Source organism: Gossypium hirsutum, chromosome A13 (genome assembly GCF_007990345.1).
Source record: "Gossypium hirsutum isolate 1008001.06 chromosome A13, Gossypium_hirsutum_v2.1, whole genome shotgun sequence".
In the NCBI taxonomy this organism is placed as follows: Eukaryota; Viridiplantae; Streptophyta; class Magnoliopsida; order Malvales; family Malvaceae; genus Gossypium; species Gossypium hirsutum.
In genome coordinates, this window is record NC_053436.1 from 46,258,787 (window position 1) to 46,330,875 (window position 72,089).

Below are 72,089 nucleotides of genomic sequence, written 5' to 3' on the forward strand. Positions count from 1 at the left end.
TACCAAGTGCAGGCTACTACGTGCATCAGATGGTTAGGTCATGTGTGTAGTACTAAGTACAGGCTACTACGTATACCAGATAATTAGTCGCATGTGTAGTACTAAGTGCAGGCTACTATGCGTACCAGATAGCTTTGGCTACAAGTGTGAAAATATGTCCAGGCAATTGAGTATCAGTTATTATTCCGAAGAGTTCAACGGGAAAATCAATTAAGTAAAAATACATGTGAACATGATTATGTGATGAATAAGTGCAGGTATATGTTTAAGAAAATTTGAGCAATATGCTCGATATTTGAGTGAACTTCGATAAGACAAAATGGATTAAGTGAAATTATGTAAGAGTAAATTTTAGTAGTAAAACAATGTTGGACAGCAGCAGTTGTGTGACTTTGAAAATTCACCAAAAATTGTGTAAGTTGAATTAAATTTTAAATAAATTATTTAATTAAATCTTAATGAGTCTATTTTTATATAAAAGAAACAGGGGGAGAAAAAAAGTTATATATTATTTGATATTCAAATTTTTGTGAGACAGTGTCAGAATGAATTCTAGATCCCCTATTTTGACTTGAAAAAAATTGTTAAAAATTTTAGAAAAATAATTATGGGTTATAATTTATATTCTTAGAATCCTTAATGAGCCTACTTTCAGGAGAAAGAGACAGGAACATTATCCAAGTCTCGTACTATGAGATAAATAAATTTTAGTGAAGAAAGGTTGAAGCTATCTAACAGCGAAATAGGGGAGATTTGAATAATAAACTGTACTTCTTGGCCGGACCAAAAATTCTAAAACTTTTATGGTATAAATATATATATGAGTATAGTTTCTGGAAAAATTTACGGATCTTAATTTGGAGTTTTGTAACTCCAGATATAAATGATTTAGTGACTATAACTCAAGAAAGTAGCTTAACCAGAACATGTGTAAATGTACAATTGGGTTAGTTTTACTATGGAAAGCATGTTAGTAAATTGCTTATTATTTTCATGTGAGCTTACTAAGCATAAAGCTTACCCCCTCTTTTCCATTTCTTTTAGTGTTATCAGGTTAGCTCAAGGTTGGAGATCGTCAGAGGCAGCATCACATTATCAAGCAAACACCTTGAGAGTATAAACACATATGCTAGAATTATCAAGTGAGTGGCATGTATAGGGACCTAGTTTTATAACATGTGTGTTATAGGCTTCAAAGGCCTATATAAGGGACGATATGCATGTGTTTAAGATGTTTTAATTTTCGACAAAAATTTTGTGGCCCGATTTTGCATGTTGTAAATGTTTAAGTCCGGTAACACCTCGAACCCTGTCCCGGCCTTGGATACGGGTGAGGGGTGTTACAATGGGCATATAATTAGGGATTATAATATTTATTAATTAAGGTTAAATAAGTAAATGTGTAAATAAGCTTAAAATAATTAAAACACAAACCATATTCATCTTTATTTCTTCAGCTTCAACCGAAAATAACAAGGAAGCCATTTTTTTCTGTCCATTTTAGGGTTTGGCCACATGCAAGCTTGATTGTAAGTCCATTTTTGTTTAGTTTTTACTGATTTTTATGTTTTTGAGATCGCTGCAACTAGGTCTAACTAGCCTAGGGACTATTTTGCAAAACTGTTAAAATTTGTGAGAGTTTCCATTGATGAATACATGAGTATTTTGATGTTTGATGATAGATTTTGAATAATTGTTGATAGTTAGACAAGTTTTGTTCAGTGATTTTTAGTGAAAATGCAAAATAGGGATTAAATTGAGAAGTATGAAAAGTTAGTAGTTAAAATGTGAAATAAGTGAAAATATGGGTTGCTAAGGGCATTATGGTAATCCAGCTAGCATGGGTATATTTGGAATTTCATTAATTTGTGATTTTTATGAAATAAGAACTAAATTGTGAAAAATGTGAAATGTGTGGGGCAAAGTAAATGTATTTTAAAGTGTATTTTGGACTAAATTGAATAAATAGATGTTTGAATAAGTCTATTTTAAATATATTTAGATCAAGAAAGGAGAAATACAGACTTAGATCGAGGAAAGAATAAAGTTTCGAATTAGTTGACTCAATTCGCTATTTTAGCATCCGAGGTAAGTTTGTCTGTTATAATTTCATTTAAAATGTATTTTATATGCTTTGATATAGCTTAAATTGTGATTATGTGAATTGGGACAAGTTTGGGAATGATTCGATGATGATTCGATAGTTGGAAGCCCGGTTGAACCTTAGGAATAGTTTAGGATGCTAGTGACATGTCATTAAGGATACTTTGACTTGGCTTCGGGACATAATATAGCACTTCGGGTGCGAGATAAACCGATTTGGCTTCGGGCCATGCATATCGATTGATTTGGCTTCGGGCCATGATATCAGCATTTCAGATAAGTTACCTTGATTTGGCTTCGAGCCATGGTATAGGTACTTATCGTGTGAGACCCATAAGCATCCGACTTCTATTCTGAATGGTTCAACAGGTAAATGAAAGACGAGAACGTATATGAGATTGGTACGAGATGGTACAGGTATGTGTATAAACTATTTCAGCATTGAATCGAAGAAATGATGATGAAAGTATATAGTTTTGTGAATGAGTATTTAAAAGGTTAGATAGTTAAGTATAGCTACATAATGATGTATTCAAATTTTTGAGTTATTTTTATGTGATTGCATAAAGTTTATCTCATACAAGCTTACTAAGCTTTATAGCTTACTTTGTTTATTTTTTCATGTTTTATAGTGAATTCAAAGCTAGCTCAGATTCAGGGGTCGTCGAAGATCGCTTCACACTATCTACCTATCACTTGGTACCTAAGAACTTTGGTATTTTAAGTATATGGCATTTATAGGTATTTTGAGTCATTTTTATTATGGGTTGATAGTGATTTTGGTTATTTGTAATGACTTGTAATGAATATGTTTTGCTTTGTAAATATGGCCATGAGTGATGGCTTAATTTGGTGGATTTGTTTATGTGCATATATGTGCATATGGGGTTGATATGGAAATTGTTAAAGGGTCTAATGTTGATATTGGTAATGTTAGTTTTTAGTGAACCAAAGTAAAGAATGCATGTTTTTGAGTAGCTATATTGATGATTTAAGGTTGTGGGATTTTGGTATAAAAGAATTGGTTTATTTGACTACTTGTGTGTATTGAGAAATGTAGTATAGAATATGCATGATTCATATTTGAATTGGCTGGTTTAAATGCCTATTTATGTTTTGAGATGGTGCAAATTGATGTCTTGTAGGTACAATTAAAATTTGGGTGGCAAATAGGCTTGGTAAATAGCCTATTTTTGTCCACACGGACAGAGACACAAGCATGTGTCTCAGCCGTGTGTGACACATGGTTATGTTACACGGTCATGTGTCCCCTGGTGTGGTTTTAGAAATCAAGTCAATATGCTCCACACGGTCTCACACACGGGTGTGTGACTTGGTCGTGTGGCATAAGCCAGTATACCCTAAAGGTTTGGCACGGCCTAGCACACGGCTTGGCACTATGGGCGTGTGTGGCCATTTTTAGGGTACACGGGCGTGTGTATTGGCCATGTGACCCAAGTCAGAGAGTTTCACGGGGTCGAACATGGGTTGGGACACAGCCATGTGCTTCCATTATGAATGTCTACACTGCCTGTGGCAAGGGCGTTTCTGGTGGCCGTGTGTCTAGCCACACTGGCATATGTCCCCTATTTTTGGGAAAATTTTTTAAGTTTTCTAAAAATTTTATAAGTTATCAGTTTAGTCCTGAACCACTCCCAAAGCATGTTTAGGGCCTTGTAAGCTCGTATTAGTGAAAAATTGATTGAGATTGAATGAAGATTGTATGATTTGATGAAATAAATGTGAAAAGTATGTTTAAATGTGTTGTAAGTCTGGTAATACTCCGTAACCCTATTCCGGCGTTGAATACGGGTGAGGGGTGTTACAGTAAAGCCCCATGTGATAATGTAAGTACTTGTATGATTTGTTGATTGATTCCTATACGTGATAACCCTAATACTTGTATATTTTGTAACATACTGAACTTCGATGTTTGTAATCAAAAGTGGTATGGCAATTACTCATCATGTTGAAATTGTTAATAACATTAATGCCTAAGTTGTATGCTCCGAAATTAATACTTGTATCATACTTTCTCAAGCGCCATCATTTTTATTTGTCATCTTTGTTTATGTTGCTTAAGGACAAGCAATGACTTAAGTGCAGGGGAGTTTGTTATGCCATGATTCGGTGTAGCAGAGTAAACTAGTTTTCACACTTAAGGAACTTGAATACAAGCATTTTTGTAATGTTTTAGTTAAGTTTCTTTAGTTTTATTTACATTCAATAAAATGTGGACATCAAGTGTCTTATTGACCTCAAGGGCCAAATGAGGCCTAAGGGAGAACTAACGTACTTCATGAGTGAGTAGGAGACCATTAGAAGGCATTTTGGGATGATATTGGACACTATGTCACAACATAGGGAACAGTATGAAAAAAATTCAAGTTTGCCTTCGATGTCACGACACAAGCTGAGGATGTCGCAACATACCACTAAAGATGGCTACAAAGGAGCATATTGGTTGCTATGGCGCGACACAAGTCCTGTTATGTTGTGACATCAACTCTGTGACGAGAATTAAACACGAAACAGGGGTATTTTGGTCTGCGTAATCAAATTTAAAGCTCGGGAACGCCAGCTAACCTAGGGTTAAGGACAATTATCTTCTGAAGGCTATAAATAGGCTACTTTAGCACACATTATAGAGACCATTCCATTGGCTTAAATTCTTTCTTTAGGTTTTAGAATTTTTTTTTTTGCTTTCTTAGGTTTTTAGTTTATTTGTTTCTTCAAGATATATGATTGTAAAGGAGATCAATTTATGTGCATTCGCTCTATTCATCAATATCAATCTAGCTTTCTTAAACTCACTATTTCAATTTATTCCCTATGATTAATTCTTTCATTCTTTCCATGTTGTTTATGAAAGCCATGAGGAACTAATCCTTTTATAAGGGATTAGCGAGTAGAGGCATGATCTCTTAACTATTTTGTAAGGTTATTCTATAGATCAATTGTTTGGGAAAGGAAGAACATGAAAGAAACCCTAGGCCTGGCAACCCCGTGAAGTCATCAAAGTGGGAATTAACCTAAAATTGGTATTGCCCATTCGTGAACACCTTTACCCCAAGTCGGTCTAGATTGTGAGGTCAAAAGATAAGTGATTCTTGCTACCTCGTTATGTTAGTGGAAGATCGGAAGATCCTGCCAGGGTAGCGACTAGTTGGTTGACAAGGAACCGGAGACGACAATTAATTAAGATTGCCAAAGCAAGCTGATCACCTATCCTCAAATTTGATTCACTTTATCTATCTCTATCTCTTGCAATTTTAATTCTTTGTTTTTTTTATTTTATCTTACTATTTTACAAACCCTAAACATAATTCTTATTTTACTCTCATACTCGAAAACCACGCCAGTGCTACGAACCTAACTTAATAAAGATTGGATTTTAATAATGAACGTTTTTCTCAAAATAACAAAGGTAACCACTACTTTATTAAAAAGAGAGCGCGTCTAAGGTTTTCAACCATCGATGGGGTAGATTCATAGTTTAGATGTTCCATATGACTTTCACAATTCGACCATAACATCTAAGCCAAGTTTGAGAGGTTATAAGCATCCACCACTATCATTGTGCGCGTGTTGAGACCATTATAGAATGTCTCCAGTTGGATGCAATGCGAAATTCCGTGATGAGGGCATTTTTGTAATAATTTTGTAGGAAGCATTCTGCCAACTCTTGACATGTTCTAGTTGAATTAGGTGGTAACGAGTTTAACTAGGCTTGAGCTGTATCCCTTACTGAATATAGGAACAACTTCAGCCTCAGTGCATCTTCGGGTACTCCAACCAACTTGAAGGAGTCACTCATCTCCATAAACAATCTGAGGTGAAGGTGATGATCTTTCGTAGGTATTCCAATGAACTAGCCCACTGTCTGAAGCATCTAAAACATATCAGGCTTCAACTTGAATTGTTGTGTCTCAATCTCGAGCCTTCTAATTTTCGAATTAAGCTCATGAAAAAGTGGCATGGCATATTGTCTCAAGGCTCGATCCCTTTCATCAACAACAAGGATAGGATTTTTAGTATCATTAACTCTATTTCCTTGATTTGGTTCTCAAGATTCATCTCTTCAGTTTGTCTCTGAGCTACTTGTCTTCTCCTTCATCTAAAAGTTCTTTCAATTTTGGGGTCTACTGGGAGTAAGTCAATAATTTGATCAATACTCATAAACTCCTGAAAAGAAAAAAAATAATTTAAAATTTAACAGAAAAATAGACCAAAATTTAAAATTAATAATTTAATAAATAATTTCCTTTTAACAGTCCCCGACAACGATGCCAAAAACTTAGAATGATAGAAATGTGTAAGTGTACACAATCGTAACAAGTAATAAAGTAATAAGTATCAAGTATCGTCTCCACAAGGACTGTTTAGGTAAAAATTTATGAAATAAAGACTTTAGCAAATTGGTGGTGGAAAATAATATTTTTATGAATAAGATAATATTAACTAAATTAATCAAACTAGTAAATACCTAAGTATGCAATTAAAATTATCACAAAAAATTTATGCAAGTCTTAAAAGTTTATCATAATGGCATGCTTGTGTCAAAACGATCCTCCTTCCTAGCTTAGAATTCTTCAAACTCTTAAAAGATGTTACAGAAATTTCGTGGTTAAATTGATCATGTATTAACCCTTAACTAAATTTATTAAAATATTTAAGTTAATTAATTACTAAACCTATTTCACATATTTCTATGCTTAACGAACTCAAAATTTCATAAGCAAAACATATTATAGGGTTATGTCAGTTAATAATAGTTTTGGTATTATTACAGATTTAATCCCTACATGATTAAACATTACACCATACAAGTAGTTTGTCAATTAATTAAAACACTATTTAGATTAATTAATTAATTCATACATTTCTTCACCCTTATAATGCAACAAAAACTTAATCATGATTTTACTTATATGAATAAATAGATCAAAAAGCACAAAACACCTTTTAACAGAAATGATTAAAACGAACTAAGGAAATCAGATCATTCTAACACCAACGAATTTAAGAAATCATAATATTATTAAAAAGCAAACACTTAATTGAACTCATGTTTATGAATTGAACAAAACAAAAGATTAAAAAGGGAAGAAGAAACTCTAGCCGATTCTAGATGTTCCCAAGGCATAAATTGATCGCTCATTCCTTTGCTCTTCTTGTCTTGTCGTCACAAATAAGCAAATTTACCCTCAATAAAGCTGACTAAGGCTATTCTCAAGGTTTTGCAAGAACTCTTTTTCAAGATAAAAAATTAGGAAATGGAGAAGAAAGAAAAGAGAAAGCTAGTAGAGAGAAAATGAAGAAATGATGAAGAGTGAATGAGATGCTTTGAAAGGAAAATGAGGGTCCTATTTATACTAGTTGCTGCTAGCTAAAATTAGCATTTAGAAGCCTTGAATTTCTCCTTCAAGTGGCCAGCCATGAATTGAGGAGAGAGGGGTTGATTGGTTTACCAAAATTAGCTTGGCGCTTAAAAATGGAAGGCTTGAAAAGTGGAGGGTTGGAATGGTAATAAAGAGAAATTTAAGGGTTGTTTTTAAATTGTTGAAATCAGTTTAAATTAGCTTATGTGGGAAGTAATTTGGGATGGTTTGAGCTACTCTCCTCTTTGTAGATTAGTCTTCTCTCAGTTGGATATTCTGGGCCCATTTCTCTACTTCAAGTTGTCCAAATTAATTGCCCCAATTAAGAACTAGGTTAATTAAAATGTAGAGGTACAAAATTAATTTTCTTGGGCATCCATGGTTGTTGAATATTTTGTATTCCTTGTGAAAACATTTGCTTCTAAAAAATCATTCAGTAATTTGACCTTCTTAAGGTGCCTTCAAGATTGATTTTGTCCTTATTTCGCAAAGTTGCTCAAAATTGGCAGAATTACGTTAATTTATTATCAAAATAACTAAAATTCAATATTTATTTTAAATCATGTCCAATTTAATTATTTTATAATATGAGCATAAAATTCGATAGAAAACACTTAAAATTTGCACGAATTAATGTTCAGGAGGAATTGAAAAGGTTTATATATTTTAGTGTTTCCAAGTATCATATCATAAGGGAGATAGTTGCAATGGAATTGTGAATGTAGTCAAGCTTGCATTTGAGGACAACCTTGCGGACTCGTTTACTAAGAATCTACTAGCTACAAGTTTTAAGAAACACGTGGAGAGCATGGGAATGCAGAATATTACACATCTACTTCACTGGGCAAGTGAGAGACTATTAGATATGGTACCCTGAGCATAGTATATTCATTTGTAAACTTGTAATTATTTCAAACAAGTTGGTTAATAAAAAAAATTCATGAATTTCATTAATATACTTTGTATAATTTTCCTCATATGGTTCTTTCACACAAAGCAAAATAAAAGAAAGTATTAGCTCATTAGTTGTCTAATGTTTAAACTAATACTAAGAGGTATTATGTGGTCGAATCGTAATACAAAAAGACAACTTGTATTAGTAGAAAAACTTAAACATAATCTTAGTCTAATTGAAAAAGAGAAAACCGATTAAAAGACTAATATGTCATCTATAAAGTCCAATTGGGGAGATGACTTGTCTTAGGCATCAAAGTGGACGAATCCCACCAGATAGAGACATACATGTGACTGATAGTACATCAAACTAGACCCAAGAAGAATAGATCCTGAATCCGTTTATGGATTTATTCACTTGTGACATTCATAATGTGGCATACTTAAATCCTGATTGGATGACGGGCTATGTATGCATGACTCGTATACTTTGATGTAAGTAAAAGCTTGAGTTTAAATAGATAAGGAACTGAAAGCTGGTGCGTTGGGTATACAACTTTTGTAGTATGTAGCGTCATTCACAACAACAGAATTCATAGCCCGAGACATGAGTAAATGATATCCACTCATTGTCATTACATGTTTGATGAAAAGTAAACATAGCCACAGGTTATTGTCTTTGTGATGAATAACTTAATTACTATTGGATACTAATTGACTATTCATAAAGGAAGATGTAATGCTTACCATGAGATAAAATAGGATCATAATGGGAGAATGGATATTATCCCAAAGAGATTAAGGATATTATATAAGAGTAACACATTTATGACAAGGTCATTGAACAAGCACTGATCGAGTTATTTTTGTAATGGTATGTCGTTGTTGAGAGCTCAGTCATGATACTATAGTGGAATGACTTCATGACTAAATGAGTTTATAATTAATAGGCAAAAAGCTATAAATTAATTATAAATCATTTGAGCCTCAATTGCATATGTCCAATCGGTCCCTCCGTTAGCTCATTAAAACTAGAAATGAATTGCATGTTGAATCAAATGAACAGAAATGAATAGAAATGGTAAGAATGGAGAAATGGGTAATATTTGGAAATGATTAGGGTTTTCTTCAAAATGAAAATGAAAATGGAGAAATGGAATCATTTGAAAATGAATGTGGTTTTATCCAAAATGAAAATAAAAAATGAAAATGACTTGGAAATGAATTTATGTTTTTCAAATTAAATGAAATTCGAAAATGGAACTAAATCATTTAGTCAAAGTGAACCAGTTGAATGTAGAAATATTAAATATATTTTTCATAGTTTCTTTTACGGTAAAGCCGTCATGATTTTAACAAAATTAGAATTGGGTTGAAAAGATTATTTAATTGAAATATATTGAGATGTTTATTTTGGGAAATAGAAAAACAAATATCAGGTTGAATCAAATTATAAAGTACTGGGTTAAAAGTTCAAGAATTACTTGTAATTGTGTCTGCTATAGGAGAGGCTCAAAACCCCTCATGTTAATAAGGGGGATGACAAACCCTAGTATTATTAACTAAGTTGCTACCCCCTATACTCTTAGATGGACTAGGAGTTCATTTTTCTAATTGAAATAAACTTTTACAATTCAACAATGGTTCTACCTCATCTCCCTATAAATAGATGGCACCGATAGGGCTATTTACACAACTGGAATATATTATTACTATGCCCGAAAATAGAGAGAATTTATTCTCAACTATTAAATCTATTTTTTGAAATAACAATTTACGTCGGTTTCTATTTGAGAAGATTTTTTTCATTCACACTTAAACAAAGAAAATTATATAGTTTTGTGTTTTGATTCGAATTGTTCGAACCCACACTCGAAGTAATTCAAGGTATGAGAATAGCGAAGTACTGGATCATCGATACGCCCTATGGTGCAATGGAAAAATTATTCTGGCAATCATCAATCATGGATCCATGTACAAGGAATGAATCAAGTTGAAACAAGGGTTGAAAATATACCTTTCAAAACTGAAAATTGACGAACAACGTTGTTAATAGGATCCCTTTCGGAGATTTCAATCCCAGGCTGCAACAATAATGTCTCGAGCTCTATATAACTCACCCAGCCAAAGAATGAACAAAAATATCTTTTGAATTGTTCAAAGAGAAAAATAAAAAACAACTGCTAGACCTCTTGATTTTCTTTTCCTTAGTAACCCTAATACATTAAGGGATTATATTCCTTTTATTTTCTTTGATATCACATTTCAGAAAAAAAACAGGATTATTCCCTTATTATTAGAGAAACAAATGGAAAGTCAAAAAAGAAATTATATTCTTTCCTAAAGAATATCAAATTTCATGTCTTTTATATTTTGACCGAAATTAATTATTATAACTATTTATATTAATAATTTCAGTAAACTATATGTAATTAATATTTTGTATGAATCAAATTTATATATTAATTTTATCTATGTTCTCTATTTGTCTACAACAAGTTTGTACATATAATGTGTTCAATATTTAACTATCAAATTAAATTAATTCAATAATTAATTTAATTCATGTGACAGCTAAATAAAATACCGAATGTATTTGGTTTCTGTTCACTTCAGCTATAGCATGTGACCCTATAGGCTCTTGTAACATTAGTAGTAATACTAGAACATTTTTAATATTACAAGCAATGAGTGGCATCTAGCAATGCGTCATTGCTACTCAAGTTACAAAAAGTCGTGATTCGACATTACCTTTCTGTGATAATTTTTTTCATGTATTATATCAATTTATCCTTAATATCAGGATTGGACACAATTCATGGAATAGTCACACTTTTATAGTCCAATCCCATATTTCTTGATATCCTAAATAAACTATGTTAAACAAATAAGTGTGATATTTCATATCAACTTATTTGAGCATGACCATGCATTTCTAGTCTTACTTCATTAAGTGGCCCAAGATATTGCTCCCATTATGTAGGAGAGATAAATCCTATCTTGATAAACTATATCCCACTACATTGTGGTATATCCAACATCAGTCTTTATAGTACAACCTGTTACGATAAATGATTGACTATATCAAAATATACGACTCGCTATGTTGGGACAATTACGATCTAAAGTCCGAGGATAATCTACATAGTTATCATTCTGAGTAATATTTGTGACTATTATATAATAATCCAAGAAACATATGATCTTTCAAAATTCAGTGTAGCAAATTAAACTAGTTTTCACACTTAAAGAGCCTGAATACAAGCATTTTCATTGCATTTTAGTTAAGTTTCTTTGTAATAGCTTGATTTTGAGCCTAGTCAGGAGAGTGGTTTCAAAAACCTGAGGTCGGAGAAATTATTTTTAATATTATTTTATGTGTTTTAGCATGATTATATGAGTGCATGAAAATTTTGGTGAATTAATTTTAGCGATTGTGAGCTTAATTGCGAAAAAAGGACTAAATCGCATTAAGGGAAATAGTTTTGTTTTACTAGAAAATGCTGTTAAATAGCTAGAGAATCATAATTAGGGGTCTTTAAAGGGAAAATAGACCCTTTCTAATAAGGGTTGCCAGCGATAGAGACAAAGAAAATGAAATGGTCAAAGGTTAGATGAAATTTGGTGACTAATTTGACTTGAAATAAAATAAAATAAAGAGAAAAAGATATCACCTTTCATCTTCCTCCCCTCCACTGAAATTTTTAGCAAAAATAAGGGTTTTGGAAGCTTGAAATTTTAGAAACTCTTCACCCTTGCAAGTAAGTGATTTTGGTGGTCTTTCTTAATGATTTTTGTACTTTTGGAGCCCTTATAACTTAAGCTAACTAATGGGGAGACTATTTTGCAAAATGGTTGAGAGACTAGGGACTTTCCATGAGTGTGTTAATGCTGTTTGCTGAATTTCCATGGAAGAAAATGACTGAAATAACCAACTTTTGTGAAAGGGGTTTTCATGAAAACACCTAAAATGAACCATTTTGTGAAGTTTGTTAAATGGATGGTAATTGTGTGAAATATTTGAAATTTTGATATGCTATAGGTACAAAAAGAGTTTAGCTAGGCTTGGTTAGTGAGAAAATTTGATGAAAATCGATTTACGAGCCTAATGGTAAAATCATAATTTTGTGAAAGTGTAGGGGCAAAATGGTAATTTTGCCAAAAGATGAATTACGAAATGTCTTGATTGATGTGATGATTAAATTAGTGAATTTTATCATTTTAGATCAAGAAATATGAAATCCGGACCTAGACCGAAGGAAAGCCAAGCTAGTAGACTGATTCAATCTAATCGCCCACTTTTTGTATATCAAGGTAAGTTGTACGTAAGTAAGGCAGCTTTATCGCTATTATGTGTTGAATGATTGATTTTGCATAATATGGTTGAATATGCTTATGAATAATGCATGATGAAATTAATGTGGTAAATTCCAGGTTGAACCTAGGGATAGATTGGATATCCATGCCCTAACATTTTGGTGATATATGCGCTAGTGTAAGACCATGTCTGGGACATGGCGTCGGCCACAATATGAGAGCCAGTTTGTAAGACCATGTTTGGAACATGGCATCGACAATATTGTAAGAGCTAGTGTAAGACCATGTCTGGGACATGGCATCGGCGTCGTTATGTGTGCTAGTGTAAGACCATGTCTGGGATATGGCATCGGTGTCGTTATGTGAGCCAATGTAAGACCATGTCTAGGACATGGCATCGGCATTGAGACGAGAGCTAGTTTAAGACAATGTCTGGGACATGGCATCAGCCTCGACATGTGAGCTAGTGTAAGACCATGTCTGGGACATGGCATTGGCCTCGACATGTTAGCTAGTGTAAGACCATGTCTGGGACATGGCATCAGCAATTCACCCTCTTGTGTAAAGCTTGTCAGATATCCTTTAGTATTCCAAATGGTTTCACGGGTTATTTTCAAAGCTTATGATAATGATATGGAATAATATATTCGTGTTGTGAGTGGTACAGGTTCTTATTTGAAACTCATGAGATGTGAGTCTAGTTATGTTGCCTTGATGGTAAGAATGACTTAAGTAAGTTCTAGCTATGAACATGATTTTAGGACGATATTGAAATCTTTGGCTTTACTTGTGATATTTAAGCATGTAGTGATATTTACCTTTGCTCACCCAAGAATGTTGTCTTGACTTATAATATGCATGGTTGATGTTGTTACTTATTTATATGCAACTTACTAAGTTTTATGCTTACTCCTTCTCTTTTCCATTTTCTTACTGTGCCGCCAAGTTAATATCGGGAATCAAGGGACATCGGGGGCATCGATCACACTATCACCTGAAGCTTTTGGTATAGCTAGTTTAAATGTTTTGTGTGTGGCATGTATAGGGACTTGATCTTTTGTTTAGTGTCATGTTAGTTTAGTCACAAGTGTTGGCTCTTATGATGTGATATTCATTTTGTATAGGCCATTAATGTTGGCTAATATAGATTATTATTGAATGCATTTGATGAAAATTCTCATGGTTATGGCTGTTTTGGTTATATGTGTTACGCTTGGATTGGTTTTGGTTGATGTTGTATAGGTTGATGCAAGTATGAGTGGCAAAAAGGCCTGGTAAATAGCGTTGTTCTTGTCCACAGGAGCATATGTCTAGACCGTGTGTGACACACGGCTTACCCCGTGGGTGTGTGGTAAGGTCGTGTGTCCCCTGCACCTAAAGTTGGCAAAACAAAATGCCCAGTAGTAATCACACGGGCAGATACACGGTCGTGGTTCCAACCGTGTGGAGGACACGGCCTAGTACACAGGCGTATACCATGACCGTGTGCCCCTAAAGGGCTGCTGATGTCAGAAACAGAATGTCAAGGTTTTTGTACACGGGCTGAGACACGAGCGTGTCATGACCGTGTGAGGGACACAGGCCATAGCCATGGGCGTGTGCCAAGCCGTGTGAAAACCCCCATAGGTTCGAATTGAAAAATAAATTCAAATGAGCTAGGGACACGGGCGTGTCTCGATGTGTTTAGGCCATGTTAAGAAGACACACAGGCGTGTTGCCCTTCCACATGGGCATATGCCCCTGTCTGCTTGAAATTTTACAAAGTTTTCTAGAGTGTACAGTTAGTCCTGAATCAATTCCAAAGTGTGTAACACCCTAAACCCGGCCTAAATGTTATGGCCAAATCTGGTAGTGTCACATGAAAGTATTTTTCGTAGAATAAAATTTCGTTGAAAACCCCATTTTGTATTAAACCTCTTAGTAACCTTAGCTAATATTTAGGGCGTCTTGTTCAGTGTTAAAACCCAAGTTGTTTAGCAAAATGTTTACTCAAATTAAATCGTAGTTACGTTTTTAAAACGTTGTTTGTTGCGGAAGCTTTTTGAAATAAGTTGCGAACTTGTGGGGTTTTGAAAAGCATTTATCTTTTTGAAAACCCGTGTCCTAATACTAACAGATATGAATCATAATAAACAAATCCAAAATTAAAATTTAAAAATTAAAGAGGCCTTATTACATAACCAAATACCCAAATTAAATTATAAAATAAAATTTAATAAAAAGTCCATGCAGTTTGTGGCCACCTTTGAGTCCCTCGTAGCACCAACCCACCTAAGATTGGGGATTACCTGTGCAGTTAAACAGTAGGGTGAGTTTACAAAAAATCAGTGTGTAATCCCTTAACAACAGTCAGTTATACAATAGGCATTTACAGTCTGGGTCTAAGCCCGTTTCAGTAACAGTTTAATTTCAGTTAAGGCCTTAGCCCATTATAGTATCAGAATTAGTGTGGGTTTTAGCCCAATTCAATAGTGGTCACAGTACAGATATGAAATCAGAAATCCTACCCCACCATCCTCTACACGCCACTCCGTCCAGCCCTACACACCATGTGGGGATAAAATCAACCCACCCATCCTTACACACAAAAAATAGCACTGGTGGCAGCACTAAACAGAAATTGCAGTAGAGCTGCCAGTACAGTACACTTCCTCCAATCATAATAACCCATCCCCATGCAACATATCATAATATCATGCATGTATGCAACATGTATAAAATGGCATGCTAAATACAGTCATACATCTCATAAGGGCATAATAGACATTTATAAATTTTAGGGTCGAGGTATACTTACCGATCCAATAATAGGTCCACATTCGTCTCAGACGACCCGTGCAACCTTATCAAAGAAACAGTAAAAGTGGGCCTATGGCCCATAATGCGGCCCACGTGAGCCCACAAGTTCGTGGGGCCCACTAAGCCCAAAAATGGCCTTGGCCGTGTGAGTTTCACAGTCTGGCCCAATAATCTCCACATGTCCGTGTGGGGCACACGAGCCCGTAGGGCCCACACGACCCATTTCGGCCCAACGTGGCCCAAAGCGGCCTAAACCCATAAAATCGCTCATGGTGGCCTCTACGATCAAACGCCCACGTTTATGCATTCGAATTGCCACACAAGCGAGCGCACGCTTGTGTAGGGTTATGATCACCAATTTCGGCTTTTGCCGAGTTATGATTATAGCAATGTGATTACACACCTTGATGCGAAATGGCGCAGAAACCCACAACCACCAAGGTTGAATGAGTGTGGTTTTAGCTCGCTTAACCCGTTGATGAAGGTTGATAATAAACTCCTTGATGGTTATCTTCGATTGAAAGACGAGAGAAAGGTTCTGATCTTTTCTGTAGCACTAGAGAACTCCTTCACTCCACAATAAGTACAATCAATAGTCAGCCACCACACTAGTGAAAGGGAATGGATTGAAAGAGACTGAGAAGGAGAACAATCGATCTATAAGAGCAAAGGAAGAAGAGGAGAAGAGAATCGACTAGCAAAGCCAAAAGAGTTGAGAGAGAGAAGGGATGTGTTCGGCTAACAACCAGGTAAGAAGAAAAAGAAAAAGTGATTGCTAAGAAGTAGGGGAGAAAAGCACAAATGGTCAGTAGGGCACTGAACTTGAGAAGCAAAACCAAAAATGAACAAAATGAAAAGTACTCGTAAAAAACCCTTAGCAGAATTTAGCTAACTAGAAAAAGAGTGACAAGAACCCGAAACCACTTATTAGAAGCCGAAAAAGAGAAGAGCAAAGAAAACTTACCAATAGCTGAAATCCCTAAGTGGTCAGAATACCTATTTGGCTACAACTCCTCCACTTTCAAATCCCACAAAATCCTCCTAAAATCACTCCACCATTATCTCCTCAACCACCCATTTAAACACTATTCAAACACCTCAATTTCTGTCAACCTAGGACACTTCTACAACACTTGTAGCAAAACAAAATGCTCCTTCTGCATCACCAAGCCTCGAACCTCAGACCGCAAGGCACACTCCACATGCCCCTTACCATTAGGCTAACAGGCCCTTTTTTGTCATGTTTTACTCACCTTAATTTAAAAGCCTACTAACTAAAGGCAAAGATTTATTTCTTAAAAACAAAAATTTTGCAAATGCCCAGACACTTCCCAGAACACTCAGAACACTTAACCACTGAAGCAGATATGCATTTGTGTAACACAACAAACATAAATAAATATCTAAGTTTTGGGGCATTACAAAGTGTGTTCGGGGCCTTGTAGGCCCATAGTAGGGACATTAAGGTATTGTGAAAAGTTTTAAATTGGAACAAAATTTCATAACTAGGAAATGTATGTTGTATATGTTTAAGTCCGGTAACACCTCGTATCCTATTCCAGCATTAAACTCGAGTAAGGGGTGTTACATTCTTTACTTTTACTTATATTCAATAAAATGCGAAAATTGAGTCTTTTATTGACCCTAAGGGTCGAATGAGGCCTAAGGAAGAGCTAACGTACTTTATGACTATGCAGGAGACCATTAGAAGGCATTTTAAGATGATACTGGATGCTATGTCGCAACATGGGAGAACTAATGTCGTAACATATAGAACAGAATGAAGAAAATTTAAGTCTGCCTTTGATGTCGTGACACAGACTAAGGGTGTCGTGACATACCCCTGAAGCTAGCTACAGAAGAGCATACTGGTTGCTATGTCATGACATAGGTCCTGGTGTGTTGCGACATTGACTTTGAAACTAAAATTAAACACGAAGTAGGGGCGTTTTGGTTCGTACAATCAAACATAAAGCTCGGGAACATTAGCTAACCTAGGGTTAAGGACGACGACCACCTGAAGGCTATAAATAGGCTCCTTTGGCAAATGTTATAGACACCTTTTCATTAGCCTAGTTTCTTTCTATAGATTTAGTTTTGTTTTCTTTCTTTCTTAGGTTTTTAGAGTTTAGTTTATTTGTTCATTGCTTTCTTTCAAGAGATCAAAACTGTGGAATCATTTAACTCTATGGATTTACGCTTAATATCAATACAATCAGGCTCTTTCATTTATTCTATCTTCTTGATTTAATTAGCATGTTTTCTATTTGCATCGATTATATATTGTTTATGAACGTCATGAGGAACTAATCCTTCTATGGGGGATTAGCGAGTGGAGGTATGATTTGTTAAATGTTTTGTAGGGTTACTCACCGGATCAACTGTTTGGGAAATAGAGAACGTGAAACAAATCCTTGGCCTGACAACCCCGAGAAGTCATCAAGGTGGGAATTAATCCAAAATTTGTATTGTTCATCCGTGAAAATCTTAACCTCAAACCAGTCTAGACTGTGAGGTTGGAAGGAAAGTAGCTCTTACTAACTCGTTATGTTAGTAGAATATCGAAAGATCCTACTAGGGTAGCGGCTAGTTGACGAGGAACCTGAAGTGACAGTTGATGGAGATTATTGTAATATCCCAAAATAGGGCCTAGTCAGAATAGTAGTTTCAGGACCACAAATCTAACGTTGAAATATTTATTTTATGATTATTATGAGGTCTAGAATATGATTATGTGCATGTGTTAAAGTTTCATGAAGAAATTCTATGAGTAAGGTGTCCAATTGGAAATTAAGGACCATATTGAATAAAGTGCAAAACTTGGGTTCTAGAAGAAATTTGTATGAAACTGCTTTAGATTATTAATTAGAAGTCCTTAAAGAGAAATTTGCCCAGTTTCTAAGTTTTTGGACAAAAATGGGCATGTATGGATAAAATTTGAAAGAAATGGCTTAAGGGCATTTTGGTCGTTTGGCTAATTAATGAAATAAAATGGGAAAATAGGCCAAAACTTAGCTCATCTTCTCCACCTTGCTGCCAAAATTTGAGAGCCACCTTAATTAGGGTTTCTTCACTTTTCAAGCTCAATAGTAAGTGCTCCCAAGCCCCGTTTTTAATGTTCTTCGTATTTTTGAAATCCCGGTAACTTACTCTCTCCATTTCTACCCATATTTTGAGTTAGGTTTCATGTATGTAAAGTGACCCATGTGTTACATGTTTATTGTTTGATGATTTATGGAGGAATACGAAAGTTGGATGTGTGTTAAACATCTTTTTCTAGGTGATTTTCATGAAAAAAAAACCCTAAAAGGACCTTTTTGAAAAAGGTGTAAAATATGTGGTAGAAATGTGAAATAATAGAGAAATGTGGACTGTCATAAGAGGAAAGAACATTTGGCTAGGCTTTTGTAATGTAAAAATTCATGCATTTCATCATACGGCCTAAGGACTAAACCGTAAATAATGTGAAAGGTTAGGGGAAAAACGGTCATTTTGTCCGGAGGTGAAATTTAGACTCAAAAAGAATAATATGAGGTATTAATGATTCATTTTTATTGTTATAGACCCCGAGGAAAAAAATTCGGAGGTGAATCGAGGAAAACAAAAAGTTTTGGAATAACCAAGACGCAAAACAGAAACGGATACCAGGTAAGTTCGAATAACTTTAAGTAAACTATTAATATGCCTAATTACATGTGTTATGAATGTATGATAATTGGTTATAATGACGGCATGAAAATCCATGAAGTATGTTAATAATAATGAAATGATAATAAATGTCCCTGTTGAAGTCAAAAGGGAAATTCGATGGATAAACCATGGCTTAAATGACTTAAGATCCTGCATGTGTTGCAGAAAAGGATTTAGCCCGGACAGGTAATCTGTTGATCTCAAATATAGGAAGGATCTAGCCCGGACGGGTGTTCCTTGAGTGGTCGAGCCTCCCGAAGAATATGTGTGCATTGTGGATTTAACCCGGACGGGTAATCCGACTAGGGTCTGAATTTAGGCTGGACTGGTAATTCAGATCCGAGCTCACTACGGTGTTTGTAGCTGTAAGGGATTTAACCTGGACTGGTAATCTCGACATCACCCTATGAGTTTACATTGTGGGGGATTTAGCTTGGACTGGTAATCCCGCCGTATGATGTGAGGTTCGCAGGAGTGCATACTTGAGATTATCGCTCTTATGACTTGACGGTAAATTAATAATCTATCAAGACTTCCGAGAAACTCAACGAGATTAACATGAGATATAAAAATGAAAATGTTGAATGATGAGCTCATCTAAGATAAATTACATGGTGCATTGTTATTAGACTAACTTGTTGATTGAGTGCATGTGATAGGGAAACTATTTCATGCTTGTTGGTTTTATTGCCTAATATGGATGCATGCTAATTAATCGGTAAGTTTACTTTTCAGTTATTCGGGATTACTAAGCATGTAAATGCTTACCCCTCTCTTTTCCCTGTCTTACAGAGCTCGTGGACTCGTGAAGATTGGGAGACGGTTGGAGAGTCAACACACTATCATCTTGTCTAGGTTTGGTATATAAATACTCTTATTTTGTTCAATGGCATGTATAGGCCTTTTGTTATTTTTTTACATGTGTCATTTAATTAGCCAATATGAAGGCTTATAAAAGTATACATATTCACTTATATATGGCCATGGAAATTGGCTCATGTTGGTGTAGGTTATGACCTACCAAATTGTGCGTGTTATGCTCCAATGTTCTTGTGATGATTAAATATGGTGTATTACAATTAGTATATATAGCATGACCAAATTACATGGGGTGGTTAGGCCTCAATTTTGGCAATAAGTTAAGATAATGAGCCTATCTTAATTGAGTCATAAGTCATGGAAATCCTTAAGACAAAGGGGACAACCTAGCATGTGTAAAAACCGATCAAATGAGGTTTACATGGAATGAGGTATATTAAGGTCATTTAAGAGTATAATTAGACCATGTTACGTGTTATTGAAAACTATAAGTGGAAATGGTTATTAGAGGGTGACCTAAGGCTTGGAAAATAGCCTACCAAGGTCCACACTGGTGGACAGACGGACGTGTGTCTCAACCATGTGGAGGGCACGGCCTAGCACACGAGCGTGTGTCTTGGCCGTGTGCCCCTAAATGCATGCTAATGTCATAAACTGAATGCTCAAGTTTTTGGACACGAGCGACCACACGGGCGTGTCTAGGCCATGTGAAAACCCCTGTAGGTTCAAAATAGAAAATAAATTCAAATAATTCCACATGGGTAGGGGACACAGGCATGTGTCCCAAAGCACACGGGTGTGTGTATTGCCTCCATACGGGCGTGTGAGGCTTAACTTAGAAAATCTTTGAAGAACTTTCTCAGGTCCTTGATTTAGTCTCGGGCCTTTCTCAATGTATGTTTTGGGCCCCGTAGGCCCATAATAGGGGCACTAAGATGTTGTTTGATTGGGTTCAAATTGGAATGAAATTTTATAACCCGTATTTCCCAAAAATGTTCGAGTACATGTCTAGTAATGCCTCGTACTTGATCCCAGTCTCGGGTACGGGTAAAGGGTGTTACAATTACCGAAGTAAGCTAATCACCCATAATCAAATTTGATTTATTCTTCCTTTTTAATATTTTGAATTTTATCTTTTTATGTTGTTTTATTTTTATCATTATAAAAACCTCAAAATTCATTTATTTTATATTCTTCGTACTATAACTGAATCTAAAGTATTAATTAGATCTTTTAATGTTTAGGTTAGGATTGATCTAGTACTCGCCTCCCTTGGGTACAATCCTCGAAGTACTCACCCACTCTGTTGTAAAACTATATTACAACTAGACTCATATACTTGTAAATACTGCCTCGTAATTCTATATTTTATTGCAGTACTCACACTCTGGACGTTAGTGCATCCAAAGTGGTCAACATACTCATGGTAGGTGTGACAGCCCAAAGTTGACCCTAGTCGGGAAGTGGTTTCGGGACCGCTAAACCGAGTCACCGAAATGTTTGAATGTGATACTTATTGTCTAGAATATGTAATTATGAATGTGTGAAAATTTCAAGCTTCAATTTGGTTGATTTCATGTGAATTTAGTCAATAGGACTTATGTGAGAAAATTCTAAAATGTGATAGGTCAATGTGTGAGGACCTATTAGTGCATGTGGACAAAGGGGGGACTTGCATGTCAAATTCCCCCCCTACTAGTAGTGGCCGGCCATGACAAGCATGGTAGACCAAGTTTGATGGCCAAGACATGTCATAGACATGTTTTGTTGGTGCATCATGGGTGGAAAAAAATAAAATAATAGGCATGGAAATTAAATAATGAAAAGGAGTATGATGAATACACAAAAAAAAAGTGTGTAGTTGATTCTTTTCCCCCCCATTGCCGTGAGCTAAAGAAAAGAGAGGAGAAGATCTTTGTTCATCCTTTTCTCACCTTCATTTAGCCTAAATTAGAAAGAAAAACAAAGAAAAAAAAATTTCTCATCCTTTGGTTCATCCTTGGCCAAAAATTTTAAGGAGGAAAGAAGAAGAAAGGTGAAGAGATTCGGCCATGCATGTAGCTAGGCTAAGGTATGTTTGATGATGTTCCATGAGATGCATGCATGTTTTAGTTGTTAGCTTGAGTTCTACCTAGCCCATGGTCTAAATCTTGCTATGTGATGGAAATGGCACTTGACCATGGATGCATCATTCTTGGTTGATGTTTGATGTTGTGGTGATGAGGCATGAGGATGAGTTAAGATTCGGCCTAGGTGGAGGTTGTGTTAATGCCATTGCATGCAAAATATGAAGCTTGTTAATGATGCATGTGATGATGGCTTGATGATTCTTGAACCTCCTTTTTAGCATTTTTGTGTGAGCACATATGTGCATTGGTTGCTAAATGGAGAAGAATCGGCTAGCAAGATGTGTGCTAAGGCCGAATGTAACTTTGCATGTTAATGAGCAATGCATGTGTTAAATTGATGAAAAGGGGGAGGATGCTTTACTAGTGTGTATATGTGTGTATTAAGTGTTGAAATCGACCCCAAAAATAGACATGCATATTCGGCCAAGGGGAAAGAAATTAGCTAATATGTTGTGTTGATGCATGATTTTTGCATGTATGAGACTTTAATGTCTAATGTATAAATATGGGCTAAGTGCCTTGTGTTCATCTTTTTGATGCCTAAATGATGAAATCAATTTATTTGTTTAATTAAGCTCAAGAGCAAAGGGGAAATAAATCCGATAAAGGGAAGGAAAAAGTGGTTGAATAGCTAGCGGAATCGTTCGACAACACCCGAGGTAAGTTCTTGAGTAAGAGAGCTTAAATTACGATGTGATTAAATCATGCTCTATGTGTGGCTATTGAGCCGAATGTGCAAGGACGATATGTGCCTTGTGTTTGAGTTTCGCAAATGAAAATGAAATATGAATGTGCCATGAATTATTGTTAGATGTGCATGATTAATTGAATGCTGTCCGGGCTAAGTCCCGAAGGCTTTGTGCTAAGTGAATATATCGGGACTAAGATCCGAAGGCATTTGTGCGAGATACAAATTCCGGGTTAAGCCCCGAAGGCCTTTGTGCGAGATACAAATTCCGGGTTAAGCCCCGAAGGCCTTTGTGCGAGATACTAAATCCGGGTTAAGTCCCGAAGGCATTCGTGCGAGTTATTAAATCCGGGTTAAGTCCCGAAGGCATTGTGTGAGTTACTAAAACCGGGCTATGTCCCGAAGGCATTTGAACGAGAAGCTATATCCGGTTAAATCCCGAAGGTACGTGATTTGGTAATGAATGAGCTTGCTGTAAAATTCCAGCGAATACTCGAGAAACATCCCAATATGGGGATATGTTACGTATGTGTTGAATTTAATCGAGCCCTTACAAATAAATGTTCGCTCAGTTGATAAACGAGCTACCGGCCTTCGGCTAAGTTAGTCTATTGTGTATGTACATAAGGGTTGTTAATGTTGTGAAGCAAGTTTGATATCGGTAAATTGCGTATTATGAAATATTCCGTTTAGTTAAATGTGTGTTATTCTTTGTTTATGCTGGAATTCCTTGCTCAAAACTTACTAAGCATAAATTGCTTACTCGTTACACTGCTCCTCTGTTTTATAGATTTTTGGTTCTCCAGCTATCGGACTCGGGATCTTGAAGTCGAAGTCGCCCACACTATCAAAGGCTCTTTTGGGTACCATTTTGGTTGAATTTTGATATGGCATGTATAGGACTACCCATTGTTGTTTTTCGAGTACTTTATGAAATGTATAAGTGTACAGCCATGCGAAAATGGCTTGTAGAAGTGGAGTATGGCATTAGACCATTCGTGTTTATGAATGTATAGATGGTTTCATGATGTAACTATAGTTGGAATGGAAGTGTTGAGCAAATGATCAGCCATTGGAATGGCTAAGTATGATCATATGTGGGCATATGTATGACAAGGCCCTAGTTGGTCCATGAAACCCCGAAAATAGGTAAGGTTTACTTTGAAAACAGAGGCTGACAGCAGCAGTGGTGTGGATTGGAAAAATCACAAGAATTCGTAGGAGTGGAATTAAATAGTGAATAAATTATGTAATCGAACCTTGATGAATCTACTTTCATATGAAAGTAACGAAACAATCATATGAACAGTACAGTAAGAGATATTCAGGTTCTTGTGGGACAGGGCCAGAGCAGTTTCTGGATTCCCTGTTCCGACTTTGGAAATTCACTATAAATTGACCAGAGATAATTAGGAGTCATACCATATATGTATGGATTCCTCTCTGAGTCTAGTTTCCATAGAAACAAACGGCATCAGTATTGAAGCTCTGTGCAGAGAGATATCCAAGTCGTAATGGGAAAAGGTCAGTGTAGTCGACCCCTGTAACATGGGAGACTTTGACTAATAAACTGTACTAATTGGCCCAACCAAAAATTCTAGAAAAAAATACATAGGTGGGGACATGAGTCTAGTTTCAGGGAAAAATCACAAAACTGATTTTCGAGTTGTGAAACTCAAGATATGATTTTTGAAGCGACTAGTACTCAGACTGGGCAGTGTCTGGAAAAATTTTTCAAAGTTTGTTAACATCTCGTGTCCGACTCCGGTGTCGGTCTCGGGTTCGGGGTGTTACAGTAGGCCAGTCTAGTATGTTGTTCTCTAACACATACTCATGTATTGATTTTGACATCCCTATGTCAATGACAATACTTTCTCACCAATCAGCTACATATTAGTCTTAATGCATTATTATTGTTCAAACCCACAATAATACTTGACTAAGGACCTTTTAAGAATAATCATATTATTCTTAGAACTTTATTATTGATCAGTTTATTTATACAAACAGGAATAGAAATTGAAATAACAATGGCAATACATTATATTAATAACAAGGTAAAACAAGTATGTAATTACAATCATCTTATGATTGGTCTTTTAGGCATACTCTAATACGAAGAATATTGTTCGGTTAAAAGTCGAGAATGACAGTGATTTGTTTACCCGAAAACACAGGGGCGAATTTAGTTTAGGGTTTATTACTATAAATATCACAAACCGAGTCAATTTTCAAAATTTTTATTTTCCGTTGTACAAGAAAACCGTTTTCGAATCAAATTTTTTTCCAACACTATCTACTAACTAAAATTGGTTTATTAATCATTTTAATCTTTTGGATAATTACTATCTAATCTCCAATCTTTTCTTAATTAAAACTTAATAGCGAATATACTTTTACAATTTAGTCTCTGAGCCTTAATTAACTGTTTTTTCAACTAAATTACTTAGCTAAATTTCAATATAATTTTATATTAACTCCATAAATATTCTTATTTTATATTTACAGATTCGATTTACCGAAATAATATTCTGAAATCGCATTTTTTGACATCAGTGGAATTTAAATTATTACACTTGCACATAAGCTTGTAACTTCATCTTGAGTTGTTTTACTTTGAACAAGTAAACTAGAGCTCAAATGATCTTACCCTAGCATTTTGTATATAATTCATTATACCCCTACCATTTTGTATATAAACTCATCACATATTTCGAATGTTATTATAGTGATTCAATTCGGAGAATCTTTGGGGTGATATACATTTTACATTTGTATACTCCAGAGTAACATAGATCCACATGAACTTTTATGCTAATAACTCATGTAAATTTTAACATTTTCTGAGTCATGCTCAAATTACTTTTTTATGTTTTCATATTTTAATTATTTTTTATGTCACATCTTTATTATTTTTCTGGTACAACAAAGGAGGGAAACATCCTAAACAGTCACTCAAGAATCATACGGGTGAAGGAACAGTCACAACATCAGCTAACAACCAAGTCAACGACACTTCGTGGTGGTCCATCGAATACGCACAACTCTAGTTTCGAGTAGCTCATTCTTTACCAACCAATCAGCGACAAAATTCCGTTCCCGTAGCCATTTATTTCCTAACAAATGCCCGAATTGATTCAACAAAACCGAAAGTAAGGGTGAAATTGGCTCACCCCTTACGGATCATAACAACCTACGTAGCTAAATCCGACTCAATAATGATTCTCCTAATTGCCGTCCAAGCGACCTGAATACCATGATAAATGCCCCATAACTCAGCAAGACTACTGTTTCGATTCCCACAAAAGGCTGAGAAACCCACCAACCAAGTGCCATTACTGTCCCGAAGCACGTCCCCTGCCCCTGCCCTCACCCTCACGATCCCAACTGCCGTTAATATTGCGACAAGCCCACAAACACCTCCACATTTCGCCACTTCCAAGCATACCAGCACACTGTTGAGAACACCAACGGCCAGTCCCAATCCCAAGCCGTAAAGAACGACACTAAATAAAATTAAATACCACCATTCATCCATCGGCAATGATAAAAACTTGACATTTTGATATTTTACCTAATTTATCATAATAATTTAATTAGTTGCCGGACAAATTTCAGTTATATATTTATCTTGAAGTTCAAAACTAAAATTATAACCAGCTACCCAAATTTTTAACCGAAACGACTTTCTAGAATTAAAAAGGGTACTACTGAGTAGCGTACTAAGAACATGATATCAGATGAGATCTTAAGGATGGCTCTCCTGTATCAGTATCGCTCACGATCAAAAAACTTCATACACAAGTCCCAATACCCACCCCTTCATTTCATCATCTTAACAAGATTTTACAACATAACTTGCAATTTGTACCCACGCTTAGGAGCCAAAAAAGGGTAAAAGAAGGCGATGTTATGTATGGTTGAATGTACAACCCTGTTGCTCATGGGCAGCAGAACCTGGTTTCAGTAATTGCTGAGGAGAGGATTCAGTGGTAGTAGGGCTGCAAACACTCTTTGCAGCAGGAGGCAAGCACCTTTTCGAGAAAAAAGCAGCAATACTTTTGGTTTGTCCACCCCCCTTCTCTGTCAGGTTTATAAAAGAAATGGTTCAGTCAATGAAAATTAAAATTAAACCAGTTGAGTTGAGACACATAAATACCGGGTGAAACTGACATGCCAAGCTTCACTAAGATTTCTTTCTTGACCTGCAGAGAGATCATTCATATCAGTAAAACAAATAGTTTGTGTCAGACTCAAAGCATAACTTACATTTGCTATTTTAAGACAGACAGGCATGGAATTGGTTGGTGAGGTAAACTAGGTGCGGTGTGGTATCTGAAGGCATGACAGTTGCAGCTTGATATAAAGGCATGCTTGGAACATTACGTAATCATCAGCTTGTTGGAAATTCATGGCCTAAATTTAACCCTCTTACCAAGGACTGGGGATAGTCAAAATTAATCAGAACCCTTGCAACTGTTGATAAGGCAAGAGAAGGTAAATTTACCGAAAGGTAAGACCAAAAAAGGAACACCGAACATTCAGCTAACTAATTCATGAAAATGATTTTCAAGCATTAAATCATTAATTTCACATTTCCCTAGTCTAACTTATCCATTCTACTTCGTTAGAGGTTAATTCAACTACTTAAACCAAGCACGGTACAATAGTATTCTCAAAAAGGGGTGCAATCCTAATGTCATCTATGTAAGCACCCCAAAATAAATATAGAAATAAATGCCACTAGCAAAGAGCGAGATCTAAAATCAGGAATGAGTAACTAACCTGCCAACGATTATCAGAGAATTCTGAAATTTCACGAACTGTGTCCTTTAACTGAGACTTTGGAATTGAAGGAAACTTCTCTTGCAAAGACTCTACCAAGCTTTTGATACCATGGGAGCATGACTGGATTGTAGATACCTAAAACCAGCAATATCAAAATTAGCAGCAAACCACAGCAGTTTAGTATTTTTAACAGAAATTAATTTTCAAGCGCCTAACATGTCATAATATCACCTTGTTGCTACTATCATGATGAGATTCAAGAATAGCAGGGAGAATATATTCCTGAACATTATAACCAAAGGATGTTTTACATTAAACTGTGGTTAGAAGTGCAACTTACGATAAGAGGCAAATCTGAGTCCGGAATTGGTACCACAGATAGGACCGGTGTTACTCCAGCTTTCGCACTTGACAAACAAGCTTCTTGATTGTCATGTACCTTGCTATCAATTGATATCTCTATAGAATGGCCACCAGGATATGCCCGCATGCTCAGGGCTTGTAAACATGTCTGCTCCAATTTAGGAGTACCATTAAGATCTTCAGCCATTAGCAATGACGCCTTTTCATGGAACAAATTTAATATAATCAGCACTTGATTTTTCCTTAGTGCTTGCTCAGTTATATTGTTTAGACACTTCTGTTGCCGAAGCAATGCACTAAACTCCTCATTCCGCCCATCTTGCTTGCTGATATGGGAACTTTGGATATCCTGAACTGGAACATCAGATTCCATCCTGTCAACTTGTACACCCTGCATATAAGCCTCAAATAAGCACTTTAAGCCTGTGGTTTTCTGGTAGGTGATTCTTTTTTAGTTCAGAAGCTAACAAGGTGGAGCATCTTCCAAGTTTTTACCTCATCTTCCGAGAGATATCCATCTGGTACAAAAAAGCCATCTTCAGTTTCATCTTCATCATTGACTTTGGAGCAACCTTCATAACTTTCCTCCTCTTCATCTTTATCACAATCTGAGAGGTTTTCACCAGGCTCCTCCTGTCAGGTGAAAAGGTTATTTCCAGGTTTACATCTAATTTTCAGTCTGAATAACTTACAGTACCTCCTCCCATTCTTCATCACTATCCACATCATAGTCTAAATCTGGGTCCTTCCTCCATGGGTGACGAGGTCCCACAACATTACTGAAAATACAGTAAAACACAACTTATCAACAAATTGCAACAATGAAAGCAACGTGACATCAATGTAACAACTTCACAAAGAATACTAACTAAAGGACATCAAATATTTTTGTCCCAATCATTATCAGCACTATAGCCTTTTAATACCATTTCATTTAAGATACCACTGAAACGTAAAGAGATTAAAAAAAAAAAAACTAATTTTCATATTTTGACAGTACAATCATAAAAGTAATGGGAGCTATGAAGCACACTTGAATACTTAACTATTTTTCATTTGACTCCTAGAACTATTAAGACTCAGCAAATGAAGCTTAGAACAGGATATGGAGTCAAATACACTAGAATGTTGCAAATGCAATCACCTGGAAACAGAACATATGGTCAACAAAGAGATTGATAACTTTTAAACAACTTTCCACTTGGGTTTCTATTTGATTTTTTCTTGAAAAAACTCTACCGCTGGGACTTAATTTAACAAAAGCACAGAAAGCATTAGGTGATCCAAATTTGTTGATTGTCTGTTACCATGAATTCTGAAAAGATGCAAGAGGTAAAGAAAAAATTAATTGCTCTGGTGGAAAGGTATTCTCCTTGGTACACAATATTACAGAACATTGAAGAAAAGGAGTTCTCATAGAGAATCCACGTAGGATACTTTTCCTCAAACTTCAGTCCTTTAAATTTACACTAGCTTGAAAACCATCAAGTTCTTGAAACTCCTAACTCCTCTCAGCTTAGTTAACAGAGCTCCAAGCCAACCAGAGCTAATTCCAAGATCCATGCAAGATTTTTTCCCTCGTTCAAAATTTGGCTGTTTAAATTTACATAAGCTTGAAAAATATTAAAGCATGGTTAACAAAGCCCCAACCCAACCAAGAGCACATTCCAAGATCTCAGCTAAAACAACAAAAAGCAACTCATACCATGACGTAAAGCTTGAAACTCAATGTCCTTGATATATATATATATATAAAGGTTTAGAAGCCATACATTTTGGAGGCCAAATATCAAAAATTCTAACTGGCCCTGGACAGTTTCAATGTGGCCTTACACATGCAAGATGCCTTTCAATTTGATTGGCAAAGCAGGAGAGGGAATCACAAAAAAAATATAAAAACATATATCCACATTTACAATGTCCCTAACTATATTAAGTCTTCATTTTTAAGGAAAAAGTATATAGTTTGAAGTAGCATTTTCCAAAATAATAGATTATGTGCAATCTATACTGCATTTTATTCAATGACCTTAGGCCAAATATGAATAATATTAAAGCTTCAAGTATTTAAATCTACAAGTATAAAACACATTATTATCTGAGTATTTTCACAAAGAAAAGCTTATTGGATTTTTGTGAGAAGATTAATGAGTCAAACTTACAAATGTGCAAACTCAGATCTTTGAGATCAAGCCTAAAAATAGTATTACTAGTTCACAGAGCTTCATAAATGAACTCTAGCCAAGCTAGTTTAAGGAGTATGAATGAGCACTTACTCTACACATACAGCTTGTACAGTCAGACAAGCTACCTTAAGCAAACAAAGATTAAAATTGATAAATTAATTTATCCAAGGCATATTTTTAATCAGTTATAACAAGCTATTATCAAACTTTCAAGGGGGAAAAAAAAAAGAAAAGAAAAAAGAATGTAGTTGAGAAGTAGAATTCAAACGTGTATCCACTGCTTCTTGTACCAATTTTTCCTGACACTTTATTAACTCCCTTGGCATAGAGTGTTATTTCAATAGATAACTCTTCTATACAGTAGATTAATTTCTGAATTCATTACTTTAACCCCACCTATCTGAAAGATCGGTCTTAACCTGGAAGGAAACGCAGGTAATAGACATAAAACCGTCCATTATGGTTTTATATTTGTTCAAATAAAATGCTTAGCCAACTCCACATATTCTGATACAACAGTGCATTTTCTTTAGATCTACCTATTGGGTGTTTAGGGTTTGGGACAATTTCAAGCTCAGTTCAATTTGGTTTGAGTCAATGCGGATTAAAATTGTTGCTTTTTTATGATCAAATTGGATTGGGCTAGATTTGGGTTTGAGTTGACTTGGTCATTCTTTTTCCAGTTGGGGTCAAAATTAACAGGTCTGACGTTCTTTTATACAAGAAGAATGAACCTTTCACAAGATACTAATCTTCTAGGCTGAATGCTTATTTAGAAGGATGCAAAAGCAAGAAATAGGAGTCTACCTTTTCTTAGGCCAAATACCATAAAATGCAGGTCTGTAGCTCTTATCAAACTGCAACAACTGCTTCCTTGCACAACAATTTTTAACATCAGAAACTGAAACATCATCATTATGGCAGGATCTATCATCAGAATTCTGTTCTCCCCATCCATCTACATGCCTTTCAAGGGTCAAGCCTTCGCGGGATAACCCTTTATTAGCAGTTAACTTAAGTTCCTTAAACAATTCAGTCCTAGGATTCATACGCATGCCCCAACACTGTTTATAATTTGAATGAAGAGAATGACCTAAGCGACGCCAAGAAGATAAGTGTAACCTGAGAAGTAAAATAATAGAATGTGAACTTGAAATATAAAACCAAAGCCTGTAAAAGCATACAAGTCAAAGAAAACAAAGAAACCCACTTGCGAAGATCATTAGTATCAGTTTCTTCCTTAGATGAAAGAGCCCTGTCCATGGAGAGCATGATTGGTTCAGGCACATTTTCACACTTTTCGGTAGATGGAGAATATATGGTTGGCTTAGTTATTTCCTCAATCTGACATGGTGATGTTTTACATTTTTTGAGGAAGCGTTCCATAACTGAAGCTTGCTTTTGTATTGAAAGTTTCTTTTTCAGTTCAGCATCTTCCTTCTCACGCCGTCGTTGATCTCTATCAGCTTCCTCTTGCTGTTTCCGCAGCTGCTTCCTCATCTCAGCCTCCTCTCTTTCACGACGCTTTTCATCCCTTTCTGCTTCATCCTGCAATCGCTTTCTCACCTTTTCCTGAAATAAACTATGTTCATGAAAATCAGAGAAACAAAAAAGGATTGTAACTGCAAAAGACATACCCAACACAATCACTGTCCTGGGAGTAATTCAGATTTACACATTCCAATAGCACAGCCACAAAACTAAAATTTGATAATTCACACATGGACAAACTTTAAAAAGTTGCACATACATTTTGCAACCTTTCCTTCTGGAGCTCGCGGTCCACTTTCTTCTTCTTCTTCTCAATTTCCCTTTTATTTCTCTCCAGTTGCATTATTAACAATTTTTCTTCTCGCTTTGCTTCTTTCTCAGCCCTTTGGCAACAGACAAAAGCTTTTACTCTTAAGAAACTAATTCAAGCACAAAATCTATAGAACCACATAAATACATACATCTTTGCACCAGTCTTCTGCAACATGTTACACATTAACAAGCGAATGTCTGCCTCACTTAATACCTTGACAAGCTTTTCTGATACTTTCACGAAATCATGCTCGTTGCTATGATCATTCTCCAACTTCTGTAACAGAGTTATCATTGCTGCAATGAACCATAAATATCATTAACCACTTGAAGCATGAAATTAAGGTATTACAGTTGAAAATTTGCTCGTCACATTCCATGCAAGAACATATGTGAAAGAATTAAACATCAATTTGATTATTTTTTTCAATATGAAAATCAATTAAACAACTCATTCCTCAGTTAAAAACAAAGCACATGTTTGCAGGAAAGATGCCAACAGGGAATATAATAAGGCAATAAACATAAGATACGTAAGAGTACTTTTTCCCAATTAACACAGGGTAAGCTGTTAGAACACTGGAAGTGCGCAAAAGCTTGAGTAGAGAGCAGAACCAAAGAAAAACATATGTATAGAGAAGAGATTATAAAGTATGACCAATGTTACGAGTTTTGATAGAGATGAAATCGACAAAAGTTAACGTTTGATTAAGGATTAATCTAAGGCCAAAGTTCTAAACACCAGTTGAACGAAAAGGGCCCCTCAATTGACTGGATTCAGCAAAACTTGTTGCCTAGAAGAATTGCCTAAAAGAACCAAACAAATGGTTAAGAAAGACATTAAGGCAGACATATCTATTCCACTGCGACCACAGTATTCACTTCAGTAACGAAACAAGAATCAAGAGAATATAATAGCAAAGAAATCAGTGAGATTTCTTCCTACCAGAAACAGCAGTAATTCTCTGATTTATCTTCTTTCTACAGGTACGCCGAATTCTTAACGTGGTTCGTACAGCTTTTGGTATCAACTTTGCATCTCTTGTCTGACAGGGAAGTATGTATGTAACTGTAAATACTAAAAAAAAAATCCAAAAAAATAAAAAGAAAAGAAAATGTACCTCCCAACACCAAAGAGAAGAGTAGGAATCATCCTCCAAAATATCAGCTTCATCATTATCCAATCCATATTTCACTCTCTGCCCTACAAGCAGCACAGCGCTTTTCACCGCGGCCAAACTCACATTTCCCATTCTGTCCTTAACCTTCTCATGAATTGCCTCCAACAATTTCGATAGCGGCAAATCGCTCTCCTCCATCAGAATCGCAACCACTGAATTTAGTGAACAACCGGACTCAAACAACCCCATGTCGTACCCCATCCCGAGACCCGATTTCTGCTCCATCATTTCTTTGTAATACGCAAAAAGCCCCTCCATTTCTTTCTTCAATCCCTTGATCTGGGCCTCTCTTTGTTCACCGCTCAAGTTCTCTGAAAACCATGACGTTCTCCTTCGCTTCGTACCCTTCTTGTGTTGATCTTGACCGTCCATTTTGAGGGCTTTCGGATCATCATCCACGTCGATTACCGGCACTGAAACCGCCATTATAACCAATACAGACCCAAATCCTAACCTAGAAAAAAGAAAATGAAGCTGGATGGTAGCTAGTAATAAAGATATTAATCTTTAAATAATTCTTTTCTACCTCTTTTTTCCCGCCCGAAGTGTGGTAAAAAAAGAAACACATTTAATGAAATTTGGCGGGTTAACATTTGGAGTGAGCGGTCACAACATAACATTTATGTAAAGGTTAACTGCTTTAATAATGATTATTTTGATTTTGATTCATCAGTAAATTATAAAAATTCTCACTTTAATCATTAAATTATCTAAATTCGTTTTTTAGTCACTATCTTATTAATGTATTAACGGCATAATGATGTAGATTTTTAAAATATTTTATTTAAAATTATAGGTTTAATCTATATCAACCTTAGGACCATTTTTGGACTTTTGGGATGAGATACATTGTTCTACAAATAGGATAAATGATGAAAATTATTGTACTAATAAATTATTTTAGGTTTAATTCTCAAGAAATATTAGAGGGACAAAAAATGATTCCACTTAAAATTTAATTTTTTAGATAAAACTTTTCTATAATATAATTTAATACCACAATATATCACTACAATTGTATCTTATAAAATATTGAAAGATAAATAAAAATAATAAATAACACAAAAAATTTAACGAGGTTCAGTAAATTACAGCTACGTCCTCAGATGCTGCCAAATATATTTCACTACAAAAAAATATAAGTCAAAAATTACAAATAGGAAGAATCAAATTGTCTTATGAAGAAAATGACAAATTTTGAAATGATTTAAAAGTAGAGAAACAAGCTCTCTTTATAATAGTACAAACACTCCACAACATTATATTTTTTAGATCTTGGATTGTGTTATTTCAACAAATCTCCACATTAGAAAATTTCCACATATTCAATCTCCTTGCAAAACAGCATTTGATTTGTCTTCAAATTTCAACCTTTAAGTTTTAACATTTGTAATACCCCTAACCCATATTCGTCGCTGGAATAGGGTTACAGAGTATTACCAAAGTTTACATATCAAATATTATTAATTCATATCATTTATTATTCATATTCGAAACCAATCATATCATCCTTTAAATAGACCCTCGAAGTCCAATAGATGCATTATAAACAAATCGAGACTATATCGGAAACTCAGAGAATTTTTTGCAAAATTTCAATTTTTTTCTTAAATATAGGGGTCACACGCCCGTGTGGGTAGGCCGTGTGGCTCACACGGCCAAATGACACACCCGTGTCCTAGCAAGTGTGGACATTCATGTAAGGCACACGACCATGTCCTAGCCCGTGTTCATACCCGTGTAACTCTCTGACTTAGGTCACACGGCCAGCCACACACCCGTGTGCTAGGCTGTGTAAACAATTTAATTTTCGAAAATTAGGTGTAGGATTCACACGGCCAAGACACACGCCCGTGTGTTGGTCCATGTTTTCACACGGCTAAGACACATGCTCGTGTTTCTGCCCGTGTGACCAATTATGAGCATTCTGTTTCTCAATTTTTAAAATGCAGGGGACACATAGCCAAACCACACGCCCGTGCGCGCGGCCGTGTGTCACACACGGTTGAGACACGTTCGTGTCTCTGCCTATGTGGACAAAATAAGGTCATTTTCAAGCCTTATTTCTCACCCAACCTAAAATCAACATATCTAACCAAGTTTTATACCATTACAAGTCATAATAGAACATTCAATTCAAGCCAATTTCAAGTTCAATACATGTCATAACATCCCATTTAACCAAATATTTGATCTTACCTAATTGACCATATAAACATATGAGTATACTTTACCCATTCATGCAACCATTAATATATTTATGTATCTTCCATCATTCAACCATTTCAATACACTCATCAAGCATGATAAGGCCTTATATAACTACATCAAAATATAATTAATACTAGCCATTCCAATGGCTAGTTATAACTAAAACTTTTTATCATTATGCGTACTTAGTTTATACATGCCATTATAGCAATACCAAAAATTTTCTTGTTTTATATACCGAAAAGCTCGAGGGATAGTGTGATGTGTCTTCGACCAGTTCCAACTTCACAAGCTTCCGAGCACTATAAAATAAAGGAAATAAACAAAGTAAGCATTTAATGCTTAGTAAGTTCGTATAACAGGAATTTAACTTACCAATCATGTTCATTTTAAGTAAGCATACAAATATGCATCCAAAACATTTTGGCCACTTACCTAAACACATGCTTTCATCAAACACGTTAGTCATGAAATTTACATGATTTTTAAGAGACCAAAGATGAGTTCATCGTGCAACAATTTCTAGGTATTTCAAAGATATTAAAGATATAATTCATTTAAATTTCATATTTTCTCACATCATGAGCTTGTTCGTTGAATCATTGAAATATCGATGGATACTCGGGTAGTACACTCTAGGTGTACCAAACAGTAGACCGTCAATTCATATTCGGGGGTGATCATTAAAGCACATAATCGGGAAGCACATTCTTAAGCATTTAACAAGAAGCTCATGTGAGCCATGTAATGGGAAGCTTATCCGGGCTATATAACAGGAAGCTCATAAGAGCCATAATCAGGAAGCTCATGTGAGCAAATAACATGTAGCTCTGAAGAGCCATTAATTAGGAAGCTCCAGATAGCCATATATCGAGAAGTTCGAGCAAGCCATATCGGGAAGCTCTAGAGAGCCATTAATTAGGATGTAACATCCCGAATTAGGGCCTAGTCAGAACAGTAATTTTGAGACCACAAATTCGAAGTAGAAATAATTATTTTATGATTATTATGAGGTCTATGATATGATTGCATATTTTTGTGAAAATTTCATGAAGAAAATTTATTGATAAAGTGTCCAATTTGACATTTAGGACTAAATTGCAAAAGTTGCAAAATGTGAATTCTAGAAGGTTTAAGCGTGAAATTGTCATGGATTATTAATTAGAGGTCCTTAGATATAAATTTTCCCAATTTCTATACTTATGGACAAAAAATGGGCATGGATAGGAAAATTTTGAAAGAAAAGCCTTAAGGGCATTTTTGTCATTTGGTTATAAAAGAATAAAATGGGAAAATAAAGCCAAAATTTGTCCATCTTCTCCATCCCTTGGCCGAAATTCTCAAGCTCTCCATAGCTAGGGTTTTGTCATCTTTCAAGCTTGATTGTAAGTACATCCTAACCCCGTTTTTAATGCTCTTTACATTTTTGAAGTCCTCGTAACCCGATTTATCTATTTCTACCATTTTTTTGAAGTAGGGTTCATGTTTGAAATTTTACCCATTTATGAAATGAATGTGTTTTAATGTTTAATGGAGGAATATGAATGTTGGCTGTATGATAAACATCTTTTACCAAGTGATTTATAGTGAAAATTGCTAAAAAAGACTTATTTGTAAACTTTGTAAAATGGGTAATAAGATGTATGATTTAATGAGAAATGTGGGCTACTATGAGTATGTCATAAGTTCGGCTAGGCTTGAGTAACAAAGAAATTGAACACATTTCATTTTACGAGCTTAGGGACTAATTTGCAAATATGTGAAAGTTTAGGGGCAAAATCATAATTTTGCCTAAATATAGTTTTTGGATTGATTTGAATAATGTGATGATTAAATGAGCTGAATTTTCTATTATAGATCAAGAAAAATAGAGTTCGGACGTAGATCGGGGAAAGAACAAGATTTTAGACAAAATTGAATTAATTGTCCATATTTTGCACGGAGGTAAGTTCATGTGTAAATAATGCAATGATATATCATGTTTTAATATTTTCTTAATGTATGAGTCTCTATGATTAATTATTATGACAAGTGTATGAACGATGTTATAGTCTATGAGCATGACATTGTGAACGAGTTCGACGAATATGTGATATCGAGAAAAATCTCGTTTGAACCTTAGGAATAATCTAGGATACAATGTGACGTGTCATGTGACAGCCCTAATGTGACCCTAGTCGGGAAGTGGTTTCGAGACCACAAAATCGAGTCATAAAAATAATTAACCGTCATATTTGATGCTTATTATATGTATATATGCATGTGTGAAAATTTCATATTTGAATTTTGTTAATTGTAAGTGAATTTTAGTAAATAGGACTTATGTGAGAAAATTTAGAAATGTGCTAGGCAAATGTAAAGTAGCCTATTAATGCATGTTATAAAAATGATGGGTTTGCATGTCAAATTACCCAAAATTTGAGCTAGTGGCCGGCCATGCTATGGGTCATAACAAATTATAAACATGTTGTGTAACACCCCGTACCCGAGACCGTTGCCGGAGTCGGACACGAGGTGTTCACAGACTAAATTCGCTTACTATCGCAGTCCATTTTAAATTTTTCCAGACAGCTGGCTAACTGTGTCGCTGTCACCTTAAAAATCATATCTTGAGTTTCACAACTCGAAAATCAGTTTTGTGATTTTTCCCTGAAACTAGACTCCTATGTCCATCTACATATTTTTTTCTAGAATTTTTGGTCGGGCCAATTAGTACAGTTTATTAGTTAAAGTCTCCCCTGTTACAAGGTGCGACTACACTGACCTTCATGCATTACAATTCGGATATCTCCCTGTACAAGGCTTCAATACTGATGCCGTTTGTTTCTATAGAAACTAGACTCAGAGAGGAATCTATAAATATATGGCATGACTCCTAATTATCTCTGGTTAATTTATAATGAATTTCCAAAGTCGGAACAGGGAATCCAGAAACCGTTCTGGCCCTGTCTCATGAAAACCTAATTATCTCTTAACATACCACTCATATGACCGTTTCGTTTCTTCCATATGAAAGTGGGTTCATCAAGGTTCATTTAGATAATTTATTCACTATTTAATTCTATTCCTACTATTTTTAGTGATTTTCCAAATCTACATCACTGCTGCTGTCAGCATCTGCCTTTAAGGTAGACTTTACCTATTTCATAGTTTCCATGATTCAACTAGCCCTTTTAGCATAAATAGCACAAATTATGATAGCGATTAACCATTCCCATGGCCAATCCTTGTTAAGCATATCCACACCTCTCAATAACCATATCCATACCAAATGATTATAACATTATGCTCAAACATATATAAGCCATTTTCGCATGGCTATCCAAAATTATACAAATCCAAAGGGTCCATGACCCACTACAAAAAGGGTAGTCCTATACATGCCATTTTTAGAGTTCAACCAAAAGTGTACCAAAAGGGCTTTGATAGTGTGGGCGACTTCGACTTCAACAATCCCGAGCCCGATAGCTGACGAACCAAAATCTATAAAACAGAGATTCAAAGAACGGAGTAAACATTTAATGCTTAGTAAGTTTTAAGCAAGACAAAGTGTTCTCAATCACTATTATTGGTCATTCATTTCAACTGTTCGATGAAGTTAATCTAGAGCTTCATCTCGATCTATAATATCATTAAACGCAACACTTGGCTGCCACATATATACTTTCGAATAATAATGACCTAGATGGTCAAATATTTCCAAAGCACATTCTCACATTTGGAGTTATAATATTAATCACATTTACCTACCTCTTTGATACTGATAATTCACCTCGAAATCACTCCACCGATGAGTAAGTAATACGTACCTGAACATCTTGAATACATAATACTTATTTGATGGTAACTTAATGCAGATACTCAATATCAAAGTCTTACTTGAATCCTAGCATTTAGCCGTCGGGTCTTTAAAGCTCGGATATAGTACGAGCACGAAGCCTACGGACATTAATCAGGATAATACTCTCGCATAAAGCCTGCGGGGTTTTAACCCGGATATAGTACTGACACAATTGCCCTTCGGGACTTATCACATTTATACACTTTCACATCCATCACGTTGGCCACTCGGCCCTGTCACATATATACACTTTCACATTCATCACATCGGCCATTAGGCCTCATCACATATATACACTTTCACATTCATCACATCGGCTATTAGGCCTTATCACATATATACACTTTCACATTCATCACATCGGCTATTAGGCCTTATCACATATATACACTTTCACATTCATCACATCGGCCATTAGGCCTTATCACATATATATACACTTTCACATTCATCACATCGGCCATTAGGCCTTATCACATATATATACACTTTCACACTCATCACATTGGCCATTCGGCCTTATCACATATATACACTTTCACATTCATCACATCGGCCATTAGGCCTTATCACATATATACACTTTCACATTCATCACATCGGCCATTAGGCCTTATCACATATATACACTTTCACATTCATCACATCGGCCATTAGGCCTTATCACATATATATACACTTTCACATTCATCACATTGGCCATTCGGCCTTATCACATATATACACTTTCACATTCATCACATCGGCCATTAGGCCTTATCACATATATATACATTCACATCACAATTATCCAAATATACTTCACATATCACATATACTACCATGTATACACTTTGTCTTGGCCGAATCTACATTAATCATTTCCCAATGAATAATTCAATTTCACGTCATACTATCATTTCATATTCGAATACTCATAAACTTACAATTTCACAAATTTTAATATCAAAGATCCATCTAACACTCATGTATCGTTTTACAATATCACGATTTAGAATTCACGTATGGGTTTAATCAATAGCTTATGAGTAACTAAAACAAGTTTTATCCATGTTTACAACAAAATCACATATTCACTACGAGCTGTTTTCCTGAACAGTAGTCACTAAATTATTTATAACTGGAGCTACAAAACTCCAAATCACTTGCCGTTAATTTTCCCTGAATATAGACTCGTATATCTTCCATCCATAAAATTTTCAGAATTTTAGGTTTGGCCAATCAATACCAGATTTTTCTTAAAGTTCCCCTGTTTCACTGTTTGACTAATCTGACCACTCTTCACTACGAATCAAATTTCTCATTTTACAGAATTCAAAATGTGTTGTATTTGATTTCATTTGAAACTAGACTCATTAAGGAGTCTAAGCATATAAATTTTATCTTATAACCATTTTTGTACAATTTATAATGATTTTCTAAAAACAGAACAGGGGATTTCGGAGTCATTCTGACACCGTCTCACACAACTTTAAATATCTCTTTATAGGAAATTTTTTTGCTCATAAGGTCTCTTTTATAAGAAACTAGACTAATTAAGCCTTGATTACATATTTTATTCAGCCTATAATTCCACACCAACAATTTATAGTGATTTTCTAAAATCACGTTACTGCTGCTGTCCAAAGCAAATTATTACAATTTGCTCTTAACTTTCCAAGTCCAAACACATATGAACTTACCATTTGAGTTTAAGACATATCATGGCCACATCATATCTTATTAAATCAACTCATTATGTCCTATTATGATTGAATTTACTCAACGTTTAATCACTTAAAACTTACCTCGGAAGCGGTTGACGACTAGATATCCACGGCTATTTGTCTACTTTCTCTTTTCCCCTATCCGACTTTGATCCTCTTTGCTCTTGGGCTTAATTTAACAAATAAATTGATTTAATCATTTGAGCATCGAAAAGAGGAACTCAAGATACTTAGCCCATATATATATACATTAGACATTAAAGTCACATACATATGAAATCATGAATCAACTCAACATATTAACACACACTTCCTTTTAGCCGATTGTCTAAGCCAAGATAAAAGCATCAATATGCTTGCCTCTAACCGAATACATGCAACACCAATCTTCTTCCTATGGCCGAATATGCATGTCTATGTTGAGGCCGATTATATGCTTAATACTTCCTACAAGTATGGTTACTTGTATTGATTATATATCATCTTGTTTCAAGTTCAAAACTCGGCTAATACGCATATATACACTAGTAATCAAATACTAACATTTTGCACTTCACCTTACTACCATTTCACATCTATTTTCTACCATGGCCGAATGCATCAAGACACCATACCATTCAATTTTGGTCATGGGTTACACAAAGAACTTAATGTCTAACTCAAAAATGCCAAAAAGAAAATCCAAGAGTCATCAATCACCATCACATGTATCATTACAAAGCTTTACACTTAGCATGCAAATGACATCAACACAAATCCACCTTAGCCGAAACTTAACTCATCTTCATGCCTCATCACCACAACATCAAACATCAACCAAGAAGACAACACCCATGGCCGAATATCATCTCCATCTCATAGCAAAGATTTAAACCATGGGCTAGGTAGAACTCAAACTAACAACTAAAAACATGCATGAATCTCAAGGACAACATCAAACATACCTTAGTCTAGCAAACCACCATAGCCGATTTTCTCAAGCTCTTCCCCTTCCTTTCTTTCCTCTATTCGGCCAAAGATGTTCAAGAATGAACACTTTTTTTTTTGTTTTCTTTCTTCAATTCACGGCAATGGGGGGGAAACATGGATGAGACAATTTTTTTTCATCATCATTTACCTTTCCATTATTATTTTATTACCCATACTCCTTATTTTATTTTATTGTTTCCTCCCATGATGCACCAACACAACATGTCTATGACATGTTTTGCCCATCACCCTTTGTCCATCCTAATGTCATGGCCGGCCACTACTAGATGGGGGGGAAAAATTGACATGCAAGTCCCCCCTTTTTCAACATGCACTAATAGGTCCTTATGTTTTGATCTATCACATTTCAAAAATGTCACACATAAGTCCTATTGACTAAATTCACATGCAATTTACTAAATCGAAGCTTAAAATTTTCACACATTTATTTTAGACAATAAATATCATATTCAAATAATTTGGTGACTCGGTTTAGCGGTCCCGAAACCGCTTTCCGACTAGGGTCACTTTAGGGCTGTCACAACTCTCCCCCACTTAAGAAATTTTCGTCCCCGAAAATTTCTACCGATGCATAGTTTAGGATAACGTCCTCTTATTGAATTATATCCACAAAGACATTAGCTCATCGATAGCAATTGTAATTCATTATTGATTTCGCATCGATCTATAAAATCATTTTCTTATCTTAAAACAAATACATAAACATTTCTACAAGTATGCGCATATATCTCATTTTCTTGATTTCATAAGCAATAATCACTTAATTTAATTCACAATTGCATTTCAAACACATATTAAGTACATATTAACATGTATAATTCACATCATCAACCCACATATTTGTAACCCACATTTTCATTCATGTATAAGCTGTAACCTGACCGAAAGTACACATATACTCAAACATCCCAATAAATATCCTTTATAACTCCATCATATCTCACTATTCAACTTAACCTATTTCCAACAGAAAATCAACTTCCACATACCTGAACATTGAATTCATTTAGCATATTTAATCACTGTTAGCGATACCCGTTGAATCATTCGAAATCATTACGGATACTCATTAAGCACATATAGCTCTTACAATGCCATATCCTAGATATGGTCTTACATATGCTCACATATCGAGCCGATGCCATGTCCCAGACATGGTCTTACACACTATCTCAAATCAATGCCTTCGTCCCAGACGAGGTCTTACATGAATTCCACTTCACACACTTAGTGCCCACTGACCGATCTCGCACTCATAGTGCTCGATTAAAGGAATTCGCACACACACAGTGCCTCTAATCATTCACACACATAGTGCTCTTATTCATTCGTTATTACACATTGAAATGACTTAACCAAGTCTATAAACATCATGTATGAACACTTTTAATCATATGATCTCATTTAAATTTGAATTCGTATAGTAATGAATACTTAAACTTTGCTCAAATTACCGGCACGAAGCCTACTAGGCACGAAGGCCCGAATACACGTCACCAGCATGATTGCTCTTCGGGACCTAGCCCGGATATAACACCAGCACGAATGCTCTTCGAGGTTTAGCACGGATATATTACTAGCACGAATGCTCTTCGGAACTTAGCCCGGATACATCACTAGCATGAATGCTCTTTGGGACTTAGTCCGGATACATCACTAGCACGAATGCTCTTCGGGACTTAGCCCGGGTACATCACTAGCACGAATGCTCTTCGGGACTTAGCCCGGATACATCACTAGCATGAATGCTCTTCGGGACTTAGCCCGGGTACATCACTAGCACGAATGCTCTTCGGGACTTAGCCCGGATACATCACTAGCATGAATGCTCTTCGGGACTTAGCCCGGATCATCGTCGAGACCTTTAGCTCGGATGAAATCTCCACACAAGGCCAGCGAATTTTAATCCGGACATAATCTCTTCATATAGTCAGCGGGTCTTTAAACTCGGATTCACATCACTGAGTCTCATACATATTTATTCACATGTTATCATGTTTCACATGGCACAAATCACATTTATAATTTAATCAATTCATTCACATGTAAACATATAACATGATTCTTGACTTTAAGTAGTAAATATCATTCAAATCTAATACATGTATGCTTCTTTTACTAAACTTTCAGCTCAATAAGCAATCACACAAAAGCATATATCCCCAATCTCTTCCTTTGTTCATTTCTCTAATAACCTTATTATGATAAGGACAATGGGACATCATTCATCTATCATACATGTATATCATGGCATTTTAAGTTAAATACCAAATTCAATTACTCAAAACTTACTTATGTTATACCCTTCTCAATATTGACACGTCATAAGCATGTCTCAGTCCTCTCAATACCATCTGCTACAGCTCGATCGGGATCGGAATTCATTACAATAAATAAACACATTTTCAATTGTCTGAAATCACCACAATATCAAATAATCACATAATGGCATGTATAGCTAGACCCAAACGTATTACGGTAGTCCTAGAATCGACTAAACCGTAGCTCTGATACCAATAAAATTGTAACACCCCATACCCGAGACCGTTGCCGGAGTCGGACACGAGGGGTTCACAGACTAAATTCGCTTACTATCGCAGTCCATTTTAAATTTTTCCAGACAGCTGGCTAACTGTGTCGCTGTCACCTTAAAAATCATATCTTGAGTTTCACAACTCGAAAATCAGTTTCGTGATTTTTCCCTGAAACTAGACTCCTATGTCCATCTACATATTTTTTTCTAGAATTTTTGGTCAGGCCAATTAGTACAGTTTATTAGTTAAAGTCTCCCCTGTTACAAGGTGCGACTACACTGACCTTCATGCATTTCAATTCGGATATCTCCCTGTACAGGGCTTCAATACTGATACCGTTTGTTTCTATAGAAACTAGACTCAGAGAGGAATCTATACATATATGGCATGACTCCTAATTATCTCTGGTTAATTTATAATGAATTTCCAAAGTCGGAACAGGGAATCCAGAAACCGTTCTGGCCCTGTCTCACGAAAACCTAATTATCTCTTAACATACCACTGATATGACCGTTTCGTTTCTTCCATATGAAAGTGGATTCATCAAGGTTCATTTAGATAATTTATTCACTATTTAATTCTATTCCTACTATTTTTAGTGATTTTCCAAATCTACATCACTGCTGCTGTCAGCATCTGCCTTTAAGGTAGACTTTACCTATTTCATAGTTTCCATGATTCAACTAGCCCTTTTAGCATAAATAGCACAAATTATGATAGTGATTAACCATTCCCATGGCCAATCCTTGTTAAGCATATCCACACCTCTCAATAACCATATCCATACCAAATGATTATAACATTATGCTCAAACATATATAAGCCATTTTCGCATGGCTATCCAAAATTATACAAATCCAAAGGGTCCATGACCCACTACAAAAAGGGTAGTCCTATACATGCCATTTTCAGAGTTCAACCAAAAGTGTACCAAAAGGGCTTTGATAGTGTGGGCGACTTCGACTTCAATAATCCCGAGTCCGATAGCTGACGAACCAAAATCTATAAAACAGAGATTCAAAGAACGGAGTAAGCATTTAATGCTTAGTAAGTTTTAAGCAAGACAAAGTGTTCTCAATCACTATTATTGGTCATTCATTTCAACTGTTCGATGAAGTTAATCTAGAGCTTCATCTCGATCTATAATATCATTAAACGCAACACTTGGCTGCCACATATATACTTTCGAATAATAATGACCTAGATGGTCAAATATTTCCAAAGCACATTCTCACATTTGGAGTTATAATATTAATCACATTTACCTACCTCTTTGATACTGATAATTCACCTCGAAATCACTCCACCGATGAGTAAGTAATACGTACCTGAACATCTTGAATACATAATACTTATTTGATGGTAACTTAATGCAGATACTCAATATCAAAGTCTTACTTGAATCCTAGCATTTAGCCGTCGGGTCTTTAAAGCTCGGATATAGTACGAGCACGAAGCCTACGGACATTAATCAGGATAATACTCTCGCATAAAGCCTGCGGGGTTTTAACCCGGATATAGTACTGATACAATTGCCCTTCGGGACTTATCACATTTATACACTTTCACATCCATCACATTGGCCACTCGGCCCTGTCACATATATACACTTTCACATTCATCACATCGGCCATTAGGCCTCATCACATATATACACTTTCACATTCATCACATCGGCTATTAGGCCTCATCACATATATACACTTTCACATTCATCACATCGGCTATTAGGCCTTATCACATATATACACTTTCACATTCATCACATCGGCCATTAGGCCTTATCACATATATACACTTTCACATTCATCACATCGGCCATTAGGCCTTATCACATATATACACTTTCACATTCATCACATCGGCCATTAGGCCTTATCACATATATATACACTTTCACATTCATCACATTGGCCATTCGGCCTTATCACATATATACACTTTCACATTCATCACATCGGCCATTAGGCCTTATCACATATATATACATTCACATCACAATTATCCAAATATACTTCACATATCACATATACTACCATGTATACACTTTGTCTTGGCCGAATCTACATTAATCATTTCCCAATGAATAATTCAATTTCACGTCATACTATCATTTCATATTCGAATACTCATAAACTTACAATTTCACAAATTTTAATATCAAAGATCCATCTAACACTCATGTATCGTTTTACAATATCACGATTTAGAATTCACGTATGGGTTTAATCAATAGCTTATGAGTAACTAAAACAAGTTTTATCCATGTTTACAACAAAATCACATATTCACTACGAGCTGTTTTCCTGAACAGTAGTCACTAAATTATTTATAACTGGAGCTACAAACTCCAAATCACTTGCCGTTAATTTTCCCTGAATATAGACTCGTATATCTTCCATCCATAAAATTTTCAGAATTTTAGGTTTGGCCAATCAATACCAGATTTTTCTTAAAGTTCCCCTGTTTCACTGTTTGACTAATCTGACCACTCTTCACTACGAATCAAATTTCTCATTTTACAGAATTCAAAATGTGTTGTATTTGATTTCATTTGAAACTAGACTCATTAAGGAGTCTAAGCATATAAATTTTATCTTATAACCATTTTTGTACAATTTATAATGATTTTCTAAAAACAGAACAGGGGATTTCGGAGTCATTCTGACACCGTCTCACACAACTTTAAATATCTCTTTATAGGAAATTTTTTTGCTCACAAGGTCTCTTTTATAAGAAACTAGACTAATTAAGCCTTGATTACATATTTTATTCAGCCTATAATTCCACACCAACAATTTATAGTGATTTTCTAAAATCACGTTACTGCTGCTGTCCAAAGCAAATTATTACAATTTGCTCTTAACTTTCCAAGTCCAAACACATATGAACTTACCATTTGAGTTTAAGACATATCATGGCCACATCATATCTTATTAAATCAACTCATTATGTCCTATTATGATTGAATTTACTCAACGTTTAATCACTTAAAACTTACCTCGGAAGCGGTTGACGACTAGATATCCACGGCTATTCGTCTACTTTCTCTTTTCCCCTATCCGACTTTGATCCTCTTTGCTCTTGGGCTTAATTTAACAAATAAATTGATTTAATCATTTGAGCATCGAAAAGAGGAACTCAAGATACTTAGCCCATATATATATACATTAGACATTAAAGTCACATACATATGAAATCATGAATCAACTCAACATATTAACCCACACTTCCTTTTAGCCGATTGTCTAAGCCAAGATAAAAGCATCAATATGCTTGCCTCTAACCGAATACATGCAACACCAATCTTCTTCCTATGGCCGAATATGCATGTCTATGTTGAGACCGATTATATGCTTAATACTTCCTACAAGTATGGTTACTTGTATTGATTATATATCATCTTGTTTCAAGTTCAAAACTCGGCTAATACGCATATATACACTAGTAATCAAATACTAACATTTTGCACTTCACCTTACTACCATTTCACATCTATTTTCTACCATGGCCGAATGCATCAAGACACCATACCATTCAATTTTGGTCATGGGTTACACAAAGAACTTAATGTCTAACTCAAAAATGCCAAAAAGAAAATCCAAGAGTCATCAATCACCATCACATGTATCATTACAAAGCTTTACAGTTAGCATGCAAATGACATCAACACAAATCCACCTTAGCCGAAACTTAACTCATCTTCATGCCTCATCACCACAACATCAAACATCAACCAAGAAGACAACACCCATGGCCGAATATCATCTCCATCTCATAGCAAAGATTTAAACCATGGGCTAGGTAGAACTCAAACTAACAACTAAAAACATGCATGAATCTCAAGGACAACATCAAACATACCTTAGTCTAGCAAACCACCATAGCCGATTTTCTCAAGCTCTTCCCCTTCCTTTCTTTCCTCTATTCGGCCAAAGATGTTCAAGAATGAACACTTTTTTTTTGTTTTCTTTCTTCAATTCACGGCAATGGGGGGGGAAACATGGATGAGACAATTTTTTTTCATCATCATTTACCTTTCCATTATTATTTTATTACCCATACTCCTTATTTTATTTTATTGTTTCCTCCCATGATGCACCAACACAACATGTCTATGACATGTTTTGCCCATCACCCTTTGTCCATCCTAATGTCATGGCCGGCCACTACTAGATGGGGGGGAAAATTGACATGCAAGTCCCCCCTTTTTCAACATGCACTAATAGGTCCTTATGTTTTGATCTATCACATTTCAAAAATGTCACACATAAGTCCTATTGACTAAATTCACATGCAATTTACTAAATCGAAGGTTAAAATTTTCACACATTTATTTTAGACAATAAATATCATATTCAAATAATTTGGTGACTCGGTTTAGCGGTCCCGAAACCGCTTTTCGACTAGGGTCACTTTAGGGTTGTCACATGTTGTGTTAATGTTTTATGTTAGAAATAATAAAATAAAAGGGTTAGTAATAAAATAAGGAGATGAAGGGTGTTGAAAACAAAGAAAAGAAAAAAAAGTGTTCATCCTTTAACATCTTTGGCCGAAAATACTAAGGAGAAAGGAAGAAGAAAGGAGTTCTCTTGCTTCATGTTCGGCTTGGATGAGGATTAGGAAGAGGTAAGTACCTTGAAATTCTTGGAAAATTATGTATAAAGAAGGTGGTTAGTTCAAGTTCTATTCATTCCATGGATTAAATTTTGATTGATTGGAAGTATGATATTCGGCCAAGTAGTTTGAAGCTCTTAGTACATATATTTTTTCTTCCTTCTTGAAGGTTGAAATTGGGTTGTTCTTAAGGGGTGCCGAATGTGGTCATTGAGGGGCCTTGAGGAACAATATGTGTGGCTTGGGTTATAACATTCGGCCATGGTAGTAAATGGAAGAGATAAATGGTAGTTAGGTGAAGTAGAGTCTAGCAAATGAGCACATATGTGCATTAGTTACTAAATGGAGAAAAATCGGCTAACAAGTGTGTACTAAGGCCGAATATGATTTTGGATATTATTGGGCAATGTATGTGTTTTAAATTGATGGAATGGAGAGGATGCTTTAATTGTGTTATGAATAATTATGTGTTAAATTAAGGTTTGCTAAGCTAGCTATTAAGGTGAAGTGCAAATGTTAGTATTTGATTGCTAGTGTATATATGTGTACTAGCCGAGTTTTGAATTTGAATAATGGTTTGAGCACCATGTATTGTATTGAGATTGTTTGAGTGAATTCATAGATATTTACATGATGAATTCGATTGTAGATATACATGCTTAAATAAGATGCACACATGAATGAATAGATAGATTGGTGTTGCATGTATTCGGTTATAAGCAAGCATAATGATGATTCTATCTTGACTTAGATAATCGGCTAAAGGAGAATATTAGCCAATATGTTGAATTTGGTTCATGATTTCATAAATATCACTCTAATGTCTAATAGATATATATGGACTAAGTACCTTGAATTTCTCTTGATGTTCAAGATGATTAAATCAATTTATTTGTTAAATTAAGCTCAAGAGCAAAGGGGAACTAAATCCGATAAAGGGAAGGAAAAAGTAATTGAATAGCCTTTGAAGTCGTTCGACAACATCCAAGGTAAGTTTTCGAGTAATGGAACTTAGTTTATGATTTGATTAAGTCATGACATATAGCATAACAAATAAACGGAGATATAATGATTCTACTTGAATTATATATTGAGGTGATTAGTTTATACTTATGACGGCTAGCCGAATGTATATGGAGATCATGTTATAAGCAAATCAAAATCATGCTCTTTGTATGTGGCTATTGAGCCGAAAATGGTAATGCTTGATAAGTGACTTGTGTTCGAATTCTAGTTATGAAAATGAAATATAGATGTGTCATGATTTATTGATATGTGCATGAATATTCGGATGATAACCGGGCTAAGTCCCGAAGGCATTTGTGTGAGTTACTATATCCGGGCTAAGTCCCGAAGGCATTTGTGCGAGTTACGATATCCGGACTAAGTCCCGAAGGCATTTGTGCGAGTTACTATATCCGAGCTAAGTCCCGAAGGCATTTGAGCTAGTAGCTATATCCGGCTAAATTCCGAAGGTACTTGGGTTTGGAGAATGAGCGATCTTGCTGTAATAATTTCAATTAATATGCTCGTAAAATCCAAACGATGAGGTATGTTTCGTATGTGCATTGGAATAGTTGATTCCTTTTAAATAGTATTCGCTCAATTGATTAACAAGCTTCCGGCCTTTAGTTAAGTTGATCCCCTGTGTATGAATATAAGGGTTGAAATGTGAAGTAAGTATGATTTTGAGAATATGTGTATATGCAATTATTCATTTAGTCATACGAACGCTATACCTTAGTTGTGCATAATTTCATTATTCAAAACTTACTAAGCATTAAATGCTTATTCCGTTGCTTTGATTCTCTGTTTTATAGATTTTGTTCGTCAGCTATCGGACTCGGGAGTGTCAAAGTCAAAGTCGTCCACACTATCAAAGCCCTTTTTGGTACTCTTTTAGTTGAACTCTGATAATGGCATGTATAGGACTGCCCTTTTGTTGTTAGTCATGTACCTTTTGGTATTGTATATATTTGGATAGCCATGCGAAAATGGCTTATATATTTTGAGCATAGCATTATAATCATTTTGTATATTGTTCATTGAGTGGTATGGAAATGCTTGGTAACGATTAGCCATTGGAATGGTTAATCACGATCATTTTGGTGCTATGTACGACAAATGGCTAGTTGATCCATGGAAAACCATGAAATAGGTAAAGTCTACCTTAAAAACAGATGCTGACAGCAGCAGTGATGTGAATTTGAAAAATCACTAAAAATAGTAGGAATGGAATTAAATAGTGAATAAATTATGTAATCGAACCTTAATGAGTCTATCTTCATATGGAAGAAACGAAACGATCATATGAGCCGTATTTTAAGAGATGTTTAAGTTTTCGTGAAATAGGGCCAGAGCGATTTCTGGATCCCCTATTTTGACTTTGGAAATTCACTATAAATTAACCAGAGATAATTAGAAGTCATGCCCTATATTTACAGATTCCTTTTCGAGTCTAGTTTCTTTAGAAACAAACAGCATAATTATTGAAGCCCTGTACAGGGAGATATCTAAGTCGTAATGCATGAAGGTCAGAGTAGTCGAACCCTGTAACAGGGGATAATTTAACTAATAAACTGTACTAATTGGCCTGACCAAAAATTCTAGAAAAAAACTTGTAGATGGATATATGAGTCTAGTTTTAGGGAAAATTTACAGAATCAGTTTTCGAGCTTCGGAACTCGAGATATGATTTTTAAAGTGACTGCGATGCAGTTAGCCAGCTTGTCTGGAAATTTATAAATGAACTGTGTAAGTAAATGAATTAAGTCCGTTAACACCTCGTGTTCGACTCTGGCGACGGTCTCAGGTATGGGGCGTTACATGTCACTAGGAACTATGTGATTATGAGCACATGAGATTATGTGTATATGTGACTATGTGAATCCGAGTGCTAGTCATGTACGTCCTACCGGTGGCTAGGTAGCCCGGCATGTGTTGCAGGTACCTTTCAGCTTGTGTGAGCAGCCCGAGTAGTTACTTTCTGATCGTCAGCTTGTGTGAGCAGGCCTGTGATTAGCTCGAGAGCGAGCAATGTGTGATATGTGATATGAGGTAGCATTGGCTACGTATGTAGCACTTATGTGCAAGTCTTTTGTGTATCCAATAGTATTCCCAGTGTTCAATGGGTAAACCTGTGAGTTATTCGACAAGTAAGTCAACGATGAGAAAATATGACAATGTGTTATGAGTTGGTGCAGGTATGTACGAAAAACTCATATAAATGAGTTCGGTATGTGATGAACTTTTGGTAAGATTGAAAATGTGAAAGTTATGTCTACAAATTTAAGTTATGCTTATGAATTTATGATGGCACATATGAAAACTATGCTATGTCAATGGTATTTATATATATTATATGATTATGTTGCTATTTATTTGCATGTGAACTTACTAAGCTTTATGCTTACTCCCCTCTCTTTTCCATTTTCTTATAGTATCGCCAAGCTAGCTAGGGGATTGAAGGACATCGGAGAGTCGATCACACTATCAACTCGACATTTGGGGTATAGTTAGTTTCAACATTTTGAGTATGGCATGTATAGGGGCTTGGTCTTTTTGTTATATGTCATATTGGTTTAGCCAAATGTGTTGGCTTATGGTAATGTTTGATTAATTTTGTATATGGCCATGTGATATGGTTTATATTGGTTATTTGGGTTGTAATCCTAATTAATTATGCATGCATGCAATGTGTTATGCTTGATGTGGTTGCTGGTGGATGAAATATGTGATGAATGGCATATATGCTAAATGAATGAATCATGGGTAATAAGTATGACCAAAGCTATGGTATAATTGAGTAAATTAGAAGTAGGTACTGTGATGAACAAATATGAAATTAGTGTGGAATGCTATATGAAAGCATGATGGTTTGGATAGGTGATATGTTGACATTACAAAGTCATGAATTAAGCAAGTTTATGAGTAATTGAGTGACTAAATATACTATGTTGCATGCTATCAGAAATGTATGAGTGAATGAACATTTAAGGATTCCAAATGGCTTGGAAAATAGCCTTAAAGCTGTCCACACAAGTAGACACACGGGAGTGTGTCTAGGCTATGTGTGACACATGGTCTACCCCATGGGCGTGTGATCCGACTGTGTGTCCCATGCACCCTAATTAATGCAAAACAAAATGCCCAGTCGTAAACACACGAGCAAAGACACGGGCATATGTTTCTGCCATATGAAGGGCACGACCTTAGGGCATGAGCATGTGCCCAGGCCTTGTGAAGTCTACACTTGATATTTTTGGAATTTAATTCGCCACACGGCCTAAGCACATGGGTGTGTGACTTGGTCGTGTGACCTTATTTGACTGATGATGTCATAAACAGAGAGTTACATGGGCTGAGGACACAGGCGTGTGTAACCATACGGCCTACCCACATGGGTGTGTGACTCCTCAAAACAAGAAAATTTTCTAAGTGTTAAAAAGGCTCTGAAAGATCTCAGTTTAGTCCCAAACCGCTTTCGATGTATGTTTCGGGCCTCGTAGGCCCTTATAAAGGACAAGTTGCATGTGATTGAAAGGTTTTAAATTTGGATGAAATTTTATGGCCTGGTCTTGTATGCTTACTTGTGTTTAAGTCCAGTAATGCCTTGTATCCTATCCTGACGTCGAAAACAAGTAGGGGTGTTACATCTAGTGGTATCAGAGCTGCGATTTAGTCAATTTTTGGACTAGCATAGCAAGTGTATGAGTCTAGCTGTACATGCCATACATATATTATGATAGTATGACGACTCTTGATGATTTTAAAATATGTTTTCATATAATGAATGGATCCCGACAGAGTAGTGGTAGATAATGTTGAAAGTAACACGCCTATGCCCACTAAAGGGGCAGCACCGTCTGATAGTAGACCCCCTATAGTTAGTCAAGGAGAAGAAAGCAGGGAAGCCTTTCTCCATGTGATGGACGCTTGGTATACGGAGTTCGTTCGAACGAACCCAAACGCTCAACCCCCCTCCACCCCCTATTCCTCAGCCTATTCCTATAGCTCCCCAAGGTGTGGGTTTTATGAGACTAAATAGACCTCCAGTGGGTAAAATTCGAAAGCAAGGGGCCGAAGAGTTTCGAGCCAGTAAAGATGATAACCTTGAAAAGGTAGAATTCTAGCTCGAGAATACCATTAGGGTGTTTGATGAGTTATCTTGCACACTTGAGGAATGCATCAAATGTGTTGTGTCCCTCCTGAGAGACTCGGCTTATTAGTGGTGGAACACCCTTGTGTCGGTGGTACCAAGGGACAGAGTTAACTAGGAATTCTTCCAAGAAGAATTCTGTAAGAAGTACATTAGCCAAAGATTTATTGATCAGAAAAGGAAGGAATTCCTTGAGTTAAAACAAGGCTAAATGACAGATGGGTAAATCATGTGCAAAAGATTTGAAGATGGATTAAACGAAGACATCCGTTTGTTGGTGGGTGTCCTTGAACTGAGAGAATTTGTTGTGCTCGTAGAAAGAGCTTGTAAGGCTGAGGATTTGGCTAAAGAGAAGAGAAAAGCTAAGTCAGAGTCTCGAGATTTGAAGAAGAGACAAATGGGTAAATCATTTCAGTCCTCAACTAAGAAACTGAAAGAGTTTAATACTAGATCGAGTGTTTCAACTAGGTTCTCAAACAAGAACTATGGGAAACACTATTTGGATCATAAGGCTCAGACTACTTCAATAGTAAGTATAGGTAACGCTCGACCTAATAGACCTGAGTGTCAACATTGTGGCAGACGTCACCCGGTGAATGCTGGATGAATACCTGAGCATGTTTCAAGTGTGGTTCACACGAACATTTTATCAAGGATTGTCCTGAGACGGTTGAAAAGGAAAAATTTCAGAGTGCAAGATCGGGCGTTCCTACTTCTAGAGGGAGACCACAAAAGAATTTGAGAAATAGAGTGAGTAGTAAGAGTGCACCTAGAGATCCAGCCAAGAGACCCGAGGGTAGAGCACCTGCGAGAACTTACGCCATTCGCGCTCGCGAAGAGGCTTCATCCCCTGATGTGATTACCAGTACTTTTTCTCTCTATGATACTTCATTGTTGCTTTGATTGATTTGGGATCTACCCATTCGTATGTTTGTGTGAAATTGGTGTCTAGCATGAATATGCCCCTTGAGTCTACAGAATTTGTGATAAAAGGGTCAAACCCTCTAGGCAAGCATCTGATAGTTGATTAAGTATGTAAGAATTGCCCTTTAATGATTAGAGGTCATTGTTTTCCAGCTAATCTCATGCTTTTTTCGTTTGATGAATTTGATATAATACTTAGTATGGATTGGTTGACCATGCATGATGTAGTAGTAAACTGTGGAAGGAAAATCATTGAATTGAAATGTGAAAGTGGTGACATTCTTTGGGTTGAATTAGATGAATCAGATAGCTTGCTTGTAGTGATTTCTTCCATGACTGCTCAGAGATATATGAGAAAGAGTTATGAAGCTTATCTTGCCTTTGTGTTGAATACGAAGGAGTCTGAGTTGAAAATTGAGTCAGTGCCAGTAGTATGCGAATATCCAGATGTGTTTCCAAAAGAGTTGCCCGAATTGCCTCCAATTAGGGAAGTTGAGTTTGGCATTGAATTAATTCCTGGTACTGCACCTATTTCGATTACTTCGTATAGAATGGCTCCGACAGAGTTAAAAGAGTTAAAAGTCTAATTACAAGAGTTAATGGATAAAGGTTTCACTAGACCTAGTTATTCTCCATGGGGCGCACTGGTGCTATTTGTGAAAAAGAAAGATGGTTCAATGAGATTGTGCATTGAATACCGACAACTCAATAAGGTAACCATAAAGAACAAATAACTTGTTTGACCAATTGAAGAGAGCCACAGTATTTTCAAAGATAGACTTAAGGTCCGTTAACTACCAGTTGAGAGTTAAAGATTCGGACGTACCGAAGACTGCATTTCGGACGAGGTATGGTCACTATGAATTTTTGGTTATGCCTTTTGGTTTAACGAATGCTCCTGTAGTATTTATGGATTTAATAAATCGTATTTTCTGACTATACCTAGATAAATTTGTGGTTGTTTTTATTGACGATATACTGATTTATTCTCGTGATGAGACCGAGCATGCTGAACACTTGATAACGGTTTTGCAAACCTTGAGAGATAAACAATTGTATGATAAGTTTAGTAAAAGTGAGTTTTGGCTTCGAGAAGTTAGATTCTTGGGGCATATTGTTTCGGGTGATGGCATTCGAGTAGATTTGAGTAAGATTTCGGCTATTGTTGAATGGAAACCGTCGAAGAATGTGTCAGAGGTCAGAAGCTTGCTTGGCTTAGCTAGTTATTATAGACGGTTTGTTAAAGTCTTTTCCATGATTGCTACACCGATGATGATATTGTTACAAAAAGATGTCAAGTTCGAGTGGGCGGAAAAATGTCAATAGAGTTTTGAGAAACTAAAAGCATTGTTGACTGAGGCTTCAATTTTAGTACAATATGAACCGGGAAAAGAATTCGTAGTTTATAGTGATGCATCCTTGAATGGATTGGGCTGTGTACTTATGCAAGAAGGCAAGGTGATAGCTTATGTCTCGAGGTAGCTGAAACCACATAAGAAGAATTATCCCACGCACGATTTGGAATTGGTTGCCATTGTTTTTGCATTGAAGATTTGGAGACATCACTTGTATGGTGAGAAATGTCGTATGTATACTGATCATAAAAGTCTAAAGTACTTAATGACACAAAAGGATTTGAACCTACAACAACGGAGATGGCCAGAGTTGATAAAAGATTATGAGCTAGTGATTGATTATCACTCGGGGAAGGCGAACGTGGTCGCCGATGCCTTGAATAAGAAATCCTTGTTTACATTGAGGGCTATGAACACTCAGTTGGCCTTATCAGATGATGGTTCGATCTAGCTGAGTTAAGAGCTAGACCATTGTTTCTCCAAGAGATTTATGAAGCTCAGCAAAGTTACGATGATTTGCAGGCCAAAAGAGTCCAATGTGAATTGGGTATAGAATCAGACTTTCAGATTAGTTCTGTAACAGCCCATTTTTAGGGTTAATCGGAACAGTGGTTTCAGGGCCACCAAATCCGACGAGTAGGTTTGTAAATATTATATTTAATATTTCGAGTTAATTGTGATTTTAAAAATGTTTTTGATATTGTGATATTTGTTTTATAAGTGATTTGTTAAGTTCAAGTGGTATGACCCTAAGGTCAAGTGGGTTTAGGAAATGAGGTATCGGGACCTCATTTATATAAACCGAGTCGTAAATATTTTTATAAATATTTACGGAGTGGCAAAAAGATGGTATTAAAGTTTCGTTGAAAAATTTTATCGTTTCGATAGTTAATTAAGCAAAAAGAACTAAATCGCGTAAAATGAAAAAGTTACATTCTAATTGTTTAAGTGTTTATTTTCCATGATTAACTAAAGTATAAGTCCCTATTTATCAATTAAACCATTACTTTATGATAGTGGAGATTGGTGGTTTGGCATATATGAAATTATGTATTATTATAAAGGACAAAAGGTAAATGGAATATTAAAATGTATTAAATAAAAATAAAACATAAAATGGCATGCAAATTTTATCTCTTGGCCGAATATGGAGGAGAAAAGAAAGCCATTGAAGCTTCCTTAGTTTCGGCATTTGCATGAAGTGATTTAAGTATGTTTTGTGTTCGGTTTTTGATAATTTTTATGTTTTTGAGATCGTTGCTTCGTATTCTAGCTAGCCCGTATCTCTGATTTCAAAACTGTTAAAGTATTTGAATGTTGCCATTGTTGAGTGCATGAGTATTTTGATAGTTGATGATGGAAAATAAATTATTGTTGTTGGATATACATGTTTTGTAAAGTGAATTTTGGTAAAAATGTCAATTTTGGATTAAATTGTGAATTATTGAAATTATGTGGTTGAAAGTGTGAATAAATGAAAATATGGGCTGTTATGAAGTAGTAGTAAATTTGTCTAGGCATGGGTTTGGCCAAAAATTAAATGAATTTAATTTTTCGAGCTTAGGGACTAAATTGTAAAGAAGTTGAAATATCAGGGGAAAAAATGTAATTTTGCCATAAAGTAATTTATGGGCTGTTTTAATACCATGAATATTCGGTTAAGCTTAATTATGGTTAAAAATAGTTAATTTGCATTTTTTTGAGCTCAGCGACTAAATTGAATAAAAGTAAAACTTTAGGGGTAAAATAGTAATTTTACCAAAATATGAAATTGAGTTAAAATGAATAGAATATGAATTGTAATAGTTGAATTTGATTGATTAGATCAAGTTAAGCCTCGTACGAGTCTATATCGAGGGAAAAACGAAGTGTCGGATTCATCGATCTAATTTATCGTTACTGCGAACGAGGTAAGTTCGTATGCAATAAGCATTGCTAAATTTATGTTTCTAATGCTTTAATATCGTATAAATTGTATATACGTGAATATTTTAACGTCTGATGACATATCGACAAAATGTGGCACTTAGTGTGCGGGGCAATCAAATATGGTACTTAGTGTACGAAATATTGAGAATGGCACTTAGTGTGCGAGATATTGAGAATGAAACTTAGTGTGCAAAATATCGAATGATTCAAAGGGAAATTATAAATTGTGATTGAATGATTAAGTAGAGCAAAGTGAACAGGTATACATGCTATATTATATAAATTGTTTATGAGACGACTTTATAATGGTGATATTTGGGCTTTGAGCCTAGCAAGCTTTAAGCTGGTGAATAATATTATCGGGTTTAAAACCTAGCAGGCTAAATGCCGGTGATTTGATAAAAGTCTAAGACTATGAGACCTTGTGTTAAATCAGCAATTGAATTTGTTCAATACATTAAGTTGGCTAGGTATGTGATATATTATTATGCATGTAAGATCGATTGGAATTGAATCATGAGTGTGAAATGAGAAGCATAGGTGAAAATGCCTATGTCATACATGTGAGTAAGGGCAAAACCATCGTAAATTATCGATAAGGGTGGACTATGTGCGGAATCATCTTATAATTGCTAATTTGAACGATTGTGCGATTGTGTGCGAATCATTGAGCATGATGTATTGTATTGAGATTATGCTTGAGTGAAATTATAGATATGTGATGAAATTGATTGGTGATATACATGTTTAAATAATGTGAATGCAAAAAATGTGTGAAAGAGTAAATTTGTAATAAATCTCCTTGGGACAGCAGCAGTAACGTGATTTTGGAAAATCACCATAAATTGTTGGAGTTGAGTTAGAAGCTGAATAAATTATTTAATTAAAGCTTAATGAGTCTAGTTTCTTATAAAAGAAACCGTGTAAGCAAAAGAATTGGTGATAATGAGATATTTGAAGTGGCGTGGGATAGAGTCAAATGACTTTGGTGTCCCCTGTTCTGTTTTTAGAAAATCATTATAATTTGTACAAAAATGGTTATAAGATAAAATTTATATGCTTAGACTCCTTAATGAGTCTAGTTTCAAATGAAATCAAATAGAACATATTTTGAATTTTGTACAATGAGAAATTTGATTCGTAGTGAAGAGTGGTCAGATTAGTCAAACAGTGAAACAGGGGAAACTTTAAGAAAAATCTGGTATTGATTGGCCAAACCTAAAATTCTGAAAATTTTATGGATGGAAGATATATGAGTCTATTTTCAGGGAAAATTAACGGCAATTGATTTGGAGTTTTGTACCTCCAGTTATAAATAATTTAGTGACTATTGCTCAGGAAGACAACTGGTAGTGAATTTGTGATTATGTTGTAAACATTGATAAAACTTGTTAATGAGTTGCTTATTGTTTTCTTATGAACTTACTAAGCGTAAAGCTTACTCCCCTTTTCTTTCCCATATTCCCTAGGGTTGCCAAGTTAGCTCGGGTTGGAGGCCGTCAGAGATATTATCACATTGTCAAGTCTACGCTATCAGCGTAAATAAATCTTAGTGTTTCGAGTCTATGGCATGTATAGGGTTGTAAAGTTGAGTAAGTAAATGATACAAGGCTAAGATATTGGTAAATATTTAATAATGCCTCATGAATATTTTGGGCCTTGTAAGCCCGATTAAAAGATAATATACGTGTGTATGAAAAGTTTAAAATTGATCAAAAATTTTTACGGTCTGGTTTTATATAAATGGATGAGTTTAAATCTGGTAGCACCTCGAACCCTGTTCCGACGAGGGATACGGGCGAAGGGTGTTACATTTTCTTGGTATCAGAGCCATGGTTTAGTCGGTTCTAGGACTACCATGGCGTATGTGAGTCTAGCTGTACATGCCATATTTGACCTGCGATAGTGTGATATCTCCTGACTCTGACGAAAATTTTTTGAATAGGACAGATAAGTCTTTCAATCAAGCTAATTTTAATAGTATAGAATATGTACTCAGATGTTCGAATGAAATTGTGTTCTATACTTATTTGATTAAATTAAAGTTGGCTCTGAAATGTTTAAGTGTTCATGAATATATGAATCCAAAGTTAAATGAAATGATATGTTCAAAGTGCACATATATGATGTTTTATAGACTTGGTTAAGTCACTTCAATGTGCAACAACAAGTGAACATAGGCACTGTGTGTGTGAGTTCCGTAATCGAGCACTGTGTGTGCGAGATCGGTTGTTGAGGCATTGTGTGTGCGAGTTCCGTAACCAAGAATTGTGTGTGCGAGATCGGTTGTTGAGGCACTGTGTGTGCGAGTTCCGTAACCGAGCACTGTGTGTGCGAGATCGGTTGTTGAGGCACTGTGTGTGCGAGTTCCGTAACCAAGCACTATGTGTGCAAGATCGGTTGTTGGGGCACTAAGTGTGTGAAATGAGATCATGTAAGACCTCGGCCAAGACGAAGGCATTGATTTGAAGTAGTGTATAAGAATGTGTCTGGGACACTGGCATCACTTATGATTCGTGTAAGACCCTGTCCGAGATAGTGGCATCGATATTGAATAAACTTGGTCAGATGTATGTAGTCCATGTGAAAATGAGACGTGATAAATAACAGATAAATATATGCTATATGTGCTTGACATGTGACCTTGTGGTTCCATGAATCAAACAGGGAAAAATATGACATGTTTTGGTTGGTATGTATTGGATATGTGCAAGTTTTGTTCATACGAATGAATTGACAGTTATCACACGAATTTAAAATCATAGTCATAAGTTATTAGTAAATATAAATAAGTAAGGCTATTTAATAAGGTTATATGAACTTAAGAGTACTATGAATGTATATGCAATTGAGATTATTTTTCAATTCGGATTAGTGATATGGAATTTTCATAATCATTGAAATGATTTATTTGCTTAAGGCTTACTAAGCTTTCAAAGCTTATTCTGTGTGTTTTTCATAAGACAGATATGCTTTCCAACCGAGCTAATTCTGATAGTACAGAATGTTATACTCAAACGTTTGAGTGAAAATGTGTTGGTGATGAGTTGAAACTCATAAAAAGGTATGAATCAGAATGCATGATATTCTGCTATTGATAAATGTTATAATTATATGAGTATATGAGTTGTGATGTTGGGTATATGATTGTTGTGTGAATATTTTGATTTGGAATTTATGATTTGATTTAGCGTATGAGCTATGTGTTAAGTACCAAGTGATCATAAGTAAATGATTGCTAGATGTTTGAGAATGCGGAATTAGTAATGAACTGTTCGTTCATAATAGTATGTGTGATGTGCATGCTTACGTAAGAGTTAAAATTGTTGGCTTTACAACCCTCACCCCCTCATTGGTAAAGCATTATAATGAGATCTGTACTATATGGCTTAAATAAGCTTACAAGTGCGGAATGACAGAGTCTCGTGATTGAAGGATTAGTATTGTGATCAAATAAGAGAATGAGTCTGCAAGTGAAGGCAGTAACAGAAAAGATATTGGATCGTGTTGAAGGCCATTTGTAATATGTAAAGTCACTGTTAAAAGAAAAGTTGAATTAGATGAAACCAAATATTCAGGTATGATATTTAAAAAATATATTAACTGGAAGTTCTTCTGAATTGGCCTCCGTTAGTGTTGGGATAATGAGAAATTAGTGATGTCAGAGATAGACAGTAGAATCATATTTGAATTATAAAGATATTTGAGCACATCAATTATAGTCTAATGGTTTACAAGAACTCTTCTGGGTATTCTATGTGTTCAATTATCCTCAGAGGTATGTGAAGCTGTATATTTTCAGATGAAATTCTTATCATATGAGAACGTTATCTATATATATTGATATATGAAAGCATTGTTGGGCTGTTCGGGTTACAATCAGCATTATTATATCTTTCTCTGGTATTCTATTTCATTTTATTGAAAGAAAAGATCGACGATTAAATCTGTGTGATGTTGGTATTCTGCTCCTACTGGTTGTTGATCTGCTTAGTATACATGAAGATTATATTATGTCTGTTACTGTTGATTCTGGTGCATATGAGTGATGCTTTACTTCTGGATTTCCTCTGAAACATCATTGAGGTATCTGTCATCTGATATGGGTGCTTTCTTAAAAAAAAGATTAGTATAGTGATATATTCGAGAATTACAGTATCTCTGCTTTCTTATGATTCTATATGGTTATCTGTGAAAAATATCTATTGAATGACTGTAACTATATTTCAATTTCTCTTATGTTCAAAATGCATTATTGATAATTGGGACATTATATATCTATACGGTTGAGATGTCAGCCTTATTATGGCACTATGATTTTAAATTATCTGATGGTTGCGGCTTCAGTATGGTTCAAAGCTTCGTTGATTAATAATTGAAAAGTTATTACTTGACAGTCGAGATCGATTCAGTTGTCTAGCTTGATTAGCTTAATTGCTTGAATGATTAATCGAGTTACTTGTATCTGAATTTATCCACAGGGTGGAAATAAAGTTTGAATGTTCACGGATAAATAGATGAATATTCTGAATGCATGATTCATATTCTAGAAGATATGATACAAAATTATATCCATCAGAACGATTTTATTGAGAAATGTTCTTATAGATCGCGATTGGGAAGTCTGAATGATGTAATAATTATCAATAAAGTGGTAAACAGTTGAAGAAATTGTTAATTGAAGCGTCAGTTCTCAGGTGAAGAGTTATTTGACACAAGAATTAAAGATGGTTTGAACTGTTGAAAGATTATGAGTCAGCGATTGATTATCAATCTGGACCAATGATTATAGTCTCTGGGGTTCTGAGCGAGAATCTTTATGTGTTTTACGGCCGATAATCATGTGATTAATCTTATCAAATGATGAGTAGTTATTGGCTGAGCTAGAAACTAAATTGATGTTTAATTAGCAAATTTGTGAGGTTAAGAGGTGTGTCAGTGAATTACAAGTTAAAAAGGGTACAACGTAAATTGATTTCTGATTTAGAATTTCAGATTGGAACCTACAATTGTTCGTTATGTCGAGATAGAGTTCGTGTATTGAGAAATCCAAAGATTTTACAACAATTGTGACATCTAGCACAGTGGTAATTATCTGTCCGTACGGGGAGTACTAAAAGAGTGCTAGTTTTCATTGTTCAAATGGAGACACGAGGATTATATCGTGTTACTAAAATAAACTACTATGAGCTTTGGGTATGGAATTACTTTGTAACATTGTGTTCTAGAACTTGAAAGCAACCGAGAAAGACATTTATTGTTGGTTAAGTTTGCATATAATAATAATAGTTATGAGATGAATGTTAAGATAGCATTGTATGAGTGTGGTATGGTTGCAATTACTGAACTTCGTTGTATTGAATTGAATTTTTATAAAAAGAATTTCGGGGTCGATGTGATTGGAAAGACTGAAGGGAAATGAAAGTAATTCATGACCGTCTAAAAACAGTTTCAGATTTATAGAAAATATATGTGGGCTTGATGCGTAAAAACATTGAATTTTCAATTAGAAAATTGAGTATTTGTGAAAGTATTATAGTGGGAATAGAATTTCTCGATTTACCTATAAAGAGAAGTTGAGTTCGCAATTCATCGGACTGAATGAGATTATTATCAGAACTTGAGAAAAACCGTAATGTGTTTCTTATATATATGATGTGATGATACAAATAAGATCCTTTATCTTTAATATCTCTTACAGAAGTAGAAACTCAGCTTGTTATGATGTATAGCAAAGAGCAGATCATAATCTTAGCTCATGAGATTGAAAAATTGAGAAATCTGAGGCTAGGTGAAAAATTGTTGAGGTTCGTGAAAGAAAATCACTAATTTATTCTTTGGTAAGATTTTCGGGGACGAAAATCCCTAAGGGGGGAAGAGTTGTAACAGCCCATTTTTAGGGTTAATCGGAACAGTGGTTTCGGGGCCACCAAATCCGACGAGTAGGTTTGTAAATATTATATTTAATATTTACGAGTTAATTGTGATTTTAAAAATGTTTTTGATATTGTGATATTTGTTTTATAAGTGATTTATTAAGTTCAAGTGGTATGACCCTAAGGTCAAGTGGGTTTAGGAAATGAGGTATCGGGACCTCATTTATATAAACCGAGTCGTAAATATTTTTATAAATATTTACGGAGTGGCAAAAAGATGGTATTAAAGTTTCGTTGAAAAATTTTATCGTTTCGATAGTTAATTAAGCAAAAAGAACTAAATCGCGTAAAATGAAAAAGTTACATTCTAATTGTTTAAGTATTTATTTTCCATGATTTACTAAAGTATAAGTCCCTATTTATCAATTAAACCATTACTTTATGATAGTGGAGATTGGTGGTTTGGCATATATGAAATTATGTATTATTATAAAGGACAAAAAGGTAAATGGAATATTAAAATGTATTAAATAAAAATAAAACATAAAATGGCCATGCAAATTTTATCTCTTGGCCGAATATGGAGGAGAAAAGAAAGCCATTGAAGCTTCCTTAGTTTCGGCATTTGCATGAAGTGATTTAGGTATGTTTTGTGTTCGGTTTTTGATAATTTTTATGTTTTTGAGATCGTTGCTTCGTATTCTGCTAGCCCATATCTCTGGTTTCAAAACTGTTAAAGTATTTGAATGTTGACATTGTTGAGTGCATGAGTATTTTGATAGTTGATGATGGAAAATAAATTATTGTTGTTGGATATACATGTTTTGTAAAGTGAATTTTGGTAAAAATGTCAATTTTGGATTAAATTGTGAATTATTGAAATTATGTGGTTGAAAGTGTGAATAAATGAAAATATGGGCTGTTATGAAGTAGTAGTAAATTTGTCTAGGCATGGGTTTGGCCAAAAATTAAATGAATTTAATTTTTCGAGCTTAGGGACTAAATTGTAAAGAAGTTGAAATATCAGGGGAAAAAATGTAATTTTGCCATAAAGTAATTTATGGGCTGTTTTAATACCATGAATATTCAGTTAAGCTTAATTATGGTTAAAATAGTTAATTTGCATTTTTTTGAGCTCAGTGACTAAATTGAATAAAAGTAAAACTTTAGGGGTAAAATAGTAATTTTACCAAAATATGAAATTGAGTTAAAATGAATAGAATAAGGATTGTAATAGTTGAATTTGATTGATTAGATCAAGTTAAGCCTCGTAAGAGTCTATATCGAGGGAAAAACGAAGTATCGGATTCGTCGATCTAATTTATCGTTACTGCGAACGAGGTAAGTTCGTATGCAATAAGCATTGCTAAATTTATGTTTCTAATGCTTTAATATCGTATAAATTGTATATACGTGAATATTTTAACGTCTGATGACATATCGACAAAATGTGGCACTTAGTGTGCGGGGCAATCAAATATGGTACTTAGTGTACGAAATATTGAGAATGGCACTTAGTGTACGAAATATTGAGAATGGCACTTAGTGTGCGAGATATTGAGAATGACACTTAGTGTGCAAAATATCGAATGATTCAAAGGGAAATTATAAATTGTGATTGAATGATTAAATAGAGCAAAGTGAACAGGTATACATGCTATATTATATAAATTGTTTATGAGACGACTTTATAATGGTGATATTTGGGCTTTGAGCCTAGCAAGCTTTAAGCTGGTGAATAATATTATCGGGTTTAAAACCTAGCAGGCTAAATGCCGGTGATTTGATAAAAGTCTAAGACTATGAGACCTTGTGTTAAATCGGCAATTGAATTTGTTCAATACATTAAGTTGGCCAGGTATGTGATATATTCTTATGCATGTTAGATCGATTGGAATTGAATCATGAGTGTGAAATGAGAAGCATAGGTGAAAATGCCTATGTCATACATGTGAGTAAGGGCAAAACCATCGTAAATTATCGATAAGGGTGGACTATGTGCGAAATCATCTTATAATTGCTAATTTGAACGATTGTGCGATTGTGTGCGAATCATTGAGCATGATGTATTGTATTGAGATTATGCTTGAGTGAAATTATAGATATGTGATGAAATTGATTGGTGATATACATGTTTAAATAATGTGAATGCAAAGAATGTGTGAAAGAGTAAATTTGTAATAAATCTGCTTGGGACAGCAGCAGTAACGTGATTTTGGAAAATCACCATAAATTGTTGGAGTTGAGTTAGAAGCTGAATAAATTATTTAATTAAAGCTTAATGAGTCTAGTTTCTTATAAAAGAAACCGTGTAAGCAAAAGAATTGGTGATAATGAGATATTTGAAGTGGCGTGGGATAGAGTCAAATGACTTTGGGGTCCCTTGTTCTATTTTTAGAAAATCATTATAATTTGTACAAAAATGGTTATAAGATAAAATTTATATGCTTAGACTCCTTAATGAGTCTAGTTTCAAATGAAATCAAATAGAACATATTTTGAATTCTATACAATGAGAAATTTGATTCGTAGTGAAGAGTGGTCAGATTAGTCAAACAGTGAAACAGGGGAAACTTTAAGAAAAATCTGGTATTGATTGGCCAAACCTAAAATTCTGAAAATTTTATGGATGGAAGATATATGAGTTTATTTTCAGGGAAAATTAATGGCAATTGATTTGGAGTTTTGTACCTCCAGTTATAAATAATTTAGTGACTATTGCTCACGAAGACAACTTGTAGTGAATTTGTGGTTATGTGGTAAACATTGATAAAACTTGTTAATGAGTTGCTTATTGTTTTCTTATGAACTTACTAAGCGTAAAGCTTACTCCCCTTTTCTTTCCCATATTCCCTAGGGTTGCCAGGTTAGCTCGGGTTGGAGGCCGTCAGAGATATTATCACATTGTCAAGTCTACGCTATCAGCGTAAATAAATCTTAGTGTTTCGAGTCTATGGCATGTATAGGGTTGTAAAGTTGAATAAGTAAATGATACAAGACTAAGATATTGGTAAATATTTAATAATGCCTCATGAATATTTTGGGCCTATTAAGCCCGATTAAAGGATAATATACGTGTGTATGAAAAGTTTAAAATTGATCAAAAATTTTTACGGTCTCGTTTTATATAAATGGATGAGTTTAAATCTGGTAGTACCTCGAACCCTGTTCCGACGAGGGATACGGGCGATTTGTTAACAAGTGAAAGCTGAACACCAAGTACCTTCAGGCTTTCTTCAGCCTCTGATGGTTCCCTAGTGAAAATGGGACCGTATTACTATGGATTTCGTGACGGGTTTGCCTTGACACCGAGAAAGAAAGATGCTGTATGGATTGTTGTAGATCGATTAACAAAGTCAGCTTATTTTATCCCGGTATGCACTGACTATTCACTTGATAAGCTAGCCCAGTTGTATATTTCTGAAATAGTGAAGTTACACGGGTGCCTTTATCGATTATGTCGGATAGAGATTCGAGATTCACTTCACAATTTTGGAATAAGTTACAGGAGGCTTTAGGTACAAAGTTGAATTTTAGTACTGCTTTCCATCCGCAAACCTATGGTCAGTCTGAGCGAGTAATTCAAATTCTTGAAGATATACTACGGTGTTGTGTCTTTGAGTTCCAAGGTAATTGGGAAAAGTATTTACCGTTGGTAGAATTTGCCTATAACATTAGTTTTTAGTCGAGTTTGAAAATGGCGCCTTATGAGGCATTGTATGGGCGTAAATGTAGAACGCCTTTGTATTGGACTGAGCTCAGAGAGAAACAAATTCACGGAGTTGATTTAGTTAGAGAAATCGAAGAAAAAGTAAAGATAATACGTGAATGTTTGAAAGTCGCTTTAGATAGACAGAAATCGTATGCGGATTTGAAACAGAAAGGGATTGAGTTTTAGATCGGTGATAAGGTATTTTTGAAAGTGTCTACATGGAAAAAGGTTTTGAGATTTGGTAGAAAAGGCAAATTAAGTCCACGATTTATTGGACCGTATGAGATCACCGAGAAAGTAGGGCCAATTGCCTATCAGTTAGCTTAACCATCTAAATTGGAAAAGATTCATGATGTGTTCCATGTGTCTATGTTGTGTTGATACCAATCTGATCCTTTGCATGTGATTTCACCGACAGAGGTCGAGATCTGACTGGCTATGACTTATGGCGAAGAGCCGGTTAAGATTTTAGCTCGGGAAGTAAAACAATTGAGGAAAAAAAGTATTGCCCTTGTGAAAGTTTTATGGCAAATACATGGGATTGAAGAGGCTACATGGGAGACCGAGGAGAACATGAGTAACCAATACCCAAACCTTTTCACCGGTAAGATTTTCGGGGACGAAAATCCCTAAGGGGAAGAATTGTAACATCTCAGATTAAGGCCTAGTTAGAAAGTGGTTTCGAGACCACAAATCTAAAGTAGAAATAATTATTTTATGATTATTATGAGGTCTATGATATGATTGCATATTTGTGTGAAAATTTCATGAAGAAATTTTATTGATAAAGTGTCCAATTTGATATTTAGGACTAAATTGAAAAAGTCACAAAATGTGAGTTTTAGAAGGTTTAAGCATGAAATTGTCATAGATTATTAATTAGAGGTCCTTAAAAAACAATTTTCCCAATTTATATAATTATGGACAAAAATGGGCATGGATAGGAAAAATTTGAAAGAAAAGCCTGAAGGGCATTTTTGTCCTTTGATTAATAAAAGAATAAAAAGGGAAATAAAGCCAAAACTTGTCCATCTTCTCCAATCCTTGGCCGAAATTCTCAGGCTGTCCATAGCTAGGGTTTTGTCATCTTTCAAGCTTGATTGTAAGTACATTCTAGCCCCGTTTTTAATGCTCTTTACATTTTTAATGTAACATCCCTTACCCGAGGCCGTTGCCGGAGTTGAGCACAAGGCGTTACCAGACTTATCTTACTTGTTTGGGGCATAAATTTTTTTTGAAAAAAATTAATTCGCTCGCATTCATCCAATAGATCCCTAAAAAGGGCCTTCGAGTCCCTAAAACATGCAATTGGAATGGTTCGGGACCAAACCGGGAACATTAAAAGTTTTCCAATTACTTACACAAATCAAAACAATTTATTTCACTATTCATAATAAAACTGTCCATCTGCATAATAGTCACTTAATTAATTATAACTCGAGTTACGAAACTCGAAATTTAAATCCGTAAATTTTCCCTAAAAGTAGACTCATATATCTTCTTACCATAATGTTTCCAGTATTTTTGGTTTGGCCATTTAGTACAGTTTATTCATTAAAGGTTCCCTTGTTTCGCAGTTTAGTGGACCTGACCTTTATTCACTAAAAATCGATTATATCATTATAAAGAATTTGAATAATGTTTCCGTTTGTTTCTAATGAAAATAGACTCACTAAGGAATCTAGATATAAACTATGACTTATAATTCTTTTTGTACATTTCTAGTGATTTTCCAAAATTGGAACAGGGGATCATGATGTCACTCTGAACCAGTCTTACAAAAATTTAAATATCTCAGAATATAGATTTACTTTGCTTGCTCTGTTTCTTTCCTATGAAAATAGACTCAATAATCTTTAATTCTATATCTCATTCACAATTTAATTCTATTTCTACAGTTTTTAGTGATTTTCAAAACCTCGTCACTGTTGCTATTTCCTAACTGTTCCATGACCAACTCTTACTCCTTCATAATTTCTTTGTATCAAACCTCATTTAGGCATACATAATACCAAAACATGTTCTTATTTAACTATATCATAAGCTAATCATTACCAAGTATTCACATTCCATTCTTTAATCATATCATAAGGACATACACACAAAATAGCCAAGTACCTATACATGCCATAACCTAAAGTATTTCTAGTCATAAAATACTAAGATAGCTCATTGATAGTGTGAGGCGATCTTCGACATCCTTACGATTTTCTGAGTTGGCTTTGTGATACTATAAAAAAGAGAGAAAAGAAAGGGAGTAAGCATAAAGCTTAGTAAGTTTGCATGTAAATAAATTACAACATTCTAAATGAATTATCATATTTAACCTGAACCTTTCGAACATGGACTTATCTTATCTTCCCTTTGGTACACTCTTTAAATTTTCCGTTGAACCACTTGGAATACTAAGGATACACGGGTACCTTTCCTTTTTAAACTTACCACTGCCATGTCTTGACATGGTCTTACGTGGTATCCTTGCCTTATGAGCTCACCATTGCCATGCCTTGGCATGGTCTTACATGGGATCTTTGCCTTATCGTAGTTTATCAATGCCATGTCTTACATGATTTCCTTGCCTTGTAAAACTTACCAATTCTACGCCTTGGCATGGTCTTACTTGGTATCCTTAAACCCTAATGTCATGACATTTGTATCCTACACATTCCTAAGGTTCAACCGGGACTTTTAGGTATCATTTCTCCGTCAATTCTTTCTTGAATCATCAAGGAATAAATTTACAAAATAGATATATAGATGCTGAAAGATAACATCATTAATTATAAATAATAAAACATTGCATTTATTTACCGCAAACTGACCTCGATACAAAATACAATCAAATATTTTGACTTAGTCCTCAACCTTTTTCTTTCCTCGGTCTAACCCCGAATTTCATTCTTCTTGATCTATAATAGCAAATTTAACTTATTTAATATTCACATTTATCAAAACAGTCTTTAATTGGCAAAATTATGATTTTGTCCTAAACTTTTGCATATTTCACTTTTGCCCCAAGGCTCAAAAATGAAACTTTATCCCTAATTCTTATGTTTTATGGCATGCTGATAATTTATTTACCTACGGAAACATCAAATTCCCACTATAACATGTACTTATGACCGTTAGGTATTTTTACCGATTATGTCGTTTTACTCGTTTTCGCTTAAAATTGCTTAGCTTAAGTCGTTTAACATAATTTCAAGCTTCATATTCTACCATAAAACATTAAAATAAACACATTTCACCTATGGGTATTTTTCCAAATATGAACCCTAGGTTAAATTATTGCTAGAATAAGCTAAATTAAGTTACCAAGACTTCAAAAACGTAAAGAACATTAAAAACGGGGATTGGAATCACTTACTATGAAGCTTGGAAACCTGAAAAAACCCTAGCTATGAAGAAACCTTGACATTTCATCCTAATGAAGAAGATAGGCACATTTTGCCATCTTTTCCCCTTTTTAATCTTTTAATTACTAAATGACTAAAATACCCTTCATTAAAACTTTAGTTATTTTTATCTATGTATGTCCATTTTTGTCCAGGAAAACCTAATGGTCTAATTACCATTTAAGGACCTCTACTTCAATTATACTCTTCAATTTAATCCTTTAGCATCTAAAACTCATATTTATCAACTTTTGCAATTAAGCCCTAGTAGGTAAATTAAGCATGCTATCTATAAAATTTTCCATCGATACTCTAACAAATGCATCTAATCACTAGGTAAATTTTAAAAATTAATCAAAATAAACTTTTATATCTCGAATTCATGGTTTCGCAACGACTGTTCCATTTAGGCCCTATTTTGGGATGTTACATTTGAAGTCCTCGTAACCCGATTTACCTATTTCTACCATTATTTTGAAGTAGGGTTCATGTTTGAGATTTTACCCATGTATGACATGCATGTGTTTTGATGTTCAATTGAGGGATATGAATGTTGGATGTGTGATAAACATCTTTTACCAAGTGATTTCTAGTGAAAATGGCTAAAAAGAACTGATTTGTAAAGTTTGTAAAAAGGGTAGTAAGATGTATGATTTAATGAGAAATGTGGGTTGCTATGAGTATGTCATAGGTTCGGCTA

The 72,089-nt window shown here is 35.2% G+C and overlaps 1 protein-coding gene across 3 annotated transcripts; it reads right to left on the reverse strand.

Moving 5' to 3' along the window:
- Positions 1-26,388: 26,388 nt before the first annotated feature.
- Positions 26,389-33,643, reverse strand: LOC107939692 (chromatin assembly factor 1 subunit FAS1). 3 transcript variants are annotated; one of them, XR_005907450.1, is made up of 13 exons: positions 33,082-33,643; positions 32,907-33,006; positions 32,110-32,257; positions 31,908-32,031; positions 31,368-31,729; positions 30,965-31,279; positions 28,669-28,750; positions 28,467-28,604; positions 27,949-28,362; positions 27,606-27,743; positions 27,090-27,261; positions 26,980-27,025; positions 26,724-26,903 (listed from the first exon to the last, which is right to left on the reverse strand). XR_005907450.1 is itself a non-coding variant. In XM_016873060.2 (12 exons), exons 1-12 carry the CDS (start codon positions 33,565-33,567, stop codon positions 26,731-26,733), a joined length of 2,526 nt encoding a protein of 841 aa, XP_016728549.1. In that variant the 5' UTR covers positions 33,568-33,640; the 3' UTR covers positions 26,389-26,730. The 3 variants fall into 3 exon arrangements, 1 of the variants encoding a protein (XP_016728549.1); XM_016873060.2 differs by lacking the exon at positions 27,090-27,261 and having other exon boundaries at positions 26,389-26,903; positions 33,082-33,640; XR_005907451.1 differs by lacking the exon at positions 26,724-26,903 and having other exon boundaries at positions 26,996-27,025; positions 27,090-27,296.
- Positions 33,644-72,089: the final 38,446 nt, after the last annotated feature.

Bases quoted from the DNA above. Each gene is read 5' to 3' on its own strand.
- LOC107939692 (XM_016873060.2), bottom strand. From the start codon at position 33,567: ATGGCGGTTTCAGTGCCGGTAATCGACGTGGATGATGATCCGAAAGCC. The intron at 32,258-32,906 runs GTAGGAAGAAAT...GGTTCATTGCAG, and splicing joins GAGAATTACTGCTGTTTCTG to CAATGATAACTCTGTTACAG. The intron at 31,730-31,907 runs GTATGTGCAACT...AGTTTATTTCAG, and splicing joins AGAAGGAAAGGTTGCAAAAT to GAAAAGGTGAGAAAGCGATT.